The sequence below is a fragment of the Nicotiana tomentosiformis genome, chromosome 4 (assembly GCF_000390325.3).
Source record: "Nicotiana tomentosiformis chromosome 4, ASM39032v3, whole genome shotgun sequence".
NCBI lineage: Eukaryota > Viridiplantae > Streptophyta > Magnoliopsida > Solanales > Solanaceae > Nicotiana > Nicotiana tomentosiformis.
Window position 1 is genome coordinate 51815306 of NC_090815.1, and position 72089 is coordinate 51887394.

At 40.9% G+C, this 72089-nt stretch overlaps 1 long non-coding RNA gene and 1 other non-coding gene across 2 annotated transcripts; both read left to right on the plus strand.

Moving 5' to 3' along the window:
• Positions 1–21500: 21500 nt before the first annotated feature.
• LOC117275926 (uncharacterized) lies at positions 21501–46593 on the plus strand. The gene is made up of 2 exons (XR_004506156.2): positions 21501–21536; positions 46528–46593. It is a non-coding gene; the product is annotated as an uncharacterized lncRNA (long non-coding RNA).
• Positions 46594–53111: 6518 nt separating this feature from the next.
• Positions 53112–53218, plus strand: LOC117275928 (small nucleolar RNA R71). The gene has a single exon (XR_004506158.1). It is a non-coding gene; the product is annotated as a small nucleolar RNA R71 (small nucleolar RNA).
• The last annotated feature ends 18871 nt before the right edge of the window (positions 53219–72089 follow it).

Here is a 72089-nt window from a genome sequence, read left to right on the forward strand (position 1 = left end):
CGTTGTTTGATGTGATTTGAGGCTTCGACTAACTTCGTATGATGTTTTAAGACTTGTTTGTATATTTGGTTGAGGTCCCTAGGGGCTCGGGTGAGTTTCGGGGTGGTTTCAGACCATTTCTAGGCCATTTTTAGTTGCTGATTTTTGGCCACAGAGGTATGCATCGCGATCGCGGACAAATGGTCGCGATCGCGAAGAGCAATTTTGTTGTTTGGGCATTGTGAATTGCGATCGCGGAAGCCTTTTCGCGATCGCGTAGAGGAAAATTCCTGTTGCACTGACCCGACTTTAGAAGCTTATATCTCGCAATCTTTAAGGAATTTGGCGATGATCCAAAGATGAAAGTTGTAAACCTTGATGTCTAGTGTTCAGAAAAGTAAACTATTTGTCATTTGGAGTTGTATACAAAAAGTTATGGTGGATACACTATAGGCTGTCTGGGAAGAGTTTGGAAATCTCTGTTGCACAGGGCTGACTTTGGAAGCTTATATCTAGAAATCTATAAGGAATTGGGAGATTAGCAACGAATGAAAGTTATAGACCTTGGTGTCTAGTTTTGCATAAAGTTAAACCATTTGCAATTTGGAGTTTTGTACGAAACGTTATGACCATGATACTAGAGGCTGTCTGGAAGAGTTGGGGGAGTTTGTGCTTCGCGATCGCGATTGGTTATCCGCGATCGCGAAGAGCAATTTTGGGGCTGAAAAATTTTGTATTTCGCGATTGCGAAGCATTTTCCTTGATCGCGAAGAGTTAATGTCTGGACAGAAGATATATTTTGAGGTTTCGGCCATTTTAACACTTTGGAACTATGGAGCTCGGATTGAAGAGATATTTGAGACGATTTTCACCATATGGATTGTGGTGAGTATTCTATATCTGAAAGTGATTATACTTTATGATTCTATGGTTATATTCATCATTTATTTTGGATTTAAATTGAAGAAAATCAACATTTTTGCAAAATCTTCCAAAAATGAAAATATAAGATTTGTAGGTTGAGTTGTTATCGGAATATGATAAAATTGGTATGGTTGAACTCGTATCGGAATGGGTGTTCAGATTTTGTAACTTTTATCGGGTTCCGAGACGTGGGCCCCACGGAAGATTTTTGAGCTAAATTTTGGAGTTTTATGAAAAATTAGTATTTTCTTATGGAATTAATTCCAATAAATTTTAGTGATTGTATCGAATTATTCTTGGCTAGATTCAAGCCACTCAGAGTTGGATAATCGTGAAAAAGGGCCTTCTATTGGATTAAATTGGAGCAAATTGAGATAAGTCTCTTGTCTAATCTTGTGAGGGGAAAATTACCTCATAGGTGATTAAATTAAATAATTATTGCTAATTGTGGGAGCTACGTACGCACGAGGTGATGAGAGTCCGTGCATAGCTACTATTAATGCTAAAGTCCGGGTAGTTTAGGACTCAAAGCATGAATTACTTGTGTAAATTGTATTCTTTGTTTAATTAATATTAGTTGATATATATATATATATATATATATATATATATTGTAAATTGTTAGATAAAAATATTAAAGGATGAAAATCTCATATGCTTGATTTTCTGTTTAAATTAATTAATTGTTAAGAGAAATTGTTCTTCCTCCCGAATTTATCTTATAATAAATATACTTTCCTTCCGGAGGTTCATAAGAAAATATCCTCCTTTCTTGTGGAGCGGGCCAAACGCCTCGGCAGGATAGATGCATCTATGAATCGTGTCGCACGTTCCTCGGCAGTATACACGAAACTCTGGATCGGGCCGTTCGACCTCGGCTGAAATCGTGCTTAATAATAATAATAATTACACGATACTTGGACAGTTTATTGCAGTTTGTAAAGCAATTTGATAAATTGGAAATTTATTGAAATTGAATTGCAGCTTGTAAAGCTATTTGATAAATTGAAATTTTTATTGAAATTGGAGGATTTAATTAATAGATTAGAAATTGTTGCATTTGAAGGAATTTGATTGATAAATTGGAAATTTATTGGAATTGAAAAAATTTAATTATTTCTGCTGGTTCAATAAAATTATTGTTAACTTTGTGAATTACGATGATATAAATATTTCTATTTTTATGATTATTTAATATTATTGACCCATAGTGAGTGTCATAGTCGGCCATCTCGTCTCTACCTCTTCGAGATTAGGCTTGATACTTACTGGGTACACGATGTTTTCGTACTCATACTGCATTTGCTGCATATTTTATTGTGCAGGTACATATATGTCTAGCGGCCTTGTGGGCGCAGAGGTGTGGTTAATGATTGTGAAGACATAGGTGAGCTGCATTCTGTATTACGATCCGCAGCCAACCGAGTCTCCTTCTAAGTTATTATATTTTCCTGTCTAATTTGTATTCTGGACAGATGTTGTATTTTTTTATTTTAAATTCCCTAGTAAATGCTCATGCACTTGTGACACCGGGTTTTGGGAATGGTTGTGAATATTTTAGAAATTTAGTTGCTAAAAATAATTATCATTTATTCTATGTGTTCTATCTTTATTGTTTCATTGAAGAAATTTTGCTTTCAAAAATACTAAATAGGTAATTAAGTTAATTGATTATGGTTGGCTTGCCTGACAGTGGTGTACGACGCCATCACATCCTTAATGGATTTTGGGTCGTGACACCTGGGGTAGAATCTCCGTATGTGACTGGGATCCCCGCACTCGTAACAACTCTGCGGTGCAATAAGCCACTGACTAGAAGTCTGGCCCTAGGGACCTGAATACCCACTGGACGAATCCTGAATAGCTGGTGGGCGATAAGAAATCTCTGGTATAGCACTGAAATAAGGTCGTACTGGAGCACCTCGAGGAGGCAGTGGTGCTGGATATGGGGGCCTGCTGGACTGCCCTCTCACGAACTGACCTCTGCCCCCAGACGGAGCACCTCTGAACTCTCCAGAATACCCTGAACCGCTTATCTCTAATACCCTGCTCTCGGCTCCGCTGACGTACACTCTCAATCCTGCGGGCTATCTCCACGACTAGCTCATAAGAAGTACCCATCTCAACCTCTCGAGCCATAGTGGCTTGAATGCCAGTATGTAAACCTGCAACAAACCTCCGCACTCTCTCCGCCTCAGTAAGGAGTATCATAAGTACATGGCGAGATAACCTAGAAAACCTCGCCTCATAATCGGTCACTGACATCTGACCATGCTGGAGCTGCTCAAACTGAAACCTCAACTCTTCCCTCTGGGAGGGTGGAATATACCTGTCCAGGAAGATACGGGTGAACCTGTCCCAAGTTATGGGAGGAGAATCTGCTGGTTTGCCAAGAACATAAGACTGCCACCATCTACGGGCTCTGCCCTCTAGCTGAAAAGTAGCAAAGTCTACCCCATGAGACTCCAATATCCTCATATTGTACAGTCTATCCTTGCACCGATCAATGAAATCCTGGGAATCCTCATGTCGCTCACCCCCAAAGACAGGAGGATGTAGTCTAGTCCATCTGTCCAATAGTTTCTGCGGATCAGCGGCTACAGCTGGCCTGGGCTCAGGTGTAGCTGCTGCCACTGGCTGGACTCCACCCATGGGTAGTTCACCCTGGGTCTGATATACAACAGCTACCTATCCATGAGCCTGTGCAGTAGGGGTCTGTGCTCCCCCGCCCGCCTGAGATGTGGCTGGGTCTGCCGGAAATAAACCGGCCTGAGTCATATTGTCCATGAACCGCAACATACGACCCATGACATCCTGAAATCCCAGTGCAGATGTGAAATCCACTGGAGCTGGCTCTGCCACAGGCACCTCACCCTGCTCCTCAATAATGGAATTCTCTGTTGGACCCACTAGCGGCATAACTGGAACAATCCTGGGATGTCCTCTCCCTCTACCACGTGCCGGAGCCCTCCCTCGGCCTCTAGCAACTAGGGGAGTAGCTCTTCCCTGGTCTGGAACCTCATTAGAGCGCGTTCTCACCATATGTGAGAGAATAAAAGAAGGATATTTAGTACTGCATTAATTGCACGATGGAATATGAAGAAAGGTAGTTTCCTAACACCCTATAGCCTCTCGAAGATAAGTACAGACGTTTCCGTACTGATCCGCAAGACTCTATTAGGTTTGCTCATATCTTGTGAGACCTACGTGAACCTAGTGCTCTGATACCATGTTGTCACGACCCAATTTCACCTATAGGTCGTGATGGCGCCCAACACTATAGCTAGGCAAGCCAACTAATAAATTAAACATATATTGATTAAACATTTAATCCAAGAAAAATAATAAAATACCAAATTCTACCAATGTGTGTGCCAAGACATGGTGTCACAAGTGTATGAGTATATAGTAGATTATACAAAACTCCAAATACTGTCTGAAATGAAATAGACAGAATGTAAATATAAGAAGAGACACTGGTAGCTGCAGAACGGCTCAGAAAGGCAGCTCACCACTATGCCTCGGGATGACGTGGATATGTGATGATAGTTCCTCCACTAATACCTGTCTCAGATCCTACACAAAAAGTGTAGCAAGTGTAGTATGAGTACGTAAATAACGTGTACCCAATAAGTATCAAGCCTAATCTCGAAGTGGTAGAGACGAGATGGACGCCTTTGACACTCACTATGGGTCAATAATAAAAATTGAAATAAAACTAGAATATCTAAATCAGCATGATTCAAAGAATTTACAATAATTTATTTAACCAGCAGAAATAATTAAATTCCTTCAAATGCAACAATCCTCAATATATTAATTAAATTCCTTCAATTCCAATAAATTTCTAATTTATCAATTAGTTTCACAAGCTTAAATAAACTATCAAAGTATCGTGTAATTATTATTATTAAGTACGATTTCTGGTCGTACGGCCTGATCCAGAGTATTGTATACACTGCCGAGGGATGTGCGGTACGATCCATAGATGCATCTATCCTGCCGAGGCGTTCGGCCCGATCCACAAGAAAAGATGACATTTTCTTATGTACCTCCGGAATAAGAGTATTTATTGTAAAATTTATTCGAGAGGATAACAATTTATTTCGATAATTAATTAATCTAAACAAAATTTAAGCATATGAAAATTTCATCTTTTACTACCTTTGATGACAATTCACAATATATACATCAAATAATTTAATTAATAAAGAATTTAATTTACACAAGTAATTCATGCTTTGAATCCTAAACTACCTGGACTTTAGCATTAATAGTAGCTACGCACGGACTCTCGTCATCTCGTGCGTACGTAGCTCCCGCAATTAGCAATAATTATTTAATTTAATCACCTATGGGGTAAAGTTTCCCTTACAAGATTAGACAAGAGACTTACCTCAATGTGCTCCAATTTAATCCACTAGAAGACCCTTTCCTCGATTATCCAACTTTGATTGGCTCGAATCTAACCAAAAATAATTCGATACTATCACTAAAATTTATTGGAATCAATTCTATAAGAAAATACTACATTTTCAATAAAAATTCCGAAATTAATTAAAAATTCGCCCGTGGGGCCCACATCTCAGAATCCGACAAAAGTTACGAAATCCGACAACCCATTCAATTATGAGCCCAACCATATCAATTTCACTCAAATCCGACTCCGGATTGACACCGAAATCTCAAAAAATTGTTTCTATGAGATTTCTAAAATTTTTCCAAATTTCTATCTCAAAACACTAATTAAATGGTGAAAATAATAATATATTCGTGTATATTGACCAAATTCGAATTGGAATTACTTACCCCAATGTCTTTCCTTGAACATTTGTCAAAAGTCGCCTCTGCTCAAGCTCAAGTTCGTCAAAAATGGTAAATGAGACGAATGCCCCTGTTTTTTATAACTTACAAATCTGTCTAGTCCGATTAGGGAGCTCGATCATGGAGTCCGATCAGGGAGCTCGATCATGGAGTCCGATCAGGGAGTTCGATTAGGGAGCTCGATCAGGGAGTCCGATCAGGGAGATCGATCAGGGAGTCCGATCAGGGAGCTCGATCAGGGTGCTCTATCAGGGAGTCCGGTCATGGGAGCTCGATCAGGGAGCCCGATTTTGGGAGTCCGATCATGGGCCTCGATCTTGGGCTCGATCACAGCCCAAAATTTCCAATAGAAGAGAAATATTACAGCAACTGTTTAAGTCCAATTTTTGATCCGTTAACCATCTGAAACTCACCCGAGGCCCTCGGGACCTCAACCAAATATACCAACAAGTCCTAAAATATCATACAAACTTATTTGAAACCTCAAATCACATTAAACGACGCTAAAACCACGAATTATGCTACAATTCAAGCTTAATAAAACTTAAAATTTCCAACTTCTACATTCGAAGTCGAAACCTATCAAATCAAGTCCGATTGACCTCAAATTTTGCACACAAGTCATAAATGACATAACGGAGCTATGAAAAGTTTCGGAACTGTATTCCGACTCCGGTATCAAAAGGTCAACTCCCCGGTCAAACTTCCAAACTTAAATTCTTGTTTTAGCCATTTTAAGCCTAATTTCACTACGGACTTTCAAATGAAATTCCGGTCACGCTCTTAAGTCCAAAATCACCATACGGAGCTGTTGGAATCATCAAAATTCTATTCTGGGGTCGTCTGCATATAATTCGATATCCGGTCACTATTTGAACTTAAATTTTTAATTTTTCATCAAAATTCCATATCTCTGGCTAGGGACCTCGGAATTTGATTCCGGGCATACGCCCAAGTCCCAAATCATGATACGGACCTACCAGAACTGTCAAAACACTGATCCGAGTCTGTTTGCTCAAAATATTGATCAAAGTCAACTCAATTGAGTTTTAAAGCTCTAATTCATATTTTAAATTCATTTTCACATAAAAACTTTCGTGAAAATTTTACGGACTGCGCACGCATTCGAGTAATGATAAATAGTTCTTTTCAAGGTCTTAGAACACAGAATTAATTATTAAGTTTAAAGATGACATTTTGGGTCATCACAAGTTTAAAGTTTATATATAATCTCTTATGTTTATTCTAATATCTCTTGTGTTTAAAGTTAATGATCTCTTATGTTTTGCTATAAGATCTCTTATATAACTAGTTTAAAGTTTTATCTAATTAACTGTTTTAAAGTTTTTACTGTAACTAGTTAAAAGAGATTTCGGACATTAAGTGTGTTTGTTTTTAAAGTCTGAATCTTAATTATTCAGTTCTTAATCGTTAAATGTATTTTTTTTTTTTTACTTCACAATCACTTAATGGGTCTGAATAGGTTTGTATCATTAAGATCTATAACAGAGACTTAATTTTATTAAGATGCTATCATCCATATTCATTATTAACTACCGCCACCGCCTACCATTATCAACTACCACCATGCCATCCACCACCACTATACTCAACCACTATTACCATCATCCTCAATCATAGCCGCCACTATTGTCGACTACCACCATCCACCATCCCCACCATTCCCACAACCATCATTCTCAACGACAACCAACACTCCTCCACCTCAACTATCACAACTAACCACCCCATCACCATCAACAACAATGTTTGTCACTGCCCATCATTATAAACTACCATCACCCACCACCATCTTCCTCAATCACAACTACCACCACCACCATTCGCCATTATTAACTATCACCACCCACCACCACCATCCTCAATCATAATAGCTACCACTACCAATCACCACTAGCTACTACCCTAAACTACCACCATCAACCAAATCTACCACCAACCACTGCTTTTAGTCGATATTCACAAGTACTACCATTAGCCATCACCACCAGCAACTATCATATTTTAAAAAGCTATATATTTTAGTGATGGAATATTAGATTAATTAGTATTTTATTTAAATTTTATGTTTATTAATTTTAAAATAAACATAAATTTTATACATCCAGATGTTAAAAATCAAATAATGTTAATCATTTAGTATTCAGATCTTAATACATATCTTAACATTCAGATGTGTATTCAGATTCAGATGTCTTAATCTTAATACACATTTTGATATTCAGACGTGTATTCAGATTCAGAAGTCTTAATCTTAAAAAAAATAAATGAGGCCTCAGTCTTTTTAGATGCAGACGATGTTAAGCAAGTGTCAGAGGACTACCTAGCATATGTGGCCAATCCAACATTCTTTGTATCATATCCTTGGGGTAAAGTATGCTTTAAGCTCACACTTAAAAAGTTTAAGGAAGGACCTTCATCATAAGGTAACGGAGTGGAAGAAAAAGGTAGAAACAAGTATTTCAAAAAAGAAGAATCCACAATCTTACACTATTGGAGGTTTCACTGCTGCTTTTCTTGTAAGTTTCATTGTCAATTAATCGTTATTATTTTCTTATAACATCTTATAATTTAATAGCAATATACATATGTTTCCCTTGATAGGTATGGGCTTATGAAGCGATAGATATGTTTGGATCTAATCTCGGAAAGAAGTCTTTTGCTTTGAATAATGCAATACCCCGAATCGTTCGATGGCATTCGGAAAAAACTCCACAACACTTGAGTTATGATTGGTACGATAAGTTGATAAGTAAAAATGAGGTATGATTTTGTTACTAATAAAATATTACTAATATTAAATAAGTTAGCGGATAGATAAATTATTACTAATATTAATTTATGGTATTGTATCACATGTGCATTCCATTCCAATAATGAAGCCATCTAAGAAAGAATCTAAAAGCAAATGGGTAAAGTGATTTGAAGAATTGGTGGACGAGGAAGACGAAACTATTGATGAGTTAGTAAGAAAGTTGGATAAAATAGAGGTTTTAGGTCCTCTTGATAGTATAGATGAGCAGCAGCAGCAGCAACAACAACAACAACAACAACAACAACAACAATGACAACAACAAGGGCAAGACCAACAACATGAGCTTGAACAAACACATGTGATTAATAAAGATGTTGTTGAGAAGAGGCAAGTGATTAATGAAGAGAATCGTCTTCATGCAAGTCCTCCACTGGAAAAAGAATCATGTGCACATGAGACACCTATGATGGGTTGTAGTCTAAATGATTTTGATATTTTTGGCATTGCTGCTTCTGGTTTTAATAGGCTGGCTTCTAGTTTTGATGGATTTCATTCTCGTAGTAAAACTAATATTAAAGATGGTTTTGAGGAGCGGTTAGGCAAGGTTGAGGAGTATTTAAAGATACATTCAGAAAAGGTGAAAAAATCTTTGGATGATATTCAAAAAAGTTTGAATTATTTGATGAAGATACATGATACTAAAGTTTCAAGGGATATTAGACGTCCAACTAGATTTAGGAGCCCATCTTGAACAAGTGATGGATGACCAAAAAGGAAACATAGAGTAGCTAAAATGATAAGGCAATCGTGCAAGCGTCGCCGACTAAGAAAAAGTACTATGGAAGTAGTTACTCCTCCTGCTTTGCTGGATGATTCTTTTGAAGAGTAGAGGAAGTTAGATGAAGAAGATCAAGAAAATTCATGATAGTTACTTATGTTCTTTTTTGAAAATTCATGGAAGTAGAACTTACTGTGCAGATGTTTTGAACCATCCAATTGCTGTCAAATGTTTAAATGTTTAGAATCTAATGATCTTCCATGTTATATATATATATATATATATATATATATATATTTTCTCCTATACTTTATTCTAAAATCTCTTTTGTTAAGTTCATTAGTATCTTGCAATTTTTTATCTCATGTGAAAGAGATCTAACATTTAGTCGTAAGAGATTTCTTATGCTTTATACATCAATCTCTTGTGTGAACATAATATCTCCTACATTGCAGCAGAAGAATCTCCTGCATTTTATATTAATATCTCCTACAGTTTACTATAAAAATCTCCTGCTTCAAATCTCCATGGTCGCAAGAGATCTATATCATGGTCGTAAGATATCATTAGTTGTCCATAAGAGATTAAGACCATAATATGCGCATTATCTTTCTTTCGTTGTAAGTTGGAGTTATTATGAATAATTACTTAACAAGCATGATCGCACTTACTATCAACTAAATTCAGATATTTCATTAAGATAAATTGCTTTTTAATTAAAAAATAATAAGCATAATAAAGGGTGACCACTAAATATAACTTGAGAGATCTACTCGTGGTCGCAAGAGATTTATGTCATGTTGTAAGAAATCATTAGTTATTCATAAGAGATTAAGACCATAATATGCGTATTATCTTTCTTCGTTGTAACTTGGAGTTATTATGAATAATTACTTAACAAGCATGATCATACTTACTATCAACTAAATTTAGACGTTTCATTAAGATAAACTGCTTTTTAATTAAAAAAATAAACATAATAAAAGGGTGACCACTAAATATAACTTGAGAGATCTACTCATAGTCGTAAGAGATTTATGTCATGTTGTACGAGATCATTAGTTATTCATAAGAGATTAAGACCATAATATGCGCATTATCTTTCTTTCATTATAACTTGGAGTTATTATGAATAATTATTTAACAAGCATGATTGCACTTACTATCAACTAAATTTAGACGTTTCATTAAGATAAACTGCTTTTTAATTTAAAAAAATAAATATAATAAAGGGTGACCACTAAATATAACTTGAGAGATGTACTCATGGTCGCAAGAGATTTATGTCATGCTGTAAGAGATCATTAGTTATTCATAAGAGATTAAGACCATAATATGCGCATTATCTTTCTTTCGTTGTAACTTGGAGTTATTATGAATAATTACTTAACAAGCATGATCACACTTACTATCAACTAAATTTAGACGTTTCACTAAGATAAATTGCTTTTTAATTAAAAAAATAAGCATAATAAAGGGTGACCACTAAATATAACTTGAGAGATCTACTCATTGTCGTAAGAGATTTATTTCATGCTGTAAGAGATAAAAGACTTATAACACAGGAGATCGAATCCTTATAACATAAGTGATAAATTTAGTAAACTACAAGGGTTCAACTCTATAGAATAGAAGATTAAATCCCTGAAACAGTTGATAAACTAAGACTTAGGATTTATGAATCCATATAAATATCTAGGAAATTGATGCAAATTAATCAACTACTCTTTTGGGACACTTCCTTTTGTAGTGACCTATTTTCTTGCATATGGAACAACTTATTTTTTGCTTCTTCCTCTTTGGATTCTCGCCAACCGAAGGCATACGATTCACTTTCTTGGGATCTTTTTTCAATTTAACTGAAGGATGATGAACCGTTCTCTTTTCTTCTGATGGCGTCGTCCATGTTTTTGGATGAGGAACAGGATAAATTGTTCTATCCCAAGCTTTCTTCCATGTCTCATTCTTGTTTTTAGGATCACATAGTTTATATATCTCCTCCCATATGTCTTGGCATGTGGTTAGCTTCAAAACTGTTATCGCGTCCTCGCATTGGAGTTTATCCACCTGAAAGACCCTACAAGTACATGACTTGCGCTCCAAATTAACCAAACAATCTATATCACCACCACGAACATGAAACTCATGTTCGTTTAAACGAGTAGGAGCTAGCAAACAAGAGGCAACATAACGTTCTCGAACTAATCCTTCAGCTTTTGGGGTTAAGCAATGAATGTTACTTTGAGCTTTGCCTATACGCTCAATGTACCACCTGGTCATATTATCTTGTATAACTTTGAGTACAGAAACTATTGGCCAGCTTCTTTGAAACTTAAGAACTGCATTGAGTGATTCTGATATGTTTTTCGTCATCAAATTGTACCTATTTCCAGGAAAATAGGCTCTCGACCATTTTTCAAACCCAATATAATTTTCAAGGTACCAATCAGCTTTCACATTTGATTCCATTATTGCATCAAAATAAAGAGAAAACTCATCCAGCTTGTATGCTTTTGCAGCTTGTTGAAAATTATAGATAATGTCACAATCACCATACCTGGACTTTAAATTCATGCTAATATGAAACATGCAAAATCCGTGATGTGCAAGCGTGTAGACATTGGCAACAACAGTCTTTATACTTTGATGTCTGTCTGATATAATGCACAAGTCATCACTATCAGGAATGCATTCAGCTAGCTTCTTGAAAAAATATGTCCATGAGTTATCATTCTCTGAGTCAACAACTACAAATGCAAGTGAAAATATATGCTGGTTACCATCTTGGGCGCACGCTGATATTAGTACACTACCATATTTTCCAGTCAGAATGTCCCATCTACAGAAATTGTAATGACCCGACCGGTCATTTTGCTTTCTAGACCCCCATCCCCCTAAATAAGACTCCTCGTATGTGTTTTAACTACTTTATGACTTGCGGGGATGGTTAGTTCAGAATTTTGAAGGGTTCGGGTTGAAATCGGAACACTTGGTTCCTTAAGGTTGGCTAAAAAGGGCCAAGTTTGACTTGAGTCAACGTTTTGAGTAAATGACCTCGTAACTGAGATTTGACGGTTCCAATAGGTTTGTACGATGATTTTGGACTTGGTCGTATGATCGGATTGGGTTTTGGTTGACCCGGGAGCGTTTCGACGCTTAATATAGATAGTTGGCAACTTGAAGGTTTTAAAGTTCTTTAAATTTGGTTTGGAGTAGATTTTTGTGTTATCGAGCTCCGTTTGGGATTTTGAGCCTGGGAATAGTTCCGTATGGTGATTTAAGACTTGCACGCAAAATTTAAAGTCATTCCGAGTAGTTTAAGTACGAATCGGCGCATTCAGAGTAAGTTGGAAGAATTTGAAGTTCATTATTTGATCCTATTTGTTTTGGGGTGAGATTCTTAGTTTTAATGTTGTTTTCCTCATTCCGAGGGTGCGAGAGTCCATTTTATGATTTCAAACTTGTTGGTATGTTTGGACAGGGCCTCGAGGCCCCCGGATGCCATTCAGACGAAGCGCGGAGGTCGTTTGGCCTTGGGTGCATAGCTGAAACACCCAGCTTCTGGTGCAATCGCACCTGCGGAGGGCCAGCCGCAGGTGTGAGCTCGCAGAAGTGGCCCATTGTGAGATGCCCAGGGATCGCAGATGCGGAGTATGGGGCGCACTTGCGAACGCGCTGGTGCGATGGAAGCAATCGCATGAGCGGCAAAAGCCGCAGGAGCGACACACGCGTCGCAGAAGCAGACTCGCAGAAGCGGGCCAGTTGTCCGCAGATGCAGAAGAAGGCCAACTGGGCAAGGGCCGCATCTGCGATGACTTTTCATAGATGCGGAGCTGCAGAAGCGGTCGTCCCTCCGCAGATGCGAAATCGGTGGAGGCAGAATGGTCCATTTAATGCGTGACTTAGGCTATTTTGGCTCATTTTCTTTAATCTCTTGGGCAATTTTGGAGCTCTTGGAGAGGGGTTTTCACCTATCACTTTGAGGTAAGTAATTTCTATTCAATGTGAGTTAAATACATAGATTATGGGTAGATTTTAACATGTAAAATTGTGAAAATCATGGATTTAGATGAAAACCCTAGGTTTTGATAAAAATGAGATTTAACCACGAAAATGATTATGGAATTGAGTGAAAATTATATATTTGAGTTCGTGAGGTTATGGGTAATAACTTTATTCAAAAATTTCTGGAATCCGGGTACGTGGGCCCGATGATGAATTTTAGGAATCCTACAATTGGGGTTGGGTAATCACTCTAATAGTTGGAATATGAACTTTTGAACACGTATTGATTAATTTATATAACATTTGACTAGTTATGGATTATTCGGCACCGAGTTGAGGCTTTAGAACGAAATTGTGACTGGAAAGTGAGCCTTGAGACGAGGTAAGTCTCTTGTCTAACCTTGTAAGTGGGAACTTGCCCCATAGGTGATTTAAATTAATATTTACTTCTAATTGTGGGGCTACATACGCACGAGATGACGAGAGTCCGTGCGTAGCTACTATTTATGCTTATGTCAGGATAGTTTAGGACCCAAACCATGAATTACTTGTAATGTTTGTACCCTATTTGTTAATTTAAGTGCCTAAATTATATTAGAACTTGTTAGAGGAATCGTAAAAGACCGAATTTCACTTACTTGAATCTTTAGCGGATTACTTGACCGTTAATGGAAATTTTATTATATTATGTATTAGCCTTGTTATAACGTTTAAGCCAAATGCTTATAAAATATCCTCTCTTCTTGTGGAGTGGGCTGAATGCGTCGGCAGTAGATAGATGCATCTATGGATCGTGCCGCACGTTCTTCGGCAGTGTACACGTTATTCTGAATCCGACCTCGGCATAAATCGTGCTTATTAATACTCGGAGCCTAATCATACTTGATATTATTTTGTGACTTATGAGGTTACACTTATTAATGACGGGAATTTATTTGGGATTTATTAAATTGTGAAAGAATTATTTGCTCCTGCTTGTTAATGAGTTATTATAATCATTTACATAACTCATGCTTATTTAGAATTTCTGTATTCATATTATTAGCCCTTAGTAAGTGTCGAAGTCGATCCCTCGTCACTACTTCTTTGAGGTTAGACTAGATACTTACTGGGTACATGTTATTTATGTACTCACGCTACACTTCTGCAATAATCGTGCAGGATCTGAGGCAGGTGCATCTGAAGGTCCTACCGGCACGCATCCCAGATATCCTGATGCCTAGTGGTGAGCTGCTTCCTGAGCCATTCCACAGCATCTAGAGTCTCTCCTTTGCATTTATTTCTATCTATTTTCATTTTAGACAGTAGCTAGAGTTTTGTATAATCTATTAGTGCTCATACACTTGTGACACCAGGTCTTGGCACACACACTAGCAGACATATGATTTTGGATTATTCAATTGTTATGATTGCACTCAGCTGCTTTCGTCTATTTATTTAAAATTTGATGTTTCTTAACCTTTTAATTAATGGAATTTTATTACTTGAAAACTTATTAAAAGAGAAATAGCATGGTTTAACTCACTGTTGGCTTGCCTAGCGGTAACGTTGGGCGCCATCACGACCTATAGGAGAATTGGGTCGTGACAGAAATCACTCTCCTCATATGAGAAAATTCTTCTATAGATGTCCCATAAGTAAGAAAAAAATATTTGGATTTGTTATGTTCATCCAACACTAAGTCTGTCCTCGAACCCGGGTTTTTTTGCTCCAACATATGTAAGTACCCCGGTAATAATGAATAGCCTTATTCTCTTCTGGTGTCCCTCTTATGATTTCCAAGGCTTCCTGTTTTGGTTTCCAAGCTTTCCAGTAACTAACTTCACATCCAATTTCATTATGCACCAATGATTTTACCTCTTGTGGTGTTGGTCCTTGTCCTGATGAATCAAAATTTTTGCACATCATTTCGGTAACTAAATCATAGGAAGCTTGTTTATGGTACTTTGCTGCACTTCTAATCCCACAATTATACTCACCACATTAATTTTTAACGAAAAAGCGTGATGAATTAGCCAACTTCACAACACGCACATGCCAAGTGCACTCCTCAACAATGCATTTAACAAAAACCAACGAAGGATTAGACTTCTTTGTCTTGAACTGAAACTTTGCAGACACAACAATCATTTTTAGCTTCCTCAAAACTTCCTTTTTTCTTTCAAATATTTCCCCCAGATGAAGATCAGAACGATCACTAAATGTACCTTCATTGAAACACTAGTTGCTCGACATGGTTGTAAAGTTATCCTCCCAAGTCATATTTTCCATAGCACTTGATCGTTCCTAAAATGGCATTCCAACACTCTCTCCCTCCTTAAAACAACTTCCTTTTGAACAAATAGTTCCAGAATCATCAACTTGGTAAGCGTGGGTTACGTTATGCTCCAATGGAAGTTTGTCAAATTATCCATTGGTTCCTCTTCTTCCACTAAAATAGGACTATAATGCTCTTGGATCACATTACAATCACTGCTTTCCACAATAACTTGTGTATCACCACTTCCATAATTTACTACACTTGTCTTTTCAATTTCATCTGCATCCTCATGTAAACAAACTTTCAGGGGTCGTTTGGTAGGATGCATTAGATAAAATAATGCATGTATTAGCTTTGTGTTTTAATAATACTTTATTTGGTACACTTTTTGAACCTATACATTAATTATACACCCTATTTGGTATTATCCTATGCATAACTAATGCATAGAAAACCATGGTATTAGGAATACGATGGATTTTAATGCATACATTAGCTTAGTTTAAGACAAAATTGTCCTTCAAAATTTATGCTTGATTAAAATATGCTATTATATTAATGCAAGTTTAAAATAATCCAAATAGTGAAAAATAAAATTATATCCCTAGTAAATAAATAAATAAATACTTAGCATATTTCGTTTTTTATAAATAAATATTTAGTTCTATACTACAATATAGATAGACAAATAAAATAATTTTTTAAATCTTTTTCATATAAAAACATTCTTCAACATATGTTTCTTTTAAAAAGATAGAGTGATAAACTGTTTTTAGGGCATTTTTGTAAACAAATAATTCTTTTAGAAATTGTGCAATATTTTAATACATCAAATCAAACAATGGATAAGAAATATGTCAACATAACTAATGCCAACATAACTAATGCAAGCATAACTAATACCAGCATTATTAATACACCATATTCAGCATTATTCTTATCCACCCTACCAAACGACCCCTCAATGTTGGCCTAGCACCTCGTTCATCAACAATTGTCAAATAGGATTTTAAATCAAAATCATCCTCTATTGGAGCATACAAAGTCTCTTGCCAAGTTTTATCCAAAACCATTGGCTTGTAACTTATAATAATGCAATGAATTTTAATGCATGCATTAACTTAGTTAAAGACAAAATTATCCTTCAAAATTTATGCTTGATTAAAATATGCTATTATATTAATGCAAGTTTAAAATAATCCAAATAGTGAGAAATAAAATTATATCCCTAGTAAATAAATAAATAAATACTTAGCATATTTTCTTTTTTTATAAATAAATATTTAGTTTTATACTACAATATAGGTAGACAAATCAAATAATTTTTTTAAAAACTTTTTCATATAAAAACATTCCTCAACATATGTTTCTTTTAAAAAGATAGAGTGATGGAATGTTTTAGGGCATTTTTGTAAACAAAAAATTCTTTTAGAAATTGTGCAATATTTTAATACATCAAATTAGATAATGGATAAGAAATATGTCAGCATAACTAATGCCAGCATAACTAATGCAATCATAACTAATATCATCATTACTAATACACCCTATTCAACATTATTCTTATGCACCCTACCAAACGACCCCTCAGTGTTGGCCCAGCACCTCGTTCATCAACAATTGTCAAATAGGACTTTAAATCAAAATCATCCTCTATTGGAGCATATGGAGTCTCTTGCCAAGTTTTATCCAAAACCATTGGCTTGTAACTCATAATAATATTTTTCGGATTACATGTTATCTTGCATCGCTGACATATTACTTCTACCAAATCATTATAACGTACTCCTTGGCGATAATGAATCACCCTAATAATTTTCTTCTCCTTAGACTCAAACTCAATGCAAATAGTCAAATCACCCATTGATATCTACATATATTGATGTCACGGCCCAAAACCTAACCCGTCATGATGGCACCTATCGTGGTACTAGGCAAGCCGACCTTTCCAAAACACTTTCAAAATTTAACAGAAATGAATTAAGACATTTAAAATAATCGGAGTTTCTCATAAATACGGGGTAAAACCCAAATAAAACATAAGTGCGGAAAAATAGCCCGACATCGGGGTGTCACTAAGTCATGAGCAACTAGACTCTCAATCTAAAAGACAGTGTCTACAATAGTTTGCATCTAGATATCAATACATAGAAAGAAAGATAATAAGGAAGGAGCACAAGGTCTGCGAACGCCGGCAGCTACCTCGTAAATCTCCAGAAGATCAACTGCGCACGAACTCAATGACCTCCACATCCAGTCACACCTGAATCTACACACAAGGTGCAGGGAGTAACGTGAGTACTTCTAACTCAGTAAGTAACAAAATTAAATAAGGAACTGAGAAGTAGTGACGAGCTATACAAATGCAATTCATTTCAGTAATTTCAGCAAGAAAAATAGGCATGCTTTCAATCCGGTGTTTTAAATCAAAACATTTCGAGCTCAGGTACAACAATATAAGCCCTCCAAAACATTTCGCAACAACAACAATTAGCAACGAAGTGCAACAACAATTAAGAGCAAGTACAGCCTCACATGGATACTGTCACTCATCTATCTCAACAGCTCAATCACTCGGCTCTCAGCCTCAATACTCACAATCAAAGGTACCTACACTCACTGGGGGTGTACAAACTCCGGTGGGGCTACTACAGCCCAAGCGCTATATATTGTTGCGGCGTGAAGCCCGATCCAATACAGCTGCGGCATGCAGCCCGATCCATATATTGCTGCGGCGTGCAACCCGATCCGATATATGGCCCGAAGGCTTGTTGCGGCATGCAACCCGATCTAATATTGCTGCGGCGTGCAACTCGATCTAATATAACTCACATAGCTCTCAACCCGACACTCAGAGCCTATCTTAGTCACTAACCTCTCCAGCCCCTCGGGGTCACAGAATATCATAATGACCAGCCCAAATATAAAATACAACAAGTATCAACAAGAAATGAGAGGAAACAGAGATATAACACACAATAAGACTGTGACTGAGTACAAGACATCAATTAGCAGTCAATTCAACAAGTATATGACCGTTGCGGGTCCCAAAAGTGATATCATGTGGCCTAAGCATGGTTTCTAACATGAAAGGAAGTTAATTTCTCAAAGACTAAGTCACGGGACGGACCAAGTCACAATCCTTCACGGTGCACGCTCACACGCCCGTCACCTAGCATGTGTGTCACCTCCAAATATTCACATCATACAAATTCTTGGGATTTCATACTCTCAAAATCAGATTTAAGACTATTACTTACCTCAATCCGAGCAAAATCCTACTCCGCGATGCCTTTGCCTCTCAAATCGGCCTCAAAACGTCCCGAATCTAGCCACAAGTAATACAACACAATCAATAAAGGCTAAAGGGATCAATTTCACAAGAAAACTACTTAGGCTCAAGGGACTTACCTCAGTGAATTTCCTTGAATCCCCTTCAAAAATCACCTTAAAAGCTCCAAAGTCCGAGTTCAAAATGGTGGAAATGAGGAAAAAATCTCGAAGTCCTCTATTTATACTTTCTGCCCAGTGAAACCGCACCTGCGGTCCCTTTTTCCGCTTCTGCTATGCCGCACTTGCAGAATTTCCATCGCAGGTGTGGAACTCAATAAAATCCCAGGTTCCGCATCTGTGGCCGCACCTATGATAGCGCACCTGCGCCTCTCCCTCCGCTTCTACGGAAATCGACCAACTCCTCACTTCCGCATCTGTGACTTAGCCTCGCATCTGCGGGCTCGCAGATGCGACCCCCTTCTCGCACCTGTGGTTCCAGTCCAACTCAACACTGCCCGCATCTGCGACCTCCTATGTGCTTCTGTGGTCGCGCACCTGCGGCTCCTTCTCCGCAGGTGCGGAAAACACCAGTAGCATCAGTTCAACTGTATTTCTAAGTTCCAAACCTTCCGTTAACCACCCGGAACCACCTCGAGGCCCTCGGGACCACAACCAAACATACCAACAAGTCATACAACCCAATGCGAACTTAGTCGAACCTTTGAATCACTCAAAACTACATCAAAACACCAAATTACCCTCGGATTCAAGCCTAAGAATCAAACCACGTCCGAATGACCTCAAACTTTACACACACATCACAAATAACACCACGGACTTGTTCCAACTTCCGTAAATCCATTCCGACCCCGATATCAAATTTTCCACTGCCGACCAAAATCGCCAAATTTTTAATCTTCGCCAATTCAAGCCTAATTCCACTATAGACCTCCATATCACATTCTAAACGCGCTCCTAAGTCCAAAATCACGCTAACGGAACCATCAAAATTCAAATCCGAGATCGTTTACACATAAGTCAACATCCGATTGACTTTTCCAACTTAAGCTTCTAATAAAGAGACTAAGTGTCTCAATTCACTCCGAAACCACTCCGGACCCGAACCAACTAACCCGACATATCATAATATAGCTGAAGAACACAAAAAGAAGCAAAAATGGGGGAAACAGGGCTATAACTCTCAAAACGACCGGTCGGGTCGTTACATCCTCCCCTTCTTAAACAAATATTCGTCCTCGAACGAGTCTAGAAGCATACCTGGAGCCTCAAATAAGTGTGGATATATGCTCCGCATCTCCTGCTCCACAGAGGAGCCAGTCTATGTCATCAGCATCAGTTCCTCCACCACCTACCCAGCCAGCTAGGGGTGGAGCTTAGTCAGCTAAGGGTTGCCCGAGAGGGGGAGGTAGATCAAGGGGTGGCCAGGCCTGTTTCTATGCCCTCTCTGCCAGACCTGATGCTATTGCTTCAGATGCTGTGATTACAGGTATTGTCTCAGTTTGTCACAGAGATGCCTCTGTATTATTTGACCCTGGTTCCACTTATTCATATGTTTCATCGTATTTCGCTCATTTTCTGGATATGCCCCGTGAGTCTTTAGTTTCATCTGTTCATGTATCTACTCCTGCATATGATACTATTGTTGTGGACCGTGTATATCGGTCATGTGTAGTGACTATTGGGGGTCTGGAGACCCGAGTAGACCTTTTGCTGCTCAGTATAGTTGACTTTGATGTGATATTGGGTATGGATTGGTTGTCTCCATGCTATGCCGTTCTAGATTGCACTTGTCATGACCCAAAACCTAACCCATCGTGATGGCGCCTATCGTGGTACTAGGCAAGCCGACCTTTCCAAAACACTTTCAAAATTTAACAGAAATGAATTAAGACATTTAAAATAATCGGAGTTTCTCATAAATATGGGGTAAAACCCAAATAAAACATAAGTGCGGAAAAATAGCCCGATATCGGGCTGTCACTAAGTCATGAGCAATTAGACTCTCAATCTAAAAGACAGTGTCTACAATAGTCTGCATCTAGATATCAATACAGAGAAAGAAAGATAATAAGGAAGGAGCACACAGTCTGCGAACGCCGGTAGCTACCTCGTAAATCTCCGGAAGATCAACTGCGCACGAACTCAATGACTTTCACGTCCAGTCACACCTGAATCTGCACACAAGGTGCAGGGAGTAACGTGACTACTTCCAACTCAGTAGGTAACAATTCTCTCTCTCTCTCTCATTCTATTTCTCTCTTCTAGGGTTTCAGAATCGGTCCTAATCAAACTCCAATAAACTCAAAAATTCAATATGGTAAATGTTTTTATATTTCATGCTTAATGTTTTTTTATCTATTCCTCTATTTATTCATTTGAATTTTTGCTTTATTGTGTTTACAGGAAGGTGATATGAAATTGGAGGCATAAATAGAAGCACTTTTGAATATAGAGAAGCAGATGAGGCAAGCTGGAGATATCGCCGGAACTAGGAAAGCGGCTATATATATTCTTCAGCTTTGCTTTGAAGCTCGCTTCAGAATACTTTAAATGAACAAATGTTCTCTTGTCTAAGCACCATGGTCAATCGAAGTACTTATCTATGTTATTAAGTTATTTTTGGCTAGATTTGACCCATTCAGAGGCTGATTCAAGAGGGAAGGGATTTTTGGAGTATTGATTCTCGCACATTTGAGGTAAGTATCTTGCCTGAGCTTGGTTTGAGGGTAATTTCCCTGTTGGCCATGATATTTGTTATGTGTTGGGGGTGACGCACGTGCAAGGTGACGAACGTGTATGCGTACAACGTGGTTATTCATGATCCGGGTAGACTGTAGGCTATTATTGTCACGATCCAAATTTCCCTCCTTAGGATGTCGTGACAGCACCTAGTCTCTAGTCTCTAAGAGTAGGTAAGCCTAACAATTATGCGGAATAACTGAATATAAAGGTAAAATTCAACCTCAACATTTGAAATAAATAAGAATTGCGATTCAAAATAGTTAAAACTCCCAATACCCGGTAGAAATAAGTCAAAAGCTCTAAAGAGAAAATGCTAAGTGTCTCTATACATCAAAGTCTAATGAAAATAAAGAAATCAACATCATAAAGATAGAGGGAGACTCCGAGGTCTGCGGATGCTGGCAGATGTACCTTGAAGTCTCCACGTACGGTCTAGCTCACTAGTACCTGGTCTAGTAAGCAGTACCTGGATCTGCACAAGAAGATGTACAGAAGTGTAGTATGAGTATACCACAACGGTACCCAGTAAGTGCCAAGCCTAACCTCGGTAGAGTAGTGACGAGGTCAGGTCAGGGCCCTACTGGAATAAAAGGGAAACAAGGCAGAAGATATAATAATATAATGAAATGACTGAGAATTGAAACAATGAGAAATTACAGAGAGGTAACAACACAACAAATAAAGGTAACCAACATGGGCGCTCCCGAGGTACCTCCTCGTAGTCCCAAATGTAAATACATAATAGGGGGAGCTCCCGAGGTACCGCATCATAGTCCCAAAAGTAAATATGCAACAGGGGCGCTCCCGAGGTACCGCCTCGTAGTCCTAAAAATAAATACACAACAAGGGAACTTCTGAGGTACCGCCTTGTAGTCCCAAAAGTAAATATGCAATAGGGGCGCTCTCGAGGTACCACCTCGTAGTCCCAAAAGTAAATACAGAACTCATAACCTATGGAACAACGAATTTACAGCAAGGAATCCTATAGTTAAAGACTGAATACAAGATCAAGGAAGCATGTAATTCAACTAAGCATGTTGCACAAATTGCAAGTAAGGGTTAAGACACGTAGACATGCAAAATTAGGCTAAACATCGTGACTATACAGTCTAGAGCAACTCAGTTAAAGAATTAAAAGAAAGCTACTCAGCAAGAACCAGATAATTCAACATATAACCCGAGTACGCACTCGTCACCTTGCATACACGGCCTTCACGTATTGCAAATACCATAACAGTACCAAAACCTAAGGGGAGTTTCCCCCACACAAGGTTAGACAAGTCACTTACCTCAAATCTCACTCAATCAGTCAAATAGAATGCCTTTCCCTCGATTTTCCAACTCCGAATGGCACAAATTCAAATGTTTCCTCTGAAAAACCCTCACAATTTTGCCTCAATCTGAGCTCTCTAGGTTCAAAAATGGAGAACGAAATTAAATCCTCAGACTTGGTCCTTTTCTGCCCAACGATTTCGCTTCTGCGGGCTGTCAGTCACACCTGTGACGCGGCACCTGCGAAAAAACCATCGCAGGTGCGGATTCCACTTATGGCCAGGCATTCCGCTTCTGCGGACCAGGTCTCGCACCTGCGAGCCCGCATCTGCGACGAACCTCCTGCTTCTGCGACCACAGCCCAGGCCAGCCAATCCACTTCTATGATCTTTCTCCGCATCTGCGGACGCACAAATGCGACCCTTACCTTGCGCCTGCGAAATTAGCTGGGCCAGCCAACGACGCTTCTGCGGCCAAATGCTCGTTTCTGCGAGTCCGCTTCTGCGGGACTCTGACCGCATTTGTGGTCTCAGCTGGGCAGTCCAAATTTTGCTTTTGCGTTTCGATGGCCGCTTCTGCGGTTCCGCACCTGCGGCCCAAAATGCGCAGGTGCGATTGCACCAGACACAACAATGCTTCAGCTATGCACCAAGTCCAAACTTTGTTCCGGATTCAAGTTCGAATCACACTTGGGCCCCCCAGGACCCCGTCCGAATATACCAACAAGTCCTAAAACATTATACAAACTTAGTCGAGCCTTTAAATCACATCAAACAACGCTAAAAATATGAATCACACCACAATTCAAGGTTAATGAACTTTAGAACTTCAACCTTCTGCATTCGACGCCGAAACCTATCAGATCAAGTCTGATTGACCTCAAATTTTGCACACAAGTCATAATTGACATTACAGACCTACTCCAACTTCCAAAATCGGAATCCGACCCTGATATCAAAAAATCCACTCCTGGTGAAACTTTCCAAAAATCATTCAATTTTCCAACTTTTGCCAATTAACGCCGAAATGACCTGCGGACCTCCAAATCAACATCAGGACACGCTCCTAAGACCAAAATCACCCTACGGAGCTATAAGAACCGTCGAAACTCCATTTTAGAGTCGTCTTCACACAATTCAAACTATGGTAAATTCCTAGAACTCAAACTTCCAATTTAGGGATTATGGGTCCCATTCCACTCTGAAACTCTCCCGAATTCGACATCAAGCACCCTGGCAAGTCATAAAACCCAAAAATGAAATCGGGGGAGCAATAAATAGGGGTTCAGGGATAATACTCTCAAAATGACCGGCCGTGTCGTTACATCCTCCCCCTCTTAAAACAAACGTTTGTCCTCGAACGAGTATAGAGACATACCTTAAGTGGTGAAAAGATGAGGATAACGGCTGCGCATATCGTGCTCGGTCTCCCAAGTCACCTCCTCGACCGAATGACCCCTCCACTGTACCTTCACTAACGCGATGTTCTTTGACATCAACTTTCGAACCTGCCTGTCCAAAATGGCCACCGGCTCCTCAATATAAAATAGATCTTTATCCAATTGGACTGAGCTGAAATCCAGCACATGAGACGGATCATCGTGATACTTCCAGAGCATGGAAATTTGGAACACAGGATGAGCCACAGAGAGGCTAGGTGGTAGTGCAAGTCTTTAAGCCATCTCTCCAACCCTCTCAAGAATCTCAAAAGGCCCGATATATCTAGAGCTCAACTTGCCCTTCCTCCTGAACCTCATAACACCCTTCATGGGAGAAACTCGGAGCAAGACCCGTTCCCCAACCATGAATGCAACATCGCGAACCTTCCGATCTGCATAACTCTTCTTCTTGGACTGGGCTGTACAAAGTCGATCCTGAATCAATTTAACATTTTCCAAAGCATCCTGAACCAAGTCTGTACCCAATAGCCTAGGCTCGCCCGGCTCAAACCAACCTGCTGGAGACTGGTACTGCCTACCATACAAAGCCTTATACAGTGCCATCTGAATGCTCGACTGATAACTGTTGTTGTAGGAAAACTCCGCAAGTGGCAAGAAATGATCCCAAGCAACCCCAAAATCCATCACACACACGTGAAGCATATCCTCTAATATCTGAATAGTGCGCTTGGACTGTCCGTCCATCTGAGGGTGAAATGCTGTACTCAGCTCCACCCTAGTACCCAACTCATGCTGTACGGCTCTCCAGAACCGCGATGTAAACTGCGTACCCCAGTCAGAGATGATAGATAATGGTACGCCATGAAGCCTGACAATCTCGCGAATGTAAACCTAAGCCAACTATTCTCAAGAGTAAGTAGTAACCACATGAATGAAATGAGCTGACTTGGTCAATCTATCCACAATCACCCAAACTGCATCGAACTTCCTCTGAGTTTGTGGAAACCTAACAACGAAATCCATAGTGATCTGCTCCCATTTCCACTTCAGAATCTCTAGCTTCTGAAGCAATCCACCTGGCCGCTGCTGCTCATACTTCACCTGCTGACAATTTAGGCATCGAGCTACATATTCCACTATGTCCTTCTTCATTCTTCTCCACCAATAATGCTGCCTCAAGTCCTGATACATCTTCGCGGCACCTGGATGAATAGAGTACCGCGAACTATGAGCCTCCTGGAGAATCAACTCACGTAAGCCATCTACATTAGGCACACATAGCCTGCCCTGCATACGTAATACACCGTCATCTCCAATAGTGACTTCCTTGGCATCACCGTGCTGAACCATGTCCTTAAGGACAAACAGATGGGGGTCATCATACTGACGCTCTATGATACGATCATAAAGAGAAGACTGAGAAACCACACAAGCCAAAACCTTGCTCGGCTCGGAAACATCCAATCTGACAAACTAGTTGGCCAAGGCCTGAACATCCAAGGCTAAAGGCCTCTCTGCTACTGGTAGATATGCTAAACTTCCCAAACTCTCCGCCTTGCGACTAAAGGCATCGTCCACCACATTGGCCTTCCCAGGATGATAGAGGATGGTGATATCATAATCCTTAAGCAACTCCAACCACCTCCGCTGCCGCAAGTTAAGATCCTTATATTTAAATAGATGCTGTAGACTCCGGTGATCGGTGTAGACCTCACAAGGGACACCATACAAGTGGTGCTGCCCATATTCAAGGCATGAACAATAGATTGTAACTCGAGGTCGTGGACATGATAGTTCTTCTCATGCACTTTTAGCTGTCTAGACACGTAGGCAATCACCCTATCGTCCTGCATCAACACCGCGACGAGACCAATGCGCGACGCATCACAATACACCGTATAGGACCCCGATCCAGTAGGCAACACTAACACTGGGGCTGTAGTCAAAGCAGTCTTGAGATTTTGAAAGCTCCCCTCACACTCCTCGGTCCACCTGAACGGAGCACCATTCTGGGTCAATCTAGTCATAGGTGCTGCAATAGATGAGAAACTCTCTACAAATCGACGGTAATGCCCCGCCAAGCCAAGAAAACTCCGGATCTCCGTTGCTGAGGACGGTCTAGGCCAACTCTGCACTACTTCAATCTTCTTCGAGTCTACCTTGATCCCCTCACTCGATACTACATAAGCCAAAAATGCAACTGAATCTAGCCAGAATTCACACTTCGAAAATTTTGCATATAACTTCTTTTCTCTCAAGGTCTGAAGCACAATCCTCAGGTGCTGCTCATGATCCTCCCGAGTACACCAGAATGTCGTCAATAAACACAATGATGAAAGAGTCAAGATAGGACTGAAATACACTGTTCATCAAGTGCATGAATGCTGCTGGGGTATTGGTCAGCCCAAAAGACATCATAAGGAACTTGTAATGACCATATCGAGTCCTGATAGCAGTCTTCGAGATATCTGGCTCCTGAATCTTCAACTGATGATAGCCTAAACATAAGTCGATCTTAGAGAACACTCTGGAACCCTGAAGCTGATCAAATAGGTCATCAATACATGGCAATGGATACATGTTCTTCACTGTAACCTTGTTCAACTGGCAATAATCAATACACATTCTCATAGAACCATACTTCTTCTTTACAAACAAGATAGGAGCACCCCAAGGCGATACATTGGGCCAAATGAAGCCATTATCGAGCAACTCTTGCAACTGTTCCTTTAACTCTTTAAACTCTAATGGGGCCATATGATAGGGTGGAATAGAAATGGTTGAGTGTCCGGTAACAAATCAATGCCAAAGTCGATATCTCTGTCAGGCGGCATGCCCGGAAGATCCGCCGAAAATATGTCTAAATAATCCCTCACTACCAGAACTGACTCGATGGTGGGAGTGTCAGCACTAACATCCCTCACATATGCCAAATATGCATCACACCACTTCTCAACCATCCGCCAAGCCTTTAGAAATGAGACAACCCTGTTAGGAACATGATCTAAGATACCTCTCCACTCTAGCCGCGGTAGACCTGGCATAGCCAACGTCACCATCTTGGAGTGACAATCAAGGATAGCTTGATAGGGCGACAACCAGTCCATGCCCAAAATAACATCGAAATCCTCCATATTGAGCAATAATAATTCGGCTCTGGTCTCAAAACCACTAAGAACAATCAAACACGACTGATACACACAATCAACAATAATAGAATCACCTGTGGGTGTAGTCACATAGACATGAGAACACAAAGAATCATGGGATACACCCAAATACAGAGCAAAATAAGATGACACATAGGAATAAGTGGAGCCTGGATCAAATAAGACTAATGCATCTTTATAACAGACCATAACAATACCTGTGATAAGAGAATCAGATGCAACTGCCTCTGTCCTAGCATAAATGGCATAATATCTGGCCTGGCCTCCCCCTCTAGGGCGACCTCAACCTGTCCGACCTCCACCTTGAGCTGGCTGTTCGGGTAGGGTGGTAGATGGTGCTGTAACCATAGCCCGAGGACCCAGTGGAGCACGCGGTGCCTGAGTGGCCTGTGGTGGTGCACCCCTCCAAAGTCTGGGGCAATTCCTCACCATATGATGAGTGTCACCACACTCAAAACAAGCTCTCGGAGGATGTGGCTGCTGTGACTGGCTCAAGCCTGATCGACTAGACTTACCGCTGAAAGCACCCCATGCAGGAGGTGCACTAGACAATAGCGGTGCATAATAAGGAGCCTGTGGCCTAGGAGTGGCCGGAGTACTGCTGGCGGCTGGAAGTGTTGAATGAATAGGGCAACCCATATAGCCCCTACCCTAACGAGCTATAACTGGGGCATGAGTACCTCTATATTTCCAGACTCTTGAGACCTCTTGGCCTCCCTATCCTCTCTCTCCCGAGTCAACATACCCTCCAATCGTATGGCGATCCCCACCACCTGCTGGTATACGATGTTTATCTATAACTCTCAGGCCATGCTAAATCTGATATTGGGGTTAAGCCCCTCAATAAATCGATGAACCTGCTCCCGAATAGTAGCAACCAAGGCTAGTGCATGCCTGGCCAAATCACTGAACTAGACCGCATACTCTGACACGGTCATAGAACCCTGGCGCAACTGCTCAAACTCTGCGCGCCACGCTTCTCTTAGACTCTAGGGGACATACTCCATGAAGAACATATCTGAGAACTGAGCCCAAGTGAGTGAAGCTGCCTCGACCGGACTACCCAAATCATATGCTCGCCACCACTAATAGGCCGCTCCTCTAAGCTGGAATGTAGTGAAAGAAACCCCACTAGACTCCGTAACACCCATAGTGCGGAGGATACGGTGGCACTCCTCAAGAAAACCCTGGGCATCCTCTGATGCCAAGCCACTGAAAGTAGTAGGGTGGTACTTCTTGTACCTATCGAGCGTGTGTTGCTCCCCCTCAGAAACTACTGCCCTAACCTCGGGCTGAACTGGAGCTACCGGCTGTATCGGTATGACCTCAGGAACCTGGTCAACTTGGAGCCGCTGCTCTGGGGTACGGGCGGTGGGAGTCTGTGCTCCTCCCCCAGCCTGAGATGTGGAAGGAGAAAATGGTATCAACCATGCCTAAGCCAACGTGCTGAAAATGCTCAGAAACTGAGCGAGAGTCTCCTGGAGGGCTGGTACAGTAACAAGCATCTCAGGTGCTTGCCCTCCAACTGGAGCTACTAGCGGCTCCTCTGTAGCAGCTCGTGCGAGTGATCTGGCTGCACCACGTGGACGTCCTCGGTCTCTACCCCAGCCCCGGCTTCTCGCAGCTCTTGTAGGGGGTGCGGGTGTTTGGTCATCTGATCCAGCTGTACATGACCTCACCATCTGTGAGAGAATAGAAAGACAAAAATTTAGAATTCGAAGTCAAAATCTGGAAGGATAAGGAATCAAAGAAGTGAAGCTTTTCCTAATAGTTTCATAGCTTCCCGAAGATAAGTACAAATATCTCCGTACCGATCCGCGAGACTCTACTAAACCTGCTTGTGACTCATAACACCTATGAACCTAGTGCTCTGATACCAACTTGTCACGACCTAAATTTCTCGCCGTAGGATGTCGTGACGGAACCTAGTCTCTAACAATTATGCGGAATAACTGAATATAAAGGTAAAACTCAACCTCAACATATGAAATAAATAAGAACTGCGATTCAAAATAGTTACAACTCCCAAAACCCGATAGAAATAAGTCACAAGCTCTAAAGAGAAAATGCTAAGTGTCTCTATACATCAGAGTCTAATGAAAATAAAGAAAGCAACATCATAAAGATAGAGGGGGACTCCGAGGTCTGCAGACGCTGGCAGATATACCTTGAAGTCTCCATGTACAGTCTAGCTCACTAGTATATGGTCTGGTAAGCAGTACCTGGATCTGCACAAAAAGATGTGCAGAAGTGTAGTGTGAATACACCATAATGGTAACCAAGAAAGTGCCAAGCCTAACTTTGGTAGAGTAGTGACGAGGTCAGGTCTGGTCTCTACTGGAATAAAAGGGAAACAAGGCAGAAGATATAATAATATAATGAAATGATTGTGAATTGAAATAATGAGAAATTATAGAGAGGTAACAACATAGCAAATAAAGGTAACCAACATGGGCGCTCCCGAGGTACCGCCTCGTAGTCCCAAATGTAAATACACAACAGGGGGAGCTCCTGAGGTACCGTCTCGTAGTCCCAAAAGTAAATATGCAATAAGGGCGCTCCCGAAGTACCATCTCGTAGTTCCAAAAGTAAATACAGAATAGGGGCACTCCCGAGGTACCGCCTCGTAGTCCCTGCCAAGCCCCGACCTCGGGGAGCGCGACCGGCGCTCAACCGAGATACCCCGGTCAAGCAAGCCTTTACAATACCTTCTACCCAACTCACCCATGAATAAAGAGAAGAATACATTTCATTAATTAGACAGTAAGAGGTCATGCGAATAACACTAGTTGATTTTCATTAGTTACGCCATTAACAAGTCTTCAAAACAGTACATTGTACAATCACAATTAAAGTGGACGTCATGCCTCATCCTCGGAAAGCGCGACCGGCACTCAACCGAGTGAACCCGACCGAGAAAGCCTGTTAGATACTTTCTACCCAATTAACCCATGATCAAGAAAAGACATGATTTCATTAATTATACAGTAGGGATCTCATTCATACAATCCTAAATCATTTCATTTGTCATTGCGCCTTTAAGTCTCAAAATACACATTTCTTATAGTTCAAGTAGAACAAGTGATCAAACACAACATAACTTTTTTAACATTCCCAACACCATGTACAACCCACATAGTGTCTACGGAGCCTCTAAAGATACAAAAGAGTGTAAAGAAGGTGCCGGCAACAAGGCCCCGTCTATACCTCAAAAGTACAACGATATAAACAAAAGATATATTACATAACCCCAGAATGAAATGGGGCTCATCGAGTCCGCTGAGAAGAGGATGCAGTACTATCTGTGATCAACACTGTCTGCTATGTAACCACCTGCATCCATTTAAAGATGCAGTGCCCTCGGCAAAAGGGACGTTAGTACCGTCGAATAGCACTAGTATGTACAGCTAAACACCAACTCAATAGAATGAATAATAATACAAGAGGAACACTCAAGAATTCAATAAGGGCTTCAAATAATAGTAAAACAACAAGTTAAGGATCATATACGTTTTCAAGACAATTTCCATATTATTAGGTTGGGTGACCTTTAGTACCGATATTCCACAATTCACAATACCTCCGTATTCTTACACGGAGTCCGATCTCGGCCCGATCGGCTAGGCCATCTCATTTGAGACATTACCACAATTTCATTATTATTTCTAGCACAGTGCCACCATGTGTGCGGCATGGCATCTGATCACCGCCCGATCGGCTAGGCCATCTCATTTGAGACATCAACCATTTTCACAATTTCATCCACAATACCATCATGTTCTTATACGGAGTCCGATATCGGCCCGATCGGCTAAGCCATCTCATTTGAGACATCAACCATTTTCACTCAGTCATCTCAATTCATATTGCTTTCCCATACTTTCAATACAATGGCACGAGTGGCGCCAATTATAAGGTTATTCTTGGCGCTAGGCCGTATTTCATAATTTCAAGTTCTTTTTCCATATTCCAACATTATTAGTATCAACAACAATAAGGCTTCCCATTCAAGACGTTAAATTCACATATGAGCAATTGGGAGTCTTAGGCACATATAGGCTTTTCATACAGTTTGGCATAACAACCTTTATTTTGATCTTAACATTGCTAGTGCATATTCCATATTTTGAACACATCCTCAAATAACAAGATAACATGATGAAGCATTTAGAATAAGGATTGAACTTACATCCTTCAACACAAACACATTAGAAATCGCCAATTCTATAATGATCAAGGGCTTACTCCAATTACATGAACACCGTGGGATTCGATTTTAAGAAGAAGGGGGTTTAGCCAACATACCTCAATTGAGCTTCTTAAAACTCTAAGATGTTCCGAAATATTAGCCACTTCATCTATTTTTAGCAATATAACAAAATTGAACCAAAATTAGGAAGATGAACATGGTTTTAGCTCATTTGAGCATATTATCAAACACTAGGTGTGCACGAAACGGTTATGTGGTCGCATAATGGCCGCGAAATTGGGCATCAAAAATACCCCAGAAATCTGCCCCACTCTGCAACCAGTCTGTGGTCCCTAGAGTGGTTCTGCGGCCGCAGAAATGGGTACTTCTGCCCAACATTTTCCTTCAACTCCCAGCGCACTGTTCAATCCAAAAAGTTCGAACTGCGCCTACCTTGGCATCACGGAACCCGGGTTTTTAGGAAAAACATTTATGGGGCCTTACAGTGGAAAAAAATGATACGATTACAACATTTTTAGTTTAACCTTCCCAAAAATGGATACAACCCACACTATGTCTGCGGAGTCCGATACACAATTGTGTTTTAGCACGGTGTCCTATCTCAGCCCAACCGGCTAAGCCGTCTCACCCCGAGACATACACTCACCATACCACCATGTGCACGGCATGGCATCCGATATCATCCAGATCGGCTAAGCCGTCTCACCATAATGCCGTGTGAGTCGACATCACATCACATCTCGCTAGAAATAATCTCATCCCATTTAAGGGAAAACATCTCAACACACCAATCTCATCCCATATAAGGGAAAACAGTCTCATCACATTAGCACGGGGATGTACCCCTCAATCACTCCTACACCAGCACGTGTAATTTCGGGGTTAGGTTGTTCTGACCTACCCTTCCTCGGTGGCTAAACGATACTCCCAAGACATTTATTATTAAAAGTATTTACCACTCAATTCATATTCTTTTACATGCCATTAATTTTATTGGCATTATTGGCCATAACACAATATCATTCTTGGCACGATGGCCGCACATCATATTTCATGTTCTCTTCTTTCACTTTCAAATATCATCATGGATAATCAACAACAAGGCCTTTCTAATTAAGACTTTAAACACATGTTTGAGCAATTTAGGGTCTTAGGCACATGTGATTTCTTACACAATTGACATGATAACTTTCATTAGAATCACGCTTTTAAATCATAACGTAATAACACATAGACCACACTTAAACCACATTCTCAACAGTGACTAAACATAACAAGAGTCTTTGGAATACATATTGAACGCATATTTATTTTGACACAAGGCTTATTTGGAATAATCAATTTATAATGAGCATCACGGGACTTACAAGGATATTGTGGGGTTCAATTCTAAGAGAAGGGTTTAGCCAACATACCTCGCTTTGAGCTTTCCTTAATTCACTACACAGTTTCGGAATCCTAGCAACTTTGATCTATTTAGAGATATAGCAAAATTAAACACAAATTAGGAAGGAGTTCATAGTTCCAGCTCACTTGAGCATTTTATCAAACATTAGGTGTGCATTAAGGCTTCAAGGTCCTCCTATGGTGGATTCTTTCATCCCACTACCCAAAGTTTACCCAAATGAGATCAACAATCTTCCCACTACCCTTGATGGTATATGCATTTAAAATAAACAACTCCCACACCTAAGAATTGCTTGGTTATTACCTATTTTCAGTAAAATCATGAAATTGAGGGCTAGGGAGTAGAACCTTACCTCTAGGATGAAGACTTAGTGAATTTTCTTGTGAATTCTTCAACTTGGAGCAAGAGTTAATGATCAATAATCTTAGGAACTTCCCCTCTCACTCTATGGTAATCCCTCTCTCTAGGAATATCAGATTTTTTCTTCAAAAGTGACCCTTTGCCTTAATATATCGAAATAGGATCGGGTCAAAAATGAGAAAAACTAAAGCCCCGATGCAGACTTGCGGTTGCATATGCGACCACATAACGCTTCTGCGGTCCGCAAAATGGACCGCATAATGTCCCTCCGGAACTGGGCACCCCTGCCTCACTTTGCGACCGGTCTGCAGTCCGCAAACCCATTCTGCAGTCGCATAATGCGCCGCTGAACGTTCCTCCGAAATTGTTTTATGCTGGATCTGCGAGGGGTTATGCGGCCCGCAAAATGATTATGCGGCCGCATAATGGACCGCATAATGGTTCGAAAATTTTGCCCAAATTTTTGCCTCGATTTGCGGTAGATATGCGGTCCACAGATCAGTTCTGCGGCCGTAGAATGGACCGCGGAAAATGCCCTGTGTTTCAAAATTTTTTCTTCAACTCCCCAACGCACTTCTCCCTACAATCGTCAACACATAAGCCTACTTCGGCACCACAAAACCCTGGGTTTTAGGTAAAAGTTTGCGGGGCCTTACATCCTCCCCCGTTTAAGATCATTCCTCCTCGAATGAGGGCCAAAATCCTCCATTAGCAACCAATGTAACTCAGCTGCTATAACACACCAACAATTCCAACTTTTGACTAACTCCCCAAATTTCCAAACTTTTTGCCAGAGTTTCCCCTGTAACTGGGCCTATCCACATGTCAGAGAATCCCAGAAACCAACCCTAACAACATATACATGAACCAATGATGTAACATAACATATAAACAACGGCAACCATGGCCTCACGAGCAGTATATCACCAAAATGGTACACCCTTAACATTAACTATACAAATGATACATAATTCATAGAAGGTAAACTCTTAGCATTTTCATAGAACACAACTTTATAAATACATGACTATTCAAACAAATGAGGGTACTTCTTCTTCATTTCTTCCTCGGCCTCCCAGGTGACAGCGGGTGCACTAAAGACATCTCTGGAGGTAGTTTTAGCCTGTAAGCCACCTGACCAATCCTCTGAGTGATTCTGTACAGTCCGACATACCTTGGACTCAATTTCCCTTTCTTACCGAACCGCATTATACCCTTCATAGGGGAAACCTTCAAGAATACCCAATCATCTTCTTTGAACTCCAAATCCCTACGACGGACATCTGAATAGGATTTCTGATGACTCTGAGCAGTTTTCAACCGTTCTATAATGATCTTAACCTTTTTCATAGCCTGATGCGTCTGGCCCTATCAACTCCACTTCCCCAATATCGAACCACCCAATAGGAGATATACATCTCCTACCATATAAAGCCTCGAACGGTGCCATCCAAATGCTAGCATGATAACTGTTGTTGTAGGCAAACTCTATGAGCGAAAAATAATCATCCCAACTACCTTTGAAGTCAAGAACACAAGCGCGCAACCTATCCTCGAGCGTCTGAATAGTTCGCTCTGCCTGCCCGTCAGTCTGCGAGTGAAAGGCTGTACTAAGATTCGCCTGAGTACCCAAACCTTACTGAAGATTCTTCCAAAAATTATCCATGAACTTTGCCCCTCGATCTGAGATAATAGAAACTGGAGTACCATGCAACCTGACTATTTCCTTGATATACAATTGAGCATATTGTTCTGCTGTGTCGGTAGCCTTAACAGGTAAGAAATGTGCTGATTTTATGAGTCGGTCCACAATTACCCAAATCGAGTCTAACTTGCGAGGCATGTGAGGTAGTCCAATAACAAAGTCCATATTTATCATCTCCCACTTCCACATTAGAATTTCTATGTTCTGTGCCAACCTACGGGGCATTTGGTGCTCGGCCTTCACTTGCTAACAATTTGGACATCTTGACACAAAGTCCGCTACATTCATATTCATGTCATTCTACCAGTAGACTTCCCTAAGATCATGATACATCTTTGTAGAGCCCGGGTGCCCGGAGTATCTAGAAGTGTGAGCCTCAGTCATGATTCTTTCCCGGAGAGCATCCACATTTGGAACACATAGTCGCCCTTGGTACCTTAGTGTACCATCATCCATGCCAAGAGAAAAGTCCATGGTCTTATGTTTATGAATCCCCCCTTCAATTATAACAACAATGCGTCATTGAACTGCTTTTCCTTGACTTCCACAACAAGCGATGATTCAGCTCTACTTTGCACAATCACCCCTCCTTCACTAGAATCCGCAAGACGAACTCCCAAATTAGCCAACCGATGAATCTCCTTGGCCAACGACCTTTGATATTCCTCCAAGTGAGTCAAACTACCTATAGATTTCCGGCTAAGAGCATCCTCCACAACATTAGCCTTCCCCGGATGATATAGGATATCGATGTCGTAATCCTTGAGTAACTCAAGCCACCTTCTCTGCCTCAAATTCAATTCCTTATGTTTGAAAATATATTGAAGACTCTTATAGTCCGTGAATATATTCACATAGACCCCATACAAATAATGATGCCAAATCTTCAATGCAAATACCACCGCCGCAAGCTCTAAGTCATATGTTGGATAGTTCTTTTCATGATTCTTGAGTTGCCTAGAAGCATAAGCTATAACTTTGACATGTTGCATTAATACACACCCAAGTCCGATTCTTGAAGCATCACAATATACCACAAACCCACCTGTACCCTCTGGTAGGGTCAACACTGGTGCCGTAGTTAATCTTGATTTAAACTCTTGGAAGCTCCTTTCACAAACATCTGACCATTGGAACTTAACTGCCTTCTGCGTTAATTTAGTCAACGGAGAGGCGAGAGTAGAAAACCCCTCCACAAACTTCCTGTAATATCCAGTTAAGCCCAAGAAACTGCGAATCTATGTTGGGGTAGTAGGTCTAGGCTAATTCTTCACAGCTACAATCTTCTGAGGATCAACCTCAATTCCTTCTCTAGAGACAACATGACCCAAGAATGTGATAGATTCAAGCCAAAATTCACATTTCGAAAACCTCGCATATAACTAGTGCTGATATAGGGTCTGCAAAACTGCCCTGAGATGATTGGCATGGTCCTCTCGACTTTGCGAATATACAAGGATATCGTCAATAAACACTATCACGAAGGAGTTAAGAAAAGGTTTGAAGACTTGATTCATAAGATCCATGAAAGTTGCGGGGGCATTTGTTAACCCAAAAGACATTACCAAGAATTTGAAGTGCCCATACCGGGTCCTGAAAGTTATTTTCGGAATATCCTGCTCCCTGATCTTCAACTGGTGATACCAGAATCTTAAATTGTTCTTGGAGAAGTACTTAGCACCCCGCAATTGATCAAACAAGTCATCTATCCTTGGCAGTGGGTACTTTTTTTTGATTGTAACCTTGTTGAGCTGCCAATAGTCAATACACATTCTTAGCAACCACCTTTTTTCTTACAAATAGAACTGGTGCTCCCCGAGGAGACACACTCGGCCGGATGAAACCCTTCTCTAACAAATCCTTCAATTGTTTTTTAGCTCCTTCAATTCTGCTGGTGCCATCCTGTAGGGCGAAATAGATATAAGCTGCATGCCTGGCATCACAACAATCCCAAAATCAATCTCCCTATTTGGCGGGATCCCAGGGAGCTCATCCAGAAAGACCTCCGAAAATTCATTCACAACAGGCACAGACTCAAGCGTAGGTGCCTCAACATCGGTGTCCGTAACCCGGACCAAATGGTAGATACACCCTTTGTTAATCATCTTCATGGCCTTAAGGTAAGAAATAAACCTACCCTTTGGCACCACATCACCCCCCTTCCATTCAATCATTGACTCATTTGGAAATTCAAACCTAACGATTTTGGTTCGATAGTCAAGCTTGGCAAAACATGAATAAAGCCAATCCATTGCCATTATTACATCAGTATCAACCATCCTCAATTCAATGAGATCGGCCATGGTGTCCCGACCATCCCTAGAAACTCGCGCGGCCACAATAGACTCACCAACTTGAGTAGATACAAAGAACGGCTCATGGAGCTGTTCCGGTTCTATCCCAAATCCCATAGAAACATAGGGAGTGAAATAGGATAAAGTGGAACCGGGATCAATAGGAGCATACACATCATGAGATTAGATAGTCAATATACCGGTGACAACATCTGGAGAAGACTCTGAACTCTGGCGACCCCTCATAGCATAGAAACGGCTAGGTCCTCCTGAACTCTATATGCCACCCCTAGCTGCACCACGCCCTGCGGGTGCTGGGGTGCCTCGAGTTGGAGGAGGTGTTGCAGATGTAGTAGCTGCAGAACTGGCTGGCTGTGCTGTACCCCTACCCATGCTCTGGTGAGACGAACGACAATCCCTCTAAATGTGACCCCTCATACCACACCGTAACATATGGGTTGGTCCATGAAGCAGGCCCCAAAGTGCATCTTCCTGCACCTAGGGCACGGGGGCCTCCGCTGTTGTTGAAATATCCTACCAGACCGACCCTGCTGGTAGGATCCCCTATTGCCCTGGCTGGGCCTAAACCGGCTCACCTACTGCTGACTGGGCCCCGATGGTGGTGCACTGACTGAAGAGTGAGAAAAAGCCTGGGATGGCCCTAATGACCCATCCTTGAATGCTGACCTACCACCACCACCACCACCACTAGAAGAACTACCAAAGTTGCCCGCAGACCGGGCCTTGCTGCTGTTCTCATGCTTCATTCTATTCTTCAATTTACGGGTCTTTGTGTCTTGAGAAAATGCAACCATCTTACTATAGTTCATATCAAAATTCAAGGCGGCTGTAGCAGCCTCATTAATAACCAAGAAGCTAAGGCCCTGCACAAACTGGTGCACTCTAGCCTCCAGAGTTGGCATCATATAGATGGCATATTTGGCCAGGCGCGAAAATCTCATATGATACTCCCACACACTCGTGCTACCTTATTTCAGGCTCTCAAACTCTTCGGCACAGACTGCCTTAGTCTCGGCAGGAAAGAAATGATCAGTAAAAGCATCGACAAACTCACTCCACCTCGCCAGAGGGCTCCCCTCCTCACGGGAGTCCTCCCACATCTCAAACCAAGAATAGGACACCCCTTTTAGGCGGTAGGAGGCCAACTCTGCTCCCTCCGTCTTAGTAGCACGCATAACCCGTAGGGTCTTATGCATCTCGTCAATAAAATACTGGGGGTCCTCCTCAGGATCAGTACCTTTGAACACTGGAGGGTCCAACTGGAGAAATCTGTTCACCTTGGAACTAGCGGAATCCCCTATCTGACTAGAAGAAGTGGGTGCAACATTTGATCTCTGGGCCTGGGAAGCCACTATCTAAGCCAACATCTGTATGGCTTTCCTAAGGTCCCCATCAGATACACCGAGACTGGAAGCTGGGGCTGGAGGTGGAACTGGAATATTAGTTGGAGGGATCATTGCATCCTCAGTAGGTGCAGGAACTGGTGTGTCTGATCAGGTGTAGTGGAATCAGGCAGTGTAGTTGTCGGGGGAATGTTCTCACCCCTCGGGTGCTCACCCGCATCATCAAGTAAAGGATCAACTTCCACTCCTGGGGTGGCATTGGCTCCTTGGCCGGTTCTTGCTTTCTTCATAGGCACCATATACTAAAAATTAGAGCAATGCACGAGTTAAAGGAGGAACAATCTTACAATTAGCTTTATCGCACGATCTAGAACATCAAAGAAGGGTATTATTCCTAAATGCCCAAGTAGCCTCCTAATTATAGATGTGGTCGACAACACACCGATAAGAAGGATGCTACTAGACACGGCTCCGATACATCCTAGGACACCTTAGAACCTAAGGCTCTAATACCAAGTTTGTCACGCCCCGACCTCAGGGAGCGCGACTGACGCTCAACCGAGATACCCCGGTCAAGCAAGTCTTTACAATACCTTCTACCCAACTCACCCATGAATAAAAAGAAGAATACATTTCATTAATTAGATAGTAAGAGGTCATGCGAATAACACCAGTTCATTTCCATTAGTTACGTCATTAACAAGTCTCCAAAATAGTACATTGTACAATCATAGTTAAAGTGGAACAAATGATACGATTACAACATTTTTAGTTTAAACTTCCCAAAAATAGATACAACCCATACTATGTCTACGGAGCCTCTAACAGGAAAAAAAGAGTGCTATGACAGTGCCGACAACAAGGCCCCGACTATACCTCAAAACGCTATGTACGAAGGATAAGAGATACAGGACCCCGAAATGAAGTGGGGTTCACCAGATCAGCTGAGGAGACGGTGTGCTGCTATCACTGATCAATACCACCTACTATGGAACCACCTGCATCCATTAAAGATGCAACGTCCCCAGCAGAAAGGACGTTAGTACATATGGAATAGTACTAGTATATAAAACTAAACACCCTATCAATAGAACGAGTAACAGTAAACGAAGAATAAAACATGAAATCAATAATATACTCAAATAGTATCAAGGTGTCAAGTTAGGGGAAAGGTAAATTTCCAGTAAGTTTTAGTAACTTAAGTTGGGAGATCTTTAGCACCGATACACCACCATGTTTTAGCAAGGAGTCCGATATCTCAGGCCGATCGGCTAAGCCATCTCACCCTGAGACATACACTCACAATACCACCATGTGCGCGGCATGGCGTCCGATCTCATCCTGATCGGCTAAGCCGTCTTACCACAATGCCGTGTGGGTCGACATCACATCACTTCTCGCTAACAATAATCTCATCCCATTTAAGGGGAAACATCTCAACACACCAATCTCATCCCATATAAGGGGAAACAGTCTCATCACATTAGCACGAGGATGTACCCCTCAATCACTCCTACATTGGCACGTATAGTTTCAGGGTTAGGTTATTCTGACCTACCCTTCCTCGGTGTCTAAGCAATACTCTCAAGGCATTAATATTAAAAGGATTTACCACTCATTTCGTAATCTTTTTCATATCATTCGTTTCATTGGCACCAATGGAAATTTACCTTTCCCCTAACTTGACACCTTGACACTATTTGAGTGTTTTATTGATTTCATGTTTTATTCTCCGTTTACCATTGCTCGTTCTATTGAGAGGGTGTTTAGTTTTGCATACTAGTACTATTCCATATGTACTAACATCCCTTTTACCGGGGGCACTGTATCTTTAATGGATGCAGGTGGTTCCATAGCAGGTGGTATTGATCAGTGATAGCAGCACACCCTCTCCTCAGCTGATTTGGTGAGCCCTACTTCATTTCGGGGTCCTGTATCTTTTATCCTTTGTACATAGCATTTTGAGGTATAGCCGGGGCCTTGTTGCCGGCACTGTCATAGCACTCTTGTGTTCCTGTTAGAGGCTTCGTAGACATAGTGTGGGTTGTTTATGTTTTTGCGAAGGTTAAACTAAGAATGTTGTAATTGTATCATATGTTCCACTTTAACTATGACTGTACAACGTACTGTTTTGAAGACTTGTTAATGACATAACTAATGGAAATGAACTGGTGTTGTTCAAATAACTTCTTACTGACTAATTAATGAAATGCATTCTTCTCTTTATTTGTGGGTGAGTTGGGTAGACAGCACTGTGCAGGCTTGCTCGACCAGGGTAACTCTGTTGAGCGCTGGTCGCGCTCCTCGAGGTCGGGGCTTGACACCTAACAACATATACATGAACTAATGATGTAAGATAACATAAAAACAACGGCAACCGTGGCCTCACGAGCATTATATCACCAAAAAGGTACACCCTTAACATCCACTTTACAAATGATACATAACTCATAGAAGGTAAACTCTTAGCATTTTCATAGAACACAACTTTACAAATACATGACTTTTCAAACAAATGAGGGTACTTCTTCTTTATTTCTTCCTCAGCCTCCTAGGTGGCCTCTTCAACCTGCTGGTTCAGCCATAACACTTTCACGGAGGCAATTTCTTTATTTCTCAGCTTACGGACGTGCCTATCAAGAATGGCAACTAGAATTTCTTCATAAGTCAATTCTTCATTAACCTCAAGAGTCTCAACCGGAACAATAAACGACGGATCTCCAACCACTATCTTCAACATGGATACGTGGAACACCGGGTGCACTAAAGACATCTCTAGAGGTAGTTCTAGCCTGTAAGCCACCTAACCAATCCTCTGAGTGATTCTGTACGGTCCGACATACCTCGGACCCAATTTCCCTTTCCTACCGAACCGCATTATACCCTTCATAGGGGAAACCATCAAGAATATTCAATCATCTTCTTTGAACTCCAAATCCTTATGATGAATATCTTAATAGGATTTCTGACGACTCTCAGAAGTTTTCAACCATTCTGTAATGATCTTAACCTTTCCCATAGCCTGATGCATGAGGTCTGGCCCTATCAACTCCGCTTCCCCAATCTCAAACCACCCAATGGGAGATCTACATCTCCAACCATATAAAGCCTCGAACAATGCCATTTGAATGCTAGCATGATAGTTGTTATTATAGGCAAACTCTATGAGCGGCAAATGATCATCCCAACTACCTTTGAAGTCAAGAACACAAGCGTGCAACATATCTTCGAGCGTCTGAATAGTCCGCTTTGCGTGCCCGTCAGTCTGCGGGTGAAAGGATGTATTAATTCACCTGAGTACCCAAACCTTGCTGAAACTTCTTCCAAATTTTATCCATGATCTGTGCCCCTAGATCTGAGATAATGGAAACTGGAGTGCCATGCAACCTGACTATTTCCTTGATATACAACTGAGCATACTGTTATGCTGTGTCGGTAGCCTTAACAGGTAAGAAGTGTGTTGATTTCGGGAGTCGGTCCATAATTACCCAAATCGAGTCGAACCTGCGAGGCGTGCGAGGTAGTCCCACAACAAAGTCCATATTGATCATCTCCCACTTCCACATTGGAATTTCTATGTTCTGTGCCAACCCACTGGGCCTTTGGTGCTCGGTCTTCACTTGCTGACAATTTGGACATCTTGCCACAAAGTCCGCTACATTCCTCTTCATGTCATTCCACCAGTAGACTTCCCTAAGATCATGATACATCTTTGTAGAGCCCGGGTGCACGAAGTACTTAGAAGTGTGAGCCTCGGTCATGATTCTTTCCCGGAGACCATCCACATTTGGAACACATAGTTGCCCTTGGTACCTTAGTGTACCATCATCCATGCCAAGAGAAAAGGCCATGGTCTTATGTTTATGAATCCTCTCCTTCAATTGTACCAACAATGGGTCGTTGTACTGCTTTACCTTGACTTCCACAACAAGCGATGATTCAGCCCTGTTTTGCACAATCACCCTTCCTTCACTAGAATCTGCAAGACGAACTCCCAAACTAGCCAACCGATGAATCTCCTTGGCCAACGGCCTTTGATATGCCTCCAAGTGAGCCAAACTACCCATAGATTTCCGACTAAGGGCATCCACCACAACATTAGCCTTCCCCGGATGATATAGGATATCAATGTCAAAATCCTTGAGTAACTCAAGCCACCTTCTCTGCCTCAGATTCAATTCCTTATGTTTGAAAATATATTGAAGACTTTTATGGTCCGTGAATAAATCCACATGGACCCCATACAGATAATGACGCCAAATCTTCAATGCAAATACCACCACCGCAAGTTCTAAGTCATGTGTTGGATAGTTATTTTCATGATTCTTGAGTTGCATAGAAGCATAAGCTATAACCTTGCCATGTTGCATTAATACACACCCAAGTCCGATTCTTGAAGCATCACAATATACCACAAACCCACTTGTACCCTCTGGTAGGGTCAACACTAGTGCCGTAGTTAATCTTGATTTAAACTGTTGGAAGCTCCTTTCACAAACATCTGACCATTGGAACTTAACTGCCTTCTGCGTCAATTTAGTCAACGGAGAGGCGAGAGTAGAGAACCCCTCCACAAACTTCCTGTAATATCCAGTTAAGCCCAAGAAACTGTGAATCTATGTTGGGGTAGTAGGTCTAGGCCAATTCTTCACAGCTACAATCTTCTGAGGATCAACCTCAATTCTTTCTCTAAAGACAACATGACCCAAGAATGTGACAGATTCAAGCCAAAATTCACATTTCAAAAACCTCGCATATAACTAGTGCTGATACAGGGTCTGCAAAACTGCCCTGAGATGATTGATGGTCCTCTTGACTTTGCGAATATACAAGGATATCGTCAATAAACACTATCACGAAGGAGTCAAGAAAAGGTTTGAAGACTCGATTCATAAGATCCATGAAAGTTGCGGGGGCCTAACAGTCCCAAAAGTAAATATGCAACAGGGGCTCTCCCGAGGTACCGCCTGGTAGTCCCAAAAGTAAATACACAACTCGTAACCTATGGAACAACGAATTTACAGCAAGGAATCCTACAGTTAAAGACTGAATACAAGATCAAGGAAGCAGGTAATTCAACTAAGCATGTTGCAAAAATTGCAAGTAAAAGTTAAGACACGTAGACATGCGACATTAGGCTAAAAATGGTGACTACACAGGCTAGAGCAACTCAGTTAAGGAATTAAAAGAAAGTTACTCAGCAAGAACCAAATGTTTCAACATATAACTCGAGTACGCACTCGACACCTTGCGTACACTGCCTTCACGTATTGAAAATACCATAATAGTACCAAAACCTCAGGGGAGTTTCCCCCACACAAGGTTAGACAAGTCACTTACCTCAAATCTCGCTCAATAAGTCAAATAGAATGCCTTTCCCTCGATTTTCCAACTCCGAACGGCTCAAATCCAAAAGTTTCCTCTGAAAGACCCTAAAAAATTTTCCTCAATCCGAGCTCTCTAGGTTTAAAAATGGAGAATGAAATCAAACCTTCGGACTTGGACCTTTTTTGCCCAGCGATTTTTCTTCAGAGGGCTCTCAGTTGCACCTGCGGAAAAACCATCGCAGGTGCGGATTCCACTTATGGCCAGGCTTTCCGCTTCTGCGGACCAGGGCTCGCACCTGCGTGCCCGCATCTGCGATGAACCTCCCGCTTCTGCGACCATAGACCAGGCCAGCCCATCCGCTTCTGCGATTTTCCTCTGCATCTGTGGACGCGCTGATGCAACCCTTACCTCGCACCTGCGATCCCAGCTGGACCAAACCAACGTCGCTTCTGCGGCCAAATGCTCACTTCTGCGCGTCCGCTTTTGCGGGACTCTGACCGCATCTGTGGTCTCAGCTGGGCAATCCAAATTTTGCTTATGCTGATCGATGGCCACTTCTGCGGTGCCGCACCTACGACCCAAAATGTGCAGGTGCGATTGCACCAGACACAACAATGCTTTAGCTATGCACCAAGTCCAAATTTTGTTCCGGATTCAAGTCCGAATCACACCCGGGGCCCTTGTGACCCCGTACAAATATACCAACAAGTACTAAAACATTATATGGACTTAGTCGAGCCTTTAAATCACATCAAACAATGCTAAAAATACGAATCGCACCCCAATTCAAGCTTAATGAACTTTAGAACTTCAAACTTCTACATTCGATGCCGAAACCTATCAAATCAAGTCCGATTGACCTCAAATTTTGTACACAAGTCATAATTGATATTATGGACCTACTCCAACTTCCGGAATTAAAATCCGACCCCGATATCAAAAAATCCACTCCCGGTCAATCTTTCCAAAAATCATCCAATTTTCCAACTTTCGCTAACTAATGCCGAAATGACCTACAGAACTCCAAATCAACATACGGACACGCTCTTTAGACCAAAATTACCCTACAGAGCTATAGGAACCGTCAAAACTCCATTTTGAAGTCGTCTTCACACAATCCAAACTACGGTAAATTCCTAGCACTCAAACTTCCAATTTAGGGACTATGGGTCCCATTCCACTCCGAAACTCTCCTGAATCTGACACCAAGCACCCCGGCAAGTCACAAAACCCAAAAATGAAATTGGGGGAGAAGTAAATAGGGGTTCGGGGCTAATACTCTCAAAATGACCGGTCGGATCGTTGCAATTATATTCCTTATTTTACCATCATGCCTTTTTGATACCATGTTTCCTCCACATATATGAATACATGAGCTATTATTCATGCTAGAAATCATGTTATGCTATGTGCTTATCTGTTTGAGACATTATAGGGCAATATTTTGCTATATTGAGTTGTTTGCCTTAACTGTAGTTATATTTTCAGTCATGATATTGTATCCGCGTATTATATCTATGTCTCAGTGCGCTCTTTATATGTCATCTCACATGTTGTTGGTGTCCTTATTTATGTGACACAAGTTTGAGTTGATTTATGGTATGTTGTTATACTCTTTACAGTATTTTGATTATGGTACTGTGATGGGTTGGCATATTGAGACTTAAGGAGATTAATGATTGATCTTGGGCCTTAGAGCCATGTTGATATTTGATAGTGAGGTGACTCGTGCGTCAGGCTCCATATTGGATTGAGTGGTATTGATAGTAAGGTGACGCAACCATGCCCCATATGGGCTGAGTGATATTGATCATTAACTTCTGATCCGATCGGCGCTTAGACTAGGATTCGCCCCTCCGGAGTCAGGTATTAACCAGTGGGTGCAGGCATATGAGATATGCTTGGTGAGAGACTTATGTCAGGCACACGTATAGTGCTGAGTGAGTGTGTGTGTATGTGTGTGATGATTGAGGGGGTACTTTTATCAGGCACTATACATGTGTTGAGATTTGGTATACTTGATGATTAAATTGCGATATTATTGATTTTGGGCATGTAAACTTGTCATGCAGGCATAGGGTTTCATCTTTCTCATGCTAACTATTACTTGATGTCTCTATTTCATGTTTAAATCTTGGAATCATAGTTTAAATTGATAATCCATGTTTGGGTAATTTCTATGGAATAATTGATGTCTTGACTGATATAGTTGAAAATCATGCTTATTTCTCCTCTCTTTATGATAAAGTTGAACTAGATATTACTTGATCTACTTTTCCTTTTATAGTTCTTATGATGTTATTTGTGTTGGCTATAGAAAATAAGCAATGGACCTTGCCAAGCGCGTCACTGCTTTCAACCAGAGGTTAGGATTATTACTTATTGAGTAAATAGGGTCGGTTGTACTCATACTACACTCTGCACTTCATATGCAGATCCAAGTGTTGCTGATAGAGGTGATTGCTAGAGGGTGGCATCTGTACCTATTGGAGATTTTGAGGTAGCACTGATGTTCTGTTCGTAGGCCTTGAAGTCCCCTTTTTTAGTTCATGCTATTACTGTTTAGTCTATCAGACAGTACTATATTTTGGTCAAGACTCTATATTTAAATTTTGTAAATCTCATGCACTTGATGATACAAGATTTTGGGATGGATTTCAGTCATGTTGTTATTATTGACTTAAGTTATTTATACTATTTCGCTTCTGAGACTATTTAATTCCATTATTGAAATTTATTTCTGTATATTGGTTGTTAGCTTGCCTAGAAGGTAGTGTTAGGCTCCATCACGGATCCGATGGAATTTTGGGTCGTAATAAGTTGGTATCAGAGCACTAGGTTTCTTAAATCACATGAGTCATGAGCGAGTCTAGTAGAGTCTTATGGATCGGTACGTAGACGTCTGTACTTATCTTTGAGAGGCTACAGGGTTGTTAGGAAAACTTATCTTTCTTTCATTCTCTATTATGTGGATTTGTTTATTCCTAAGTTTCAATCTTTTCTCTTCTATTCTCTCACAAATTTCGTCTGGTGCAATTGAGCAGGTGCCGGTACCCCATGCCAGGGCCACGGGAGGCCAGGGTCGAGGCACGGGTGGAGCAGGCGCTATAGCTAGCGGGCCTACTCGAGCAACAGTTGTGGAGCCACCAGTAGCTCCCATTGAGAAGTAGATTCCTGACAATGTGGAGCCTGTGGGACCAGCTCAGGTTCCCTAGGGTTTACTTGTTTCCTACTATACCAGCTACTTCTCAGGCAAGGGTCAGAGCGCAGACTCCTGCTACTCGTACCCCAGAGCAGGTGGCCCATGGTTATCAGACCCCTGGAGTGTTACCAGTTGGGGGAGTCCAACCTATTATTGACCCGTATCCTGAGGAGAGGCCCGCAATTTTAGCCGATGAGATAAAGAGATTGGACAAGTTCACAAAGTTGTATCCTCCTCACTTTAGTGGTACACCTTCAGAGGATGACCAGGGGTTCTTGGATCGTGTCATGAGATTCTATATAATTTGGGACTAGTCGAGTCCAATGGAGTTGACTTCACCGCCTTCCAGATGCAGGGTTCAGCGAAGAGATGTTGGCAGGTTTATGATCTGGGCAGACCAGCAGGATTACCTCTTCTTACCTGAACTCATTTCTCCAGGGTCTTTTTTGGAGAAGTTTGTGTCCTAGACTAGGAGAGAGGAGCTAAGGAGGCAGTTTGAGCACCTTTAGCAAGGTTAGATGTCAGTTACTGACTATGAGATGAGGTGTACAGAGTTGTCCCATCATGCTACTTTTTGATTCCCTATGAGGAGGAGAAAGTGAGGAGATTTATTGGCAGTCTTCCCCGAGTATTCGCCTTGCTATGGCTAGAAAGGCCGAGATCGGGAGTTTATTTCACCAGGTTGTGGAGATATCGCATCGTGTTGAGTGCATCTTTAGTGAGACTAGGGAGATGATGTAGGGTAGGGATAAGAGGTCCCTACATTCATGTAGCTTTGGTGGTGCCTCGTTTGGAAGCCGATGAGAATTTGGGAGAGGCCAATCTAGTAGGCCACTTATTATACACCATCACCTAGTCGAGGAGATTTGGTGCAGCCTTCGTTCAGTGCACTTCCAGCGCAGGGTTCTCATCGCGCTCCATCCGTTCAAGATTCATTGATACCAGGTTCTTTTGGTGAGTATTCTAGTTCACGAGGTCCGATTAAGGCCCTGTAGTCATTTTCGGTCAGAGGTTGCTATGGGTGTGGAGACCTGGAACACGTCAGGAAACACTGCCCCCGTCTTCGTAGAGGTTCAGGGTAGCATGGGGTTCAAACTATAATTCATGTGCCAGTTGCTTCACCACCCGCGCAGCTACCCCAAGGTGGATGTCATCTAGGACGTGGTCGTCCTAGAGGGGGAGCTCAGTCTAGTTGAGGTCAAGCTAGTTTCTATGCATTCCCAAGGAGGACGAAGGTTATTGCTTCTGATGCAGTTATTACAGGTATTGTTTCTATGTGTCGCAGAGATGCTTTGATATTTTTTGATCCTGGCTCTACTTATTAATATGTGTCATCATACTTTGCTTCTTGTCTGGATATGCCACATGATTCGCTTGCTACCCATGTTCATGTATCTACACCGGTTGATGATTCTATTATGGTGGATCGAGTTTATCGGTCATGTGTGGTTACCATATATGGTTTTGAGACTATGGTAGACTTTTTATTGTTGGATATGGTGGATTTTGATGCGATCTTTGGTATGGATTGGCTATCTCCGTACCATACTATTCTTATTTTCACGCTAAGACCATGACATTGGCTATACCAGAGTTGCGAGGTTGGAGTGGAAGGGTTCTCTTGGTTGCACTCCTAGCAGAGTAATCTCATTCTTGAAGGCTCAATGGATGATTGAGAAGAGATGTTGGCATATCTAGATTTTGTCAGAGATATTGGTGCTAATACTCCTACTATTGAGTTAGTTCGAGTAATGAAAGAGTTTCCAGATGTGTTTCCTATAGACCTACCTGGCATGCCACCTGATAGGGATATTGATTTTGGCATTGATTTGGCACCAGACACTCAACCTATCTCTATTTCTCCGTACCGTATAGCTCCAACAAAGTTGACAGAATTGAAACAACAACTACAAGATTTGTTGGATAAGGGGTTCATCAGGCTAGCGTATCACCTTGGGGTACACCAATGTTATTTGTTAAAAAGAAGGATGGTTCTATAAGAATGTGTGTTGACTACCGACAGTTGAACAAGGTTACCCTCAAGAACAAGTATCCGTTGCCACGCATTGATGATTTATTTGATCAACTTCAGGGGGCTAGAGTGTTCTTAAAGATTAACTTGAGATTGAGGTATCACCAATTAAAGATTAGGGCTTCAGACATCCCTAAGACGACTTTCAGGACTCATTTTGGGCATTATGAATTTTTGGTGATGTCGTTTGGGTTGACTAATGCCCAAGCATCTTACATGCATTTGATGAACAGTGTGTTCCAGACTTACTTGGATTCTTTTATCATTGTGTTCATTGATGATATATTGGTGTATTCCCCTAGTAGGGAGGAACACGAGCAGCATTTGAGGATCGTGCTTTAGACTCTAAGGGAGAAGAAGTTATACACTAAGTTCTCCAAGTGTGAGTTTTGGTTGGACTTGGTGGCATTCTTGGGGAACATGGTGTCTACTAATGGGATCAAGGTAGATCCAAAGAAGATCGAGGTAGTTTAGAGCTGGCCCAGAATGTCTACCGCTACAGAGATTTGGAGTTTCCTAGGTTTGGTTGGTTACTATCTCCGCTTCGTGGAGGATTTCTCGTCTATTGCAGCTCCATTGACCAAGTTGACTCAAAAGGGTGCTTCGTTCAGATGGTCCGACGAGTGTGAGGAGAGATTTTGAAAGCTCAATATTTCTTTGTCTACGACTCTTTGGTATTGCCTTCAGGATCAGGGTTGTATACTATTGTGGCCAAACACACACACAAGTATACACGGTCGTCAAGCAATAAAGTGACTAGAAGTCAGATGTCGAACCCACGAGGACTTATTATCAACTATTAGCTAAATTAGACTATCCTAATTATCTAAACAAGAATTATACCTAGAAGTATTTGACTCTAAGCTAATTAAAATAAAGAAAAATAAATAATGAACTTTGAACAAAAGAAAAGCAGATTTTTATGGTATCAATATGATGAAAACGATCTAGGGTCATGGGCTATCTAACAATCCTATTGTATTCTTCAATTGAATTGACTTATTAATTTATCCAATTTATTGTTTGACGGGGTTGATAATGCTTATAAGAATCTATCGAGTTCTTACTCGTCTATTCGAGTTAACCTAACACATATATGTCTAAAGAGTAGAATCAACAAGAATGCATTTGTAATTCCTGTATAATAACCAAGCAAGGCAATTAAACGCGAATCCATTCCCCGATGCCCAGGTTCAAGAACTTGCTCTACTCAATCCTATATGCAATCTAGAATTCCCACTTTCGAGTTCAATTCTAGATTCATAGATAGTATTCAATTGGTGATCTAGCAATCAATTAATTAAGCACAAAATTGAGTAAATAAACCAGTACGATAAATCAACAAATCAAAATCAATATCCGAATAACAATAGTCACGAGAGAACCACAACCCTAGAACATGAAGTTTAGCTCCACATAGACATGGTATCCAAACAACAAATCATACAAAGAAACCTAAAAATTACTAATTTTGGCGGAAGAAAAGATGAAACCCGGCCACCACGGCTGCTTCGTGCTCTCCCTTGGTCAAAAGTTGTGTAAAGATTATGTTTTATGACTATTTATAGATGTAGGGAAAATACCTAGATGAAATAATTGAGTCCAAAACCAAAAAGGAGACAAAATAGGCTCAAAACACGAATCCGCGCGTCGCCACACAGAACACGCAAAGCAGCTCGCGTCGCGAGGCTAAATGCACAAAGAAATCCTCGCGTTGCCAACTATGGTGCAAGGTGCCTTGTGCTTTGGAATCCTTCATGAATTTATTTGACCTCTCATCATGCTCCCGTACCTATTCAAACACCAAAATTCAACTAAAAACTTGTTAGTACCTAAAAACAAAAAGAAAAATCTAATTAATCTAACTAAACTATGATTTGGGTTGCCTCCCAACAAGTGCCTCAGTTAACATCATAGCATGACGAATATAACATCACAATGGGTTGCTTCCCATGAAGTACCTGATTTAATGTCGCGGCATGACATAAATGACTCTTTCAAGCTGGACGCTTTCGTTTCCTCCTCTTTCCATGGAGTTTTTCCTTCTTGCATGCTCTAGGAGGATCTCCTCTTTCCTCTCTGACCCTTTTCTCTTCTGCCTTTACACATTCAGCTTGCAACACCACTTCTTCTAACCCGATTTTCTTTTCCATGCTACTAGGCTCCACATAAAGACCTTGCTTTATCAACTTCGATTCTACCACAGAGATCATGCACAAGTCCTCCTAATGCTTAGGAAGGTTAAGCGCCTTGTACACATTAAATGTGACTTTTTCATCATGCACTCTCATCTTTAGCTTGACCTCCTCACATCAATAAGTGCCCCTCTAGTGGCCAAGAATGGTCTCCCTAAAATAATTGGAACCTCCTCATCGGCCATTTAGTCAAGAATAATGAAATCGCCGAGAAATATGAACTTCCCCACTCGCACCAGCACATCTTCAATAATTCCTTCAGGCATTGCTAATGACCGATCTGCTAGCTGTAGAGTTATAGTAGTAGGCCTTGGTGCTCGTAAGTCGAGATGCTTGAACACTGACAGTGGCATCAGATAATGCTCGCTCCCAGATCACACAAGGCTCTACCAACCTCGTATTTTCTAATCGCCAAGGGAATTATAAAACAACCCGGATCCTTCAACTTAGGCAGGTTCTTACTATGTACTCTAGCACTGCACTCCTCAGTAAGTGCAACTGTTTCAAACTCTATCAACCTTCTTTTATTGACCACAATGTGTCTCAAGTACTTAGCATATTTAGGCACTTCTTACATCAGTTCCACCAAAGGTAGATTCACACGCATCCTGGCTCAAGATATCTAGAAACTTTTTGTACTTGGAATCATCTTTCAATTTTTGCAACCTTTAAGGAAAAGGCGGTGGTGGCCTTATCTCTATCTCTTGCCTGTGTTCATCATCTTTCTTTTCAGCTTCTACCTCTGGTTGAGGTACCAATCTTTCAAAAACTTCTTTAGGCACATACTTTTTAGGTGGCACCTCCTTAAATGCTTTCCCACTGCTTAGATTAATTGCTTGCACTTGTTCAATGGGATTTTTCTCAGTACTACTTGGGAGTGTTCCAGTAGGTCGGATATTTTGTTGTGCAGCCAACTGCCCAATCTGCCTCTCTATATTTCGAAATTCAATCCTCAGATGCTGGTTATCTGTTCGAAGTTGTTGGTTGTCAATTAACAACTTTTTCAACATATCCTAGGTGCTTTCTTCTACCTGTTGTGGTGGCTTTTGGGGCTGATTATAGTTTCCTTGGGGTCTATATTGATTTTGAGTAGCCTGATTTCCATCCCATGAGAAGTTCGGATGATTCCTCCAATTGGGATTATAAGTGTTCCCATATTGTGCATATTGGTTCATTGGACCTCTACCCTGCTGGCCCACATAATAAATGGATTCTGGATTCACCGGACACTGGTCACTCGTGTGACCTTCTCCATATATTTTACAACATATGGCCATCCTCTGAACTTGCTACATCTGATGCCCTTGACCCATTTCCATCTTAGCCACTTAGTTGGTTTGTTTATAAATTTCTGCTCGCATAGCTAACATCTCATCCAGTTCGAGTGTACCTGATGCTTTCTGTCTGATCATTCTTCTCGGTTCACCCTCACCTTGCAAGTTATGATCATTTGCAGTGAAATTGTTTAGCAGGTTCTAAATCTCAATGTATGGCTTTTGCATACAACTTCCTCTACAAGCCGAGTCTAGATTCAATTTGGAGGTCTCGTGCAAACCATCCACAAAAGTATGTCCCAAAACTTCATCAGTTTGATAGTGGTGAGGACAATCTTTGAGTAACTTTTTATATCTTTCCCAGGCCTGATGTAGAGCTTCGCCATCTTTTTGTTGAAACCCCAAAATTTGGCTTCTCAATAACTTTATTTTCTTTGTGGAAAGAATTTGATGAGAAATTTCCGTGCTAGATCATACCATGTGAGGATTGAGTTTGCGGGCTCTTTGCTTAACCATTCCTTTGCTTCCCCCATCAGAGAAAAGGGAAACAAAGTTAGTCTGACATAGTCCTTGGATACGTTCGTATAGTTGTATGTATCCGTAATCTCAAAAACATTATGTATATGCCTTTGGGGATCTTCACTTGACAAACCCACAAATAGCCCCGTGGATTGAATTAGTTACACCATATACTATTTTAGCTCGAAGTGCCCAGTTATATCAGGCTTCATGATAGCCTGAGTCATGTTGGAAAGACTAGCCTTGCTCTTGATTCCGCCTCCCTCCTTAACATGTGGAAGAGTCTTTCGGGTTCAGGATCAAAAGATGGAAGATTGTTCAAACTGTTACTTCTTCTTAGATTCAATGTGAAGACCTGTAGAGTCAGACACAGTAAATCAAACTAAATCTCAAACAAAAACAAATACAAGCTTATTTCAGACAAGTAACTAATTTCTAAATCCCCAGCAACGACGCCAAAAACTTGTTAGGTCCAAATGCACACACAAGTATACACGGTCTACAAGTAATAAAGTGATAAGAAAGTATCATTCTCACGAGGATTTATGATCAACTACTGCCTAAACTAAACTAATTATGAGTTATTTGTTCAAGATATTTTGAGGAAGATGACTGTGATTTTTATGACTAAAAATTACTACAAAATTACTAAACAAACTAACAATTCAAAGGTGCAAAGCAAACAAGCAAACACTTAGAAATAATTCAATGAGATGGGAATATTCCGCGGTCATGGGATTAATATCTCTCATATTGCGTTCTTCTGATTGATTTAATCACTTGATTTTATCTAATTTATTGATTAACAAGGTTTATTATGCTCGCGAAGTTCTTTCGACGCTTCGCTCGCCTATCCAAGCCAACCTAAGACTATATGTCTATAGTATCAAAATTAACAAGAATTCATGTGTATTTCCTGCAAAATAACCAAGTAAGGCAACTAGAATATGTCTATCCTAATCGCGAATCTATTCTTCGATGCCCGGATCCAAGAACTTACTCTATTCAATCTTATATGCAATCTATAGTTCCCACTTTCGAGTTTAACTATAAATTCGTAGATAGTACCCTATTGTTAGCTACGCAATAAAAACCAAGTAGGATCAGGTTGATAGCCATTTAGAAACCCAAACCAACAAATCAAACTCCCAGAGATTGAACTCGTACAGAAAAAGAAGAGAGGAATTAGTGGAAAGCTACTGGATCTTAACCTAACAAACAAAGATTCAAACTTTAACTCTTTTTTCGGTGTGTATTGATATTTTATCATGTTTCTTAGTGTCTGTTAGGTGAATGCATTTAAGGCAGTATATATAGTGGCCTTCAAAGCCTTAGGGTTCTAGTCAGTTCAAATTTGTGAGCGAAAAGTGACGAAAAGGAGATGATGATAGCAACGCAGATAAGAATCAGAAGAACAAAGGGTAAAAACATCATAGAAATTACCTAGGCTCGAGGAGACAACCGTTGAAGCCATTTGACTGCTGGTCAAACCCTAATGTCTAGAGATCACTGCGTTTGACCTCTGAACAATGAATAATAATGATGAAATCGGAAATAAACAACTATGCATGCTCTAGATTGACATAACGAAAAGAGAACATATGATTTTCAGTAGCATATTTTAGGTATAGGGTTCGATTTGAGGCTTTTAAATTTTAGTGATGAAAACGGAAGTGAATCGGCATGATTTGTGGATGTAGGGGACAAATTGAACGATTTGAGGTTGAATATGTGACCTTGCACAAATTTCTGCAAGGATATTTATTGATGGGGTTCTGATGGGAAGAGAGAAGAGGAAGTAAAGGGAAACGAGGGTAGTTGGGTGGTGAGAAAGTGATTTAGGGTTTGGGGTATTTGGGCTAGTTAAAATGCACGAATGAAAGGGAGCCGTTGGATAATTATGATCAACGGCTCCGAAATTTTGGAGATAAAGGAAAGGAAAAATATTTTAAGTGGATAAAATGAGAACTATTGGATCACTTGGAGCCAATGGTGGAATGGGAATTCGAAAATAAAGGAAAAATGAAGATTAACTACGGAACGTTGATGATTTGAATCAACAATCCAAATATGTTGTGTTTCTTTCGTGAGTGCAGAAAAGGGGCGACATGGCACGATGCTATTAGCTGAGATGTAATGGCACGGATTGCCAACATGGAATAGAGGGGGTGGGTCTGGACCGGGTCAGGGCATTTGAGCTCGTGTATTTGGGCCAAGAACACTCTAAATAGAATTTAAAACTTGGCCACTTTGAGTTTAGTTGATTAATTGCAATTATTTTTGAGCCTTTAACCCTCTTAAGAATCAAGTTAATTAATTCTAATTAAATATAATAAAATATAATCATCACATATATTATTAATTACCGTAATTAATCAGTTATTGCTATAATATTTCATTTATTGAATTATGAAACTAATTTTGGTTAATTAAAGTAAATAAAGCAATATAATTATAAATTAAATACTAATTCATTAATTTAATTCTAAAATTTATTTATTAAAAAATAAAGGTTATTTTAATAGTTAAAAATAGTAAGAGTAATATAATTTAATATTAGTTTGCTATTAAATCAATAATATTAATTATTATTACCTATTATATTTTAGAAAAATAGGTATTATTGATGAGAAAATATTTTACCACAATTTTTTGTTAATTAATAAGCATAACTAATTTAATTTTAAACGGGATGGTCAAAATTGGTCGTCAACAGCTGCCCCTCTTTGACCGGAGATGATGAAAGAGTTTTCGGGCAAAGAAATTGACTCAAAGACCAATTTTGTCCCGACTCTAGGCATGTATTGCAGAGATGGTATATAGATTTGGGAAAGATCATGAGATGCGAGATTAGAGGCCGAATTCCGGCTTTGAATCGCCTACATACCTCGGGCTTAACGAGGATCAGGCATCATGTTGTTCTGGAATGATGATTTGGAGAGGGTGGCGCTTGTAGGAATTGTCCCAATATCGTGTTATGATGATACTGCAAGACATAATGATTTTGGAACCCGAATGACTTCACAGACTGTAGATTGACTAGAAGACTTAAAGGACTTGACGCTATTGGAGTTCTACTGATCAGATTGAGTTGGAGTTTGGATCCTGGCTCACTTATGAGGTTGATGTCCCTGATAGCGGTGTAACTTGGTTTGCTGCTTAGAAGAAGTTCCACGTTATAGTATTTGATCATGCAAAATAAAATACACATATACCCATATATCGTAATGCAAATACGTTAAGATATGATGTAAATATGCAGGAATGATGATGTCTGGCTGCCGGCTAGCCGTTATTTGGGATCTTGGGGCGATGGTCTGATGACCCGATAGGTCATCTAGAATTTTAAATCCTTAATTCTGTGTTACAAAGCCTCCAATAGCTTCTTCAGGTCTTCCTCGATTTGCGTGCACAGTCCGAGTGTTTTTCTGGAAGGCTTTTATGTTAAAAGTTGATAAAACCTGAAATTTTGCTTTAAAAATCCATTTGAGTTGACTTTGGTCAACATTTTGAGCAGACGGACCCAGATCCATATTTTTACAGTCTCGGTGGGTCTGTATCCTGATTTGGGACCTGGGTGTATGCCCGGAATCGAATTCGGAGGTCCCTAGCTCGAGTTATAAATTTTTGTCAAACTTTTGAAGTTTAAAGGCTTAATGAATTTCATGGTTTGACCAATGTTTGACTTTGTTGATACCGGGTCCCTATTTTGGTTTTGAAACTCGGTATAGGTTCATTACTGTATTTATGACTTGTCTATAAAATTTGGAGAGAAACATAGTTGGTTTGACGTGATTCGGACGTCCGGTTGTTAAAATAGAAGTTCTAAAGTTTTCTTGATAATTTCATTTGATTTGGTGTCCGCTTCATAGTTCTATGTGTTATTTTGGCGATTTGATCGCGTGAGCAAGTTTGTATGATGTTATTAGACTTGTGTGCATATTTGGTTTAGACTTAGAATTCATAACTAATACATTGGGTTTCTGGTGTCTGCTGCAGACTTTGCAATTACAAGGTGTGGCTCACAAATGTGAGCCTCGCATTTGCGAAGAAGATTTTGCATTTGCGAGCAGGGGCATGGGAGGTGGACTTTCTCATTTGCGAGATCTGCGGTCGCATTTGCGATCCCCTCAGTTTCAAATTTGCGAACATATGGTTCGCATTTGCGATGGCAGCAGGAATGTGAAGACTTCGCATTTGCGATAGATTATTCGTATTTGCGGTGTTCGAAATTGTGAACCCCAGGTCGTAATTGCGACATCTGCGCTTGATCAAAATCCGAGTTAGATGAGATTTTCTCTCATTCTTCAAATTGTCAAACTTAGAAACCCTAGAGGCGATTTTCCCAAGAGTTCTTCTTCCCTAATTCATTGCTAAATGATTCTAACCTATTTTCTTTCTATTTTCCATTTCATTTCATAATATTTCAACCTAAAATCTAGGATTTTCATGGTGGAAATGGGGGGTTTAGGAAGAATTAGGGATTTTTATAAAATTGGAATTTAGACCTCAAATTGAGGTCGGAATTCGAAAAAAATTACATAACCGGGCTCGGGGGTGAATGGGTAATCGAGTTTTGGTCCAAAATTTTGGTTTGGACCAAGTGGGCTTGGGAGTTGAATTTTGTTGACTTTTCCAATAATGACCTAAATTGAACCTTTTTCATTCGTGGGTAGTTCCTAAGGCTTATTGTGAATCGTTTGGTTGATAATTTACTAGATTTGGTTGGTTCGGAGGCTTGTTTGAAAGGCAAATCCATGGTTGAGCTTTGAGTTGATCTTTGGGAGTGAGGTAAGTGTCGTGGTTAACCTTGACTTGAGGGATTAGGACTTGTTTGCTATGTGCTACTAGTTTAAATGTTGGGTTCAACGTATATGTGAGGTGACGAGTACTAATTCGTTGTTGTTGGGTCAAAGCATGCGGGTGTGACTTGTTTCTTGTCATTTATTTTTTTCTTTGATCATGATATCCATTCTTAGACTAGTTAATTACTAAATTGATCATTCTTTCCGCATTTATGGGCTATCTGTGATAATTGAATATTGTTTCTGAAGAAGAGATTGGTGTTGTGGAACTATTGTTGACATAAGACTTGATCTTGCTTATTCTATCTCCCTGTTGTTATATGTTCATTGTTACATGGTAAGGGAGAGTGTTAATGCACGAAGGGTGATGCCGTGCCGTATTTGAGTGTTAATGCACGAAGGGTGATGCCGTGCCGTATTTGAGTGTTAATGCATGAAGGGTGATGCCGTGCCGTATCTATTGTTCATGATAAAATTAAGAGTAAAAGCATGAAGGGTGATGCAGTGTCGTATTTATCATCTCATGGTGAGATTCAGAGTAAAAGCACGAAGGGTGATGCCGTGCCATTATTACTGTTTCATGGTGAGGCTGAGAGTAAAAGTATGAAGGGTGATGCCTTGCAGTTTTATTCATTATGTTTGTCCATTTTGTTGGTTGAAGGTTTATTGACTGTTTCTTATTATCATTCCCTGTTGTAGTTATCGTATCTTGTACCCCTTTCACATGTCCCCTCCCAATAGTACTTGTTAATTCTTTATTTGTTGTTATGTTGTACATATATTTCCGTCTGTACAGGATTATTTATGTGGGTGTCATGTCATAGCCTCGTCACTACCTCGTCGAGGTTAGGCTCGACACTTACGGAGTGCGTTGGGTCGGTTGTACTCATACTACACTCTGCACTTCTTGTGCAGATTTTGGTCTTGGTCCTAGCTGTCTGTGAGGCGTATCAGCTCGAATTGGCATTCGGAGACTTGAGGTAGATCTGCTGGCATCCGCAGACCTTGAAGTCCTCTTTCGTTTCCTCTATTTACTGTTCTTTTCATTCGAGACAGTTGTAGTTATTTCAAACCCAATTCGGGTTTTGGTCCGAATTTTTGGTTTGGACCAAGCGGGCTCGGGAGTTGAATTTTGTTGACTTTTTCAATAATGACCTAAATTGAACCTTTTTCATTCGTGGGTAGTTCCTAAGACTTATTGTGAATAGTTTGGTTGATAATTTGCTAGATTTGGTTGGTTCGGAGGCTTGTTTGAAAGGCAAAGCCATGGTTGAGCTTTGAGTTGATCTTTGGAAGCGAGGTAAGTGTCGTGGTTAACCTTGACTTGAGGGATTAGGACTTGTTTGCTATGTGCTACTACTTTAAATGTTGGGTTCAACGTATATGTGAGGTGACGAGTACTAATTCGTTGTTGTTGGGTCAAAGCATGCGGGTGTGACTTGTTTCTTGTCATTTATTTTTTTCTTTGATCATGATATCCATTCTTAGACTAGTTAATTACTAAATTGATCATTCTTTCCGCATTTATGGGCTATCTGTGATAATTGAATATTGTTTCTGAAGAAGAGATTGGTGTTGTGGAACTATTGTTGACATAAGACTTGATCTTGCTTATTCTATCTCCCTGTTGTTATATGTTCATTGTTACATGGTAAGGGAGAGTGTTAATGCACGAAGGGTGATGCCGTGCCGTATTTGAGTGTTAATGCACGAAGGGTGATGCCGTGCCGTATTTGAGTGTTAATGCATGAAGGGTGATGCCGTGCCATGAGGGTTAATGCATGAAGGGTGATGCCGTGCCGTATCTATTGTTCATGATAAAATTAAGAGTAAAAGCATGAAGGGTGATGCAGTGTCGTATTTATCATCTCATGGTGAGATTCAGAGTAAAAGCACGAAGGGTGATGCCGTGCCATTATTACTGTTTCATGGTGAGGCTGAGAGTAAAAGTATGAAGGGTGATGCCTTGCAGTTTTATTCATTATGTTTGTCCATTTTGTTGGTTGAAGGTTTATTGACTGTTTCTTATTATCATTCCCTGTTGTAGTTATCGTATCTTGTACCCCTTTCACATGTCCCCTCCCAATAGTACTTGTTAATTCTTTATTTGTTGTTATGTTGTACATATATTTCCGTGTACAGGATTATTTATGTGGGTGTCATGTCATAGTCTCGTCACTACCTCGTCGAGGTTAGGCTCGACACTTACGGAGTGCGTTGGGTCGGTTGTACTCATACTACACTCTGCACTTCTTGTGCAGATTTTGGTCTTGGTCCTAGCTGTCTGTGAGGCGTATCAGCTCGAATTGGCATTCGGAGACTTGAGGTAGATCTGCTGGCATCCGCAGACCTTGAAGTCCTCTTTCGTTTCCTCTATTTACTGTTCTTTTCATTCGAGACAGTTGTAGTTATTTCAAACCCAATTCGGGTTTTGGTCCGAATTTTTGGTTTGGACCAAGCGGGCTCGGGAGTTGAATTTTGTTGACTTTTTCAATAATGACCTAAATTGAACCTTTTTCATTCGTGGGTAGTTCCTAAGACTTATTGTGAATAGTTTGGTTGATAATTTGCTAGATTTGGTTGGTTCGGAGGCTTGTTTGAAAGGCAAAGCCATGGTTGAACTTTGAGTTGATCTTTGGAAGCGAGGTAAGTGTCGTGGTTAACCTTGACTTGAGGGATTAGGACTTGTTTGCTATGTGCTACTACTTTAAATGTTGGGTTCAACGTATATGTGAGGTGACGAGTACTAATTCGTTGTTGTTGGGTCAAAGCATGCGGGTGTGACTTGTTTCTTGTCATTTATTTTTTTCTTTGATCATGATATCCATTCTTAGACTAGTTAATTACTAAATTGATCATTCTTTCCGCATTTATGGGCTATCTGTGATAATTGAATATTGTTTCTAAAGAAGAGATTGGTGTTGTGGAACTATTGTTGACATAAGACTTGATCTTGCTTATTCTATCTCCCTGTTGTTATATGTTCATTGTTACATGGTAAGTGAGAGTGTTAATGCACGAAGGGTGATGCCGTGCCGTATTTGAGTGTTAATGCACGAAGGGTGATGCCGTGCCGTATTTGAGTGTTAATGCATGAAGGGTGATACCGTGCCATGAGGGTTAATGCATGAAGGGTGATGCCGTGCCGTATCTATTGTTCATGATAAAATTAAGAGTAAAAGCATGAAGGGTGATGCAGTGTCGTATTTATCATCTCATGGTGAGATTCAGAGTAAAAGCACGAAGGGTGATGCCGTGCCATTATTACTATTTCATGGTGAGGCTGAGAGTAAAAGTATGAAGGGTGATGCCTTGCAGTTTTATTCATTATGTTTGTCCATTTTGTTGGTTGAAGGTTTATTGACTGTTTCTTATTATCATTCCCTGTTGTAGTTATCGTATCTTGTACCCCTTTCACATGTCCCCTCCCAATAGTACTTGTTAATTCTTTATTTGTTGTTATGTTGTACATATATTTCCGTCTGTACAGGATTATTTATGTGGGTGTCATGTCATAGCCTCGTCACTACCTCGTCGAGGTTAGGCTCGACACTTACGGAGTGCGTTGGGTCGGTTGTACTCATACTACACTCTGCACTTCTTGTGCAGATTTTGGTCTTGGTCCTAGCTGTCTGTGAGGCGTATCAGCTCGAATTGGCATTCGGAGACTTGAGGTAGATCTGCTGGCATCCGCAGACCTTGAAGTCCTCTTTCGTTTCCTCTATTTACTGTTCTTTTCATTCGAGACAGTTGTAGTTATTTCAAACCCAATTCGGGTTTTGGTCCGAATTTTTGGTTTGGACCAAGCGGGCTCGGGAGTTGAATTTTGTTGACTTTTTCAATAATGACCTAAATTGAACCTTTTTCATTCGTGGGTAGTTCCTAAGACTTATTGTGAATAGTTTGGTTGATAATTTGCTAGATTTGGTTGGTTCGGAGGCTTGTTTGAAAGGCAAAGCCATGGTTGAGCTTTGAGTTGATCTTTGGAAGCGAGGTAAGTGTCGTGGTTAACCTTGACTTGAGGGATTAGGACTTGTTTGCTATGTGCTACTACTTTAAATGTTGGGTTCAACGTATATGTGAGGTGACGAGTACTAATTCGTTGTTGTTGGGTCAAAGCATGCGGGTGTGACTTGTTTCTTGTCATTTATTTTTTTCTTTGATCATGATATCCATTCTTAGACTAGTTAATTACTAAATTGATCATTCTTTCCGCATTTATGGGCTATCTGTGATAATTGAATATTGTTTCTGAAGAAGAGATTGGTGTTGTGGAACTATTGTTGACATAAGACTTGATCTTGCTTATTCTATCTCCCTGTTGTTATATGTTCATTGTTACATGGTAAGGGAGAGTGTTAATGCACGAAGGGTGATGTCGTGCCGTATTTGAGTGTTAATGCACGAAGGGTGATGCCGTGCCGTATTTGAGTGTTAATGCATGAAGGGTGATGCCGTGCCATGAGGGTTAATGCATGAAGGGTGATGCCGTGCCGTATCTATTGTTCATGATAAAATTAAGAGTAAAAGCATGAAGGGTGATGCAGTGTCGTATTTATCATCTCAAGGTGAGATTCTTAGTAAAAGCACGAAGGGTGATGCCGTGCCATTATTACTGTTTCATGGTGAGGCTGAGAGTAAAAGTATGAAGGGTGATGCCTTGCAGTTTTATTCATTATGTTTGTCCATTTTGTTGGTTGAAGGTTTATTGACTGTTTCTTATTATCATTCCCTGTTGTAGTTATCGTATCTTGTACCCCTTTCACATGTCCCCTCCCAATAGTACTTGTTAATTCTTTATTTGTTGTTATGTTGTACATATATTTCCGTCTGTACAGGATTATTTATGTGGGTGTCATGTCATAGCCTCGTCATTACCTCGTCGAGGTTAGGCGCGACACTTATGGAGTGCGTTGGGTCGGTTGTACTCATACTACACTCTGCACTTCTTGTGCAGATTTTGGTCTTGGTCCTAGCTGTCTGTGAGGCGTATCAGCTCGAATTGGCATTCGGAGACTTGAGGTAGATCTGCTGGCATCCGCAGACCTTGAAGTCCTCTTTCGTTTCCTCTATTTACTGTTCTTTTCATTCGAGACAGTTGTAGTTATTTCAAACCCAATTCGGGTTTTGGTCCGAATTTTTGGTTTGGACCAAGCGGGCTCGGGAGTTGAATTTTGTTGACTTTTTCAATAATGACCTAAATTGAACCTTTTTCATTCGTGGGTAGTTCTTAAGACTTATTGTGAATAGTTTGGTTGATAATTTGCTAGATTTGGTTGGTTCGGAGGCTTGTTTGAAAGGCAAAGCCATGGTTGAGCTTTGAGTTGATCTTTGGAAGCGAGGTAAGTGTCGTGGTTAACCTTGACTTGAGGGATTAGGACTTGTTTGCTATGTGCTACTAGTTTAAATGTTGGGTTCAACGTATATGTGAGGTGACGAGTACTAATTCGTTGTTGTTGGGTCAAAGCATGCGGGTGGGACTTGTTTCTTGTCATTTATTTTTTTCTTTGATCATGATATCCATTCTTAGACTAGTTAATTACTAAATTGATCATTCTTTCCGCATTTATGGGCTATTTGTGATAATTGAATATTGTTTCTGAAGAAGAGATTGGTGTTGTGGAACTATTGTTGACATAAGACTTGATCTTGCTTATTCTATCTCCCTGTTGTTATATGTTCATTGTTACATGGTAAGGGAGAGTGTTAATGCACGAAGGGTGATGCCGTGCCGTATTTGAGTGTTAATGCACGAAGGGTGATGCCGTGCCGTATTTGAGTGTTAATGCATGAAGGGTGATGCCGTGCCATGAGGGTTAATGCATGAAGGGTGATGCCGTGCCGTATCTATTGTTCATGATAAAATTAAGAGTAAAAGCATGAAGGGTGATGCAGTGTCGTATTTATCATCTCATGGTGAGATTCAGAGTAAAAGCACGAAGGGTGATGCCGTGCCATTATTACTGTTTCATGGTGAGGCTGAGAGTAAAAGTATGAAGGGTGATGCCTTGCAGTTTTATTCATTATGTTTGTCCATTTTGTTGGTTGAAGGTTTATTGACTGTTTCTTATTATCATTCCCTGTTGTAGTTATCGTATCTTGTACCCCTTTCACATGTCCCCTCCCAATAGTACTTGTTAATTCTTTATTTGTTGTTATGTTGTACATATATTTCCGTCTGTACAGGATTATTTATGTGGGTGTCATGTCATAGCCTCGTCACTACCTCGTCGAGGTTAGGCTCGACACTTACGGAGTGCGTTGGGTCGGTTGTACTCATACTACACTCTGCACTTCTTGTGCAGATTTTGGTCTTGGTCCTAGCTGTCTGTGAGGCGTATCAGCTCGAATTGGCATTCGGAGACTTGAGGTAGATCTCCTGGCATCCGCAGACCTTGAAGTCCTCTTTCGTTTCCTCCATTTACTGTTCTTTTCATTCGAGACAGTTGTAGTTATTTCAAACCCAATTCGGGTTTTGGTCCGAATTTTTGGTTTGGACCAAGCGGGCTCGGGAGTTGAATTTTGTTGACTTTTTCAATAATGACCTAAATTGAACCTTTTTCATTCGTGGGTAGTTCCTAAGACTTATTGTGAATAGTTTGGTTGATAATTTGCTAGATTTGGTTGGTTCGGAGGCTTGTTTGAAAGGCAAAGCCATGGTTGAGCTTTGAGTTGATCTTTGGAAGCGAGGTAAGTGTCGTGGTTAACCTTGACTTGAGGGATTAGGACTTGTTTGCTATGTGCTACTAGTTTAAATGTTGGGTTCAACGTATATGTGAGGTGACGAGTACTAATTCGTTGTTGTTGGGTCAAAGCATGCGGGTGGGACTTGTTTCTTGTCATTTATTTTTTTCTTTGATCATGATATCCATTCTTAGACTAGTTAATTACTAAATTGATCATTCTTTCCGCATTTATGGGCTATCTGTGATAATTGAATATTGTTTCTGAAGAAGAGATTGGTGTTGTGGAACTATTGTTGACATAAGACTTGATCTTGCTTATTCTATCTCCCTGTTGTTATATGTTCATTGTTACATGGTAAGGGAGAGTGTTAATACACGAAGGGTGATGCCATGCCGTATTTGAGTATTAATGCACGAAGGGTGATGCCATGCCGTATTTGAGTGTTAATGCACGAAGGGTGATGCCGTGCCATGAGGGTTAATGCATGAAGGGTGATGCCGTGCCGTATCTATTGTTCATGATAAAATTAAGAGTAAAAGCATGAAGGGTGATGCAGTGTCGTATTTATCATCTCATGGTGAGATTCAGAGTAAAAGCACGAAGGGTGATGCCGTGCCATTATTACTGTTTCATGGTGAGGCTGAGAGTAAAAGTATGAAGGGTGATGCCTTGCAGTTTTATTCATTATGTTTGTCCATTTTGTTGGTTGAAGGTTTATTGACTGTTTCTTATTATCATTCCCTGTTGTAGTTATCGTATCTTGTACCCCTTTCACATGTCCCCTCCCAATAGTACTTGTTAATTCTTTATTTGTTGTTATGTTGTACATATATTTCCGTCTGTACAGGATTATTTATGTGGGTGTCATGTCATAGCCTCGTCACTACCTCGTCGAGGTTAGGCTCGACACTTACGGAGTGCGTTGGGTCGGTTGTACTCATACTACACTCTGCACTTCTTGTGCAGATTTTGGTCTTGGTCCTAGCTGTCTGTGAGGCGTATCAGCTCGAATTGGCATTCGGAGACTTGAGGTAGATCTCCTGGCATCCGCAGACCTTGAAGTCCTCTTTCGTTTCCTCTATTTACTGTTCTTTTCATTCGAGACAGTTGTAGTTATTTCAAACCCAATTCGGGTTTTGGTCCGAATTTTTGGTTTGGACCAAGCGGGCTCGGGAGTTGAATTTTGTTGACTTTTTCAATAATGACCTAAATTGAACCTTTTTCATTCGTGGGTAGTTCCTAAGACTTATTGTGAATAGTTTGGTTGATAATTTGCTAGATTTGGTTGGTTCGGAGGCTTGTTTGAAAGGCAAAGCCATGGTTGAGCTTTGAGTTGATCTTTGGAAGCGAGGTAAGTGTCGTGGTTAACCTTGACTTGAGGGATTAGGACTTGTTTGCTATGTGCTACTAGTTTAAATGTTGGGTTCAACGTATATGTGAGGTGACGAGTACTAATTCGTTGTTGTTGGGTCAAAGCATGCGGGTGAGACTTGTTTCTTGTCATTTATTTTTTTCTTTGATCATGATATCCATTCTTAGACTAGTTAATTACTAAATTGATCATTCTTTCCGCATTTATGGGCTATCTATGATAATTGAATATTGTTTCTGAAGAAGAGATTGGTGTTGTGGAACTATTGTTGACATAAGACTTGATCTTGCTTATTCTATCTCCCTGTTGTTATATGTTCATTGTTACATGGTAAGGGAGAGTGTTATTACACGAAGGGTGATGCCATGCCGTATTTGAGTATTAATGCACGAAGGGTGATGCCATGCCGTATTTGAGTGTTAATGCACGAAGGGTGATGCCGTGCCGTATTTGAGTGTTAATGCATGAAGGGTGATGCCGTGCCATGAGGGTTAATGCATGAAGGGTGATGCCGTGCCGTATCTATTGTTCATGATAAAATTAAGAGTAAAAGCATGAAGGGTGATGCAGTGTCGTATTTATCATCTCATGGTGAGATTCAGAGTAAAAGCACGAAGGGTGATGCCGTGCCATTATTACTGTTTCATGGTGAGGCTGAGAGTAAAAGTACGAAGGGTGATGCCTTGCAGTTTTATTCATTATGTTTGTCCATTTTGTTGGTTGAAGGTTTATTGACTGTTTCTTATTATCATTCCCTGTTGTAGTTATCGTATCTTGTACCCCTTTCACATGTCCCCTCCCAATAGTACTTGTTAATTCTTTATTTGTTGTTATGTTGTACATATATTTCCGTCTGTACAGGATTATTTATGTGGGTGTCATGTCATAGCCTCGTCACTACCTCATCGAGGTTAGGCTCGACACTTACGGAGTGCGTTGGGTCGGTTGTACTCATACTACACTCTGCACTTCTTGTGCAGATTTTGGTCTTGGTCCTAGCTGTCTGTGAGGCGTATCAGCTCGAATTGGCATTCGGAGACTTGAGGTAGATCTGCTGGCATCTGCAGACCTTGAAGTCCTCTTTCGTTTCCTCTATTTACTGTTCTTTTCATTCGAGACAGTTGTAGTTATTTCAAACCCAATTCGGGTTTTGGTCCGAATTTTTGGTTTGGACCAAGCGGGCTCGGGAGTTGAATTTTGTTGACTTTTTCAACAATGACCTAAATTGAACCTTTTTCATTCGTGGGTAGTTCCTAAGACTTATTGTGAATAGTTTGGTTGATAATTTGCTAGATTTGGTTGGTTCGGAGGCTTGTTTGAAAGGCAAAGCCATGGTTGAGCTTTGAGTTGATCTTTGGAAGCGAGGTAAGTGTCGTGGTTAACCTTGACTTGAGGGATTAGGACTTGTTTGCTATGTGCTACTAGTTTAAATGTTGGGTTCAACGTATATGTGAGGTGACAAGTACTAATTCGTTGTTGTTGGGTCAAAGCATGCGGGTGGGACTTGTTTCTTGTCATTTATTTTTTTCTTTGATCATGATATCCATTCTTAGACTAGTTAATTACTAAATTGATCATTCTTTCCGCATTTATGGGCTATCTGTGATAATTGAATATTGTTTCTGAAGAAGAGATTGGTGTTGTGGAACTATTGTTGACATAAGACTTGATCTTGCTTATTCTATCTCCCTGTTGTTATATGTTCATTGTTACATGGTAAGGGAGAGTGTTAATGCACGAAGGGTGATGCCATGCCGTATTTGAGTGTTAATGCACGAAGGGTGATGCCGTGCCGTATTTGAGTGTTATTGCACGAAGGGTGATGCCGTGCCGTATCTATTGTTCATGATAAAATTGAGAGTAAAAGCACGAAGGTTGATGCAATGCCGTATTTATCATCTTATGGTGAGATTGAGAGTAAAAGCACGAAGGATGATGCCATGCCATTATTACTGTTTAATGGTGAGGCTGAGAGTAAAAGTACGAAGGGTGATGTCGTGCAATTTTATTCATTATGTTTGTCCATTTTGTTGGTTGAAGGTTTGTTGACTGTTTCTTATTATCATTCCCTGTTGTAGTTATCGTATATTCTACCCCTTTCACATGTCCCCTCCCAATAGTACTTGTTAATTCTTTATTTGTTGTTATGTTGTTCATATATTTCCATCTGTACAGGTTTATTTATGTGGGTGTCCTGTCATAGCCTCGTCACTACCTCGTCAAGGTTAGGCTCGACAATTACGGAGTACATTGGGTCAGTTGTACTCATACTACACTCTGCACTTCTTCTGCAGATTTTGGTACTGGTCCTAGCTGTCCGTGAGGCGTATCAACTCGAATTGGCATTCGGAGACTTGAGGTAGATCTGCTGGCATCCGCAGACCTTGAAGTCCCATTTCATTTCCTCTATTTACTGTTCTTTTTATTCGAGACAGTTGTAGTTATTTCAAACCTTATTTTGTAGAGATTCTAGAAGCTCGTGAACTTGTGACACCAGATCCTGGTTGTACGTAGATATTATTGGTTTTATGTCATTTGTATTCTGTTTTAGTTTCTCTTCGGCTTAATTGATCCTCCAACATTGGCTTGCCTAGCTAGTGAAATGTTAGGCGCCATCATAGCCCCGAAGGTGGATCTGGGTCGTGACAAGTTGGTATCAGAGCACTAGGTTTCTTAGGTTTCACGAGTCACGAGCAAGCTTAGTAGAGTTTGAAGGATCGGTACGGAGACGTCTGTACTTATCTTCCAGAGGATATGAAGTTTAGGAACAAATTTATCTTCTATTCTTCTCCGTCGTGCGATTTTATTCTATCATTGCTGATTGAACTCTTCTATTCTTGTCCTCCCGCAGATGGTGAGAATACGTGCAACATCTTCAGCTGGACATCAGCCAAAGTCCCCAGTGATAGCTACTACTAGGAGCAGAGGACGAGGCCAAGGTCGCGCCAGAGGATGAGGCCGAGGTCGCGCCAGAGGCCGAGGCAGAGCTCAGCCTAGAGCTCGAGCACTAGCACCAGCAGTGGAGCCTAAGGTTGATTTTGATGAGGACGTTCCAGCTGAGACTGTACCTATTGAACCAGCTCAGGTCCCGGAGGGGTTCATCGCCACCCCAGTGCTTTAGGACGCTCTAGTCCGATTGGTGGGACTTATGGAGAGTGTCGCGCAGGTCGATGCATTTCCTGTGGCACCATCTATCTCTCAGGCTGGGGGAGGAGCACAGACTCCCACTACTCACACTCCGGAGCAGATGGCTCTCCATTATCAGTCTCCAGCAGCCCTTCCAGTTGGGGTAGTTCAGCCAGTTGTTGCGGTATAGGCCGGTGATAGGCCCGCCATGTCTTCTGAGGGCTTATTGAGATTGGACAAGTTCACAAATCTCTTCCCAGTTAACTTCAGTGGTGCACCTTCTAAGGACCCACAGGATTATCTTGACCGTTGCCATGAGGTGCTGCGAAACATGGGTATAGTTGAGACCAATGGGGTTGATTTTGTAGTATTTCAGATTAGGGGTTCCGCCAAGAGGTGTTTGAGAGATTACATGTTGACCAGACCAGCTTGGTCGCCTACACTTACCTGGGAGCAGTTCTCACAGTTATTTCTAGAGAGGTTTCTCCCTATTACTTTGAGAGAGGATTGCTACAGGCAGTTCGAACGTCTCCAACATGTTCATGCGCTGAAGATCTGGAGGCATTACCTTTATGGCATGTCGTGCGAGGTTTTCACGGATCATCGGAGTCTACAGTATTTGTTCAAACAAAAGTATCTCAATTTGAGGCAAATGGGGTGGTTAGAGCTATTGAAAGACTATGATATCACCATCTTTTATCATCCCAGGATGGCCAATGTGGTGGCCGACGCCTTGAGTAGAATGGCAACGAGTATGGGCAGTCTTGCGTACATTCCAGTCGGTGAAAGACCGCTTGCATCAGACTTTTAGGTTTTGGCCAATTAGTTCGTGAGGTTGGATGTTTCAGAGCCCAGTCGTGTTTTCGCTTGTATAGTCGCCCGGATTTCTTTGTTTGAGCGCATCAGGGAGCGGCAGTATGATGACCCTCATTTGCTTGTCCTTAGGGACATAGTGCAGCACGGTGGTGCCAAGCAGGTTACTGTTGGAGATGATGGAGTTTTGAGAATGCAGGGTCGTATTTGTGTGCCCAATGTAGATAGACTTCGTGAGTTGATTCTTGAGGAGTGTTAATGCACGAAAGGTGATGCCGTACCGTCTTTGAGTGTTAATGCACGAAGGGTGATGCCATGGCGTATTTGAGTGTTAATGCACGAAGGGTTATGTCATGCCATATTTGAGGGTTAATGCACGAAGGGTGATGTCGTGCCATATCTATTGTTCATGATGAAATTGAGAGTAAAAGCACTAAGGGTGATGTCGTGCCATTATTATTTCATGGTGAGGCTGAGAGTAAAAGCACGAAGGGTTATGCTGTACAGTTTTATTCATTATGTCTGTTCATTTTGTTGGTTGAAGTTTGATTGACTCTTTCTTATTATCATTCCATGTTGTAGTTATTGTATCTTGTATCCCTTTCAGATGTCCCCTCCCAATAGTACTTGTTAATTCTTTATTTGTTTTTATGTTGTACATATATTTCCGTCTCTACAAGTTTATTTATGTGGGTGTCCTATCATAGCCTTGTCCTTGTCGAGGTTAGGCTCGACACTTACGGAGTATATTGGGTCGGTTGTACTCATACTACACTCTGCACCTTTTGTGCAGATTTTGGTACTGGTCCTAGCTGTCCGTGAGGCGTATCAACTCGAATTGGCATTCGGAGACTCGAGGTAGATCTGCTGGCGTCCGCAGATCTTGAAGTCCCCTTCCATTTTCCCTATTTATTGTTCTTTTCATTCGAGACAGTTGTAGTTATTTCAAGCCCTATTTTGTAGAGATTCTAGAAGCTCGTGAACTTATGACACCAGATCCGGGTTGTACTTAGATGTTATTGGTTTTATGTCATTTGTATTCCGTTTTAGCTTCTCTTCGGCTTAATTGGTTTTACTTAATTGAATTGATTAAAAATTGGCTTAAAGAGCCTCTAACGTTGGCTTGCCTAGCAAGTGAAATGTTAGGCGCCATCACTACCCCGAAGGTGGAAATTCTGGGTCATGACACATGGGACATTTGAATTTGAAATCTCCGAGCTTTGGAGCATTATTTGGGTTGTCTAGGATGGGCCATTAAATCTGATTTGATTGTTAGTCGGGCTGTGTACCATTCTGCAGCTTTCAGAGCATTTAAATCTCCATGCGATGGGAGTATCTCCACACAATGGGAGCAGTTGACTTTGAATGTAAAATCTCCGCACGATGGGAGTATCTCTACGTGATCGGAGTAGTTAACTTTGAATGTAAAATCTCTGCACGATGGGAGTATCTCCGCGCGATGGGAGTTTTTGATTTTGAATGTAAAAAATCCCTGTAAGTTGCACAAATAAAAATGTCAAAACATTCAAGCTAAAGCAAAGAAGTAAATGAGCATGCCCAAGAGATACTCTTGACTGCAGAACTAATTTGCAGCCGTCGATCGGCCGAATGTGTGACAAAATCAGATAGTTTATCCTTCGATTGGCGAAGTTGGCGATGAGGTTTGTAGCTATCTACTTGGAGTCTTCGATGTGGCGGAGTGATAGTGAGATTTTTGCAAAGTGCTCCAGTTGGTGAAGCAGACAGCTTGCTATGTACATGGATCCGATTGGCGGGGCCAGCGACTTGACATGTACAAGATGCTCCGATTGTAGAGTAGACGTTTTGCTATATAAAAGGCTCCGATTAGCGGGTCCGGCTATTTGATATGTACAGAATGCTCTGATTGGCAGAGCAGACGATTTGATATATACATGGCATTTTGATTGCATCGAAGACTTTACTCCGGAATACCCATAAAGAACTTGAAGTT